Genomic DNA, 60,948 nt, shown 5'->3' on the forward strand with positions numbered 1-60,948 from the left:
TTCAGCAGCACATTCCTTTACTGTGGTGACAACACTAAAATAATCAGAGTCTGGAGCTTGTCTTTTCAGTTCCACATCCTGAGCCTTCTCGAACTTTTATGATTTGTGGCAAAACAAAAAATATATCTTTCCCCTTTTCGGCTCTGACCAAGCAGTCCCCGTACATGTAGTTGGATCAAATCCTGGAAAAAGGGATTCAGATGTAAACACAGCAAATGTTTGGGACACTGAAGCGGTCTGAAAGATAAGTGGGATTCATAAAACCAAAACATCAAACACATTTTTAAAATCATGAGTGCAACAATTTCAAATAATTCACAATGACTAATTATATAATCTCAAAAAGAGCCATGTGACCTTGCCTTTGTACTCTTACAGAGATGTGAATGAATAACTGTGAATATGAAACTTTTAAATACAGAAAGTACAAAGAAAAAGATAGAACACACACCTTTCATTAATATATATATATATATATATATATATATATATATATATATATATATATATATATATATATATATATATATATATATATATATATATATATATATTCAACATTTAAAAAATATAAAGTGTTAGACTATATAACTCTCATAACAAATGTATGAATTATGTAACTTAGCAAGAATACCAAGAACACCCATTAGCGCCATTTCCAACAGACAATGGGTAAAAGTGGATGCAAGCAACTTCTAAATATTAAAACAAGCAGATGTGGTGTGATCACAGGGGTCCGGCATCTCCAGCTTAGGCAACACCGTGTCAGTGTGGTTCAGTGTGAGCTGGTCATAATTCCCACAGTTACTCCTCTTCAATCCCAGCGGTTATCTCTATCCTCTCCCTTCTTTTTTCCTGACACTTTAGAGTTCACTCCGTGATATGCTCATACTCCTAAAAGTGCTGCTTTTAAGGCCCTCACGAAAAAGATCTTGGTATAAAGCCCTGATAAAGAATGTACAGCATGCCCAAAAACACTTTCTTGGGTGTTGCTCCACTGCACTGATGTATGTGTTCCTGTTAACAATATTTTAGCATCCACATGACCTTGGGCTGAGTTCTATATCCTGAGAAAATATGTCTCCTAATACCGGAACGGATTATTTTCTGTCACCATATCTTTGGGGAGATGTCGACATAAATATGCACACTTCCTCACCGCAAAAGATTTTAGCACATTGGTTAAAGTTATGGCCTTGGCTGTAAATCACTGGAGCTAGATTTGTGCTCTCTAAAATGCGTAGGATAGAATCATAAATTATTTATCTTGTTCAGCTTTACAAATTAAAACACTCCCCTTACAAGAATAAGAATTATTCACCGCTCCTCTCTCCAGAAGCCAGTGCCATCCGCTGGTTAACAGAGTATCAAAGACTTGCGTTAATTTGAGCCATTGACGCAGGGCCAAAGAGTTTCCCTCAGCTTCATTTATCACTTTTTCCCCCATTCTTTTAGATTATCTCTGCCAAATTAGCTGTAAAGTTCATGCCATTTGTTACTTTTGTTTTATCGACAAAGATCTCTGTCCTGTCAAGCTGGGTGTTTCAGGTTCTCGTTTAGAATTCGGATTAATTCTACCAGTTCAGGCAACCTGGATTGTTGCCATCACTCCCATTACGGAACTTTTCAGGGGGCTCACCCTTGGCGTTGCGTTACTGACATTTTTGGCCAAATAGAAAATATGAATCAATGAGTATGTATAATTTGTTTCTGCTTGGCATCGCAAGTATGCCAATAAGAGGCAAAATGTATCAGAGAAACACTAAAACTGCCAAGTGTACACAAATTAATGAAGGCAATTCATCATCTACATGAGAAACATCCAGGTCTAGATGTCCCCGGCCAAATATAGAAAAAGTTGTTATTATTCTTCAAATGGAAAGGACATCTTAGTTCACATTAAATATTGCCCTGTAAAAAAAAAAAAAAGATCTGGCTGTATTTCAGCTGAGAACTGTTAATGTTGGCACTTCTACTGTGTACACTTAAAGTAAATTGTTTTAGTGTATATTTGCTCAGATTAGCGCTTAGGGATGGATGAATTGGAAATCAGACATCTCTTCTCTTCTATCTTTCCTTTTTCAGTCATAATGACTCACTAATGTGCAGGAAAGTATGTCATTGAGAATTTCCACAAGAGCTCTGAGCCATCAGTGAGAGGAGTGCAAAAGAATGGCCTACAATTAAATAGTCTGGAAGGTGCCTCAGCTGTATATATATATATAAAATTCAACATCACTCGCGTTATGATGTTTGAGTTATAATGATAGTGTACTCTCACTTATTTTTTAATTACATCAAAATAATACCATAGCTTGTTTGCACCAATGTTCAAAGTGTTTAAGGACGTGTTAAGAGTAACACTTACCATGCAATTTTAAAAACTTCCAACATTAATTAAAGATGGAGTCAATGGAAATTAAGTTTAATCAATTGTGTTTATTACATTACAAACGCAAACACTGAGGATACAGTGAGTAACAACTGGATAGAAAGCAATTTTAGAAGATTAATTTGGAAATAATTTTTTATAAACAGGAATGTGAAGACTTATAATTCTATTTTCAATGCTATTTTTAACGCTATTTTAAAAACACTCAGTAGTAATTAAAGAAATATTCTGGGTTCAACAGAAATTAACCTAAATTAGTTTTACTGTAGAATAATTAAATAACTAATTAATAAATAAATAACCTAATTTTCATAAAAAATTTCAAGTAATTCTTGGACAATCTATAAACAGAAATGTGAAGCCTTGTAATTCTATTTTAGATGCTATTTTCCCTGCTATTTTAAAAACATCCAGTAGTAATTAAATTAATATTCTGGGTTCAACAGAAATTAAACTTAATAAATTTCATTGTAAAATAATGATAAATACCACATTAGAAAGAAACTTACTTTGAAATAATTCTTGTACAATTTATTAAAATAAATGTAAAGCCTTATGATTCTAAAAATGCACGTTAAAATGTGTGTATTATTTGAGCTGCATATCGGTTCAAATAAACATTTTGTTGTTATCGACATTATGCCAGCTGCTGTCAATTGTGCTGACATTCTGATTTCTAGTTTCAGCACTTTCAACACAAGACGTCTTAACTTACTTCAAGCACTAACACCTCAGTATGACAGAATTCATGAGGATTCACAAAGAAACAACACTGTCAGTGAGCCAATGTCCAGCGAGACTGTGACTCTGACCAGTCTGAACCCAGACTCTTTATTCTCACTGCAGAAGAGCTCAAATTTATTACTTGTTATCCTTTCCCCAAATCTCCGTAACACCATTACATAACATGCCCAAGGTAATGTACACACTAATGGGGAGAGTGGTGTAAATCCATCAGTATGCCATAAATTAGCGCTAGGCACACTTGTGTGCATGGATTACATTGTTGGGGGGATAATGGCCGCCAAGAGAGCCCTGCCATGATATACGTCGGTTTTGACACGAGCAGCACTACTATAAATCGGCCTGGACCACAAACTCAGGCCAAGTTATGCCCAAACAGTCTGGTAAAGATGTCCATGGATGCCTGGGATTTGACTCATATCTACGTATTTATCTCTTTGGAATTCCATTGCAGCTGTCTTTGTCTTTCTTTCCTACACATACGAACGAAAAGACCCACCCACTTTCCCTAATGAATAAAGACCATGCCGTGTAAGCCTAGACACACTTCATGATTGGTGGAGGCATGGATGGACTAAGGTGAAATACTGCAGTCATGGAAATCTCTCCATCATAGCTGCTGTGACAATCTACCCTCACTGCATTAATAATGGACTGGATGTTTGGTGTGCCTGGTGTCTGTCCACTGTGGTTTGATATGATGACCCACCGTAGAAGTCTCAACGAAGTCTAATGGCTCCACTCAGAGGGAGGGAAAACACAGGCATTGACACACGTCCATTGTTTAGTCAAATAAATGCTGGAAATAAGCTGCTGTTGTCTTGCAATAACCGCCATACAAATAGATGTATATTAATGAGCTGTGAAAGTGTATAATAACAGACTAATTCTTGTTTGCTTTCATTCCCCCATGAAAACAGAGAAATAGGATATGGAAGGAAAAGACCTGGAACAAGAATATTCTGAGAAGAAAGTTATAGGGACTGCCCTAAAGATGGTTTTCAAACTGTTTTCCAAAAGGCTTATTAGTGATGACCCTACATACAGAAGACTCAGTCTAGACACAGTGTAATGTATTCCATTCAGAGTTTAGCTATGTTTTTCTTTTTTTTTTCTTCTTCTTTTTTTTCAGCCTCACAAAAACACAGCACTGCCAAATACGACTCAGAAAAGACATGCTGGAAACCATAGTGCAAAGTCATACAAACAGAAAAATTGAAGACAAGAAAAACAAAAGCTGGCCTGGCCTTAGCAGCCAAAACACAGCAAGCCACATAAGCACCTGTGAAGAGAACAGCCAATGACAAACAAGGTAAAGGCCCCGTTTTGCTTGGCACATCAGAGCCGTTGCAAAAAGATGGAGTAAACTGGGAAAAGGCCATACTTTTGCTAGGCAATTCCCATCCATCATCTTACCAAAAAGAAGGAGCTGGTCTATTGGCATTCATATAGAATAATTACATTGAAAATTACAACAACTTGGCTCAACAAATAGAGTGACAAATTTTGAAAGGTTTTAAACAGCTGCGTTAGATAAAGTGATTCATGGCCTCATGATTCATTACTGAATGTTAATTTCTGAATGTTTTGTTAATAATCAGAGATGCAACAGCCCATAATCTTCTAGGGAATACACCAGCTGTAGTAACACTCGGGAAATGAGCTGATCATCAAACAGTTTCTCTCATCCATGTGGCATGATTGGATAAGAAGGGCTTTCGGACATGTGTGGGTCAGAGTCCAGGAGGATGTGATGCAGAGCAGAGTAATCCACAAGTGTGTGATTGATTGAGGGACAAAATAAACCAATGCTTGTTAACAGAGACAATATTACGGGGAAGTGAGAAAGGAGATTCCCTGATTTTCCTTCTCAAATATCTATGACTAAAAAAATAATATAGCCTGTTTAACATTACAGACCACACAAAAACAAAAAATATTATATTATATATATATATATATATATATATATATATATATATATATATATATATATATATATATATATATATATATAAATGTGAGTGTGTGTGTGTTCTATTTTTATTTATTTTTTTAAATATCTGAGGTATAGGAACTGAGGTATAATGCCAAAACCTCTTCAGAAAAACCTTATTCTGTCAGAAACTGTGGCATAAACTGAGAAAGAGGTCATTTACAGCATATTATCTGTCAGATTGGATGTCATGTTGTTGTGCATACGATGTGCACTGCAAGCATGTGCACATATGGCTCTGATTAAAGCCCAGATTCCCTGTTTTTTTGGGGGGTTTTTTATTGGATTTGGGATGTATTGCATAAACTGGTTAGTAGTATTGTGTTAGGGCCAAAGAATGTGAATAATGAATCTCATTTGTCTCTGAAATTACTCTGAGCTCCAAAAAAAAAAAAAAAAAACACACATCTAGTCAGTAAACGCAGATACTTTGGGAGTTGAAATTGCTTTAGGTTGTTGTAGCTGCATTAGTGATGCACATACAGCAGACTGATGATGATGATGATTGGAAAAGTGAGCTTGACTGAAAACAAGCTGTCCTCATTAGTGTAATGATTTTTCACTCTCATTTTATTTGGGTAGAGATTGATTGGTGATAATGCTTAATGTGGTTGCAAATAGACACCGGGAGGAAATAGCTGCCTGGCGAGCAAATATGAACGTGCATCTGGTGTGTGAACGGATGAGTCGTCCATGTTTGTTACACAGAGGCTTGTCTGATCGCACTGGCTCTGAGGCCCGTTTTTCCCACATGTCAGGTGTGCTGCTCGTATTACTGTCTGTAGGGCTTCAACATTGACCTCAATGGTGCGAAACGGACAGCAGGCTGATCAAGAGGCACATGGAGATTAACCCTCTATTCAGTTCGGTCCTTTTTCTCACCCTTTTCTGCTTTGCGTAGTCAAAGAGTAACTTAGGAGGGCAAGAAACAATGGAAGGTTTGATCTTGTGTTTTTGTGTATGTGTGTTTGGTGAAAGGAAGTGAGTGTTGATGAAGGAGAGGTGAGGAGACTTTGAACCATCAAAAACAGTGCAAGAAAAAAGGGGGATGAAAACAGAAGTGGGTGGTGAAGGAAAGATGAAGAGGTGGAGGAAAAAGTCTGCGGTCCAGTGGGGAAGTCTGCAAAAACATACGGAGGGAATGAAGATAACTTGGAGACGAATGGAGATAGTGGCAGTGGTTCTGATCAAATGGAGAGTCAACCATCATTGGAAAGCAGCAGAACCAGCCTATCCACAAATTGCTTCAGAATTTGGCCATTCTGGGAACAACAGAGCACATCTTTCAGGCTGGATCTGAAAGTGAGGATGAGATATTATGTGTTAGGGGGAGAACAGGTGTTAGAAGACATGGGCTTCTGAGTGATGATTAGTATAGATAAGAATTATTGATGGGATGGAGAGAAGGAAATGAGTGACAGGAAAGAGAGAACGGTTCTCAAGAATGAATATTTGTGAAAATTGATTGCAAGAATTCACAAGTGCTACAGTGAAGTGTTTAAGCATTCATGATGGACATGCACGTAACTGAACACAGCCGTAGAGATTTGGAAATATATAAAATTGTATACTGGTATTAAACACTGCTACAGTATATATAGTTATGCTGTCGTAATTCCCCTTCTAATGTTAATTTTAAAACTGTCTTCTCACACTGTTACCTATGAGTTCTATCTGCTTACCAAATTTACATTCACATAAAATAACTTATATATTTAATTTTTATTACATTTATAAATCAATTTTATAGATCTGTTTAGGCCTACATGTGTTATGATTAAGTGTAAACAGTTTTAAAATTAAGCTATACATTTAAAAACATATACTATCAATACATTTAAAAGACTTTTATAATTGCACATTACAGTCTTAAAAAAACAGAATAACTTCATCATCTTTCTTTCTATTATATCTGTGGTTAATGTCTTTTTTTCTCCAAAGAATTACTTTTTTTAATGAGTGTCTGTGTCATTTATTTAATTTATACATTTAGGTAAAATAAACGTTGCTTGATATTTTTGTAGACAAATAATCAATAATCAAATATAGGTCCATATATAATTATAGTAGCCTATATATATCTTAAATAAGTATATATCTATCTTAAATAGGATACTCGTTCACATAAACTAATGTTGTGATTTAAACCAAAAACTTTTCTATTAATAATTTAATTGTAAGTAACTGAAATAATGGAATGCAGCAACCGCCCCACCCCCCATTTTTAAATAGGCCTATGCTTTATTTATTAAAATCAAGGAAATAATTTAATAAAAGGAAATAAAAAAATTTCTTTGAAATAATTAAATAACTTAAAATTGACGGCACTATTTAAACTTTTTTTTCAGCGAAAGAAAGAAAGAAAGTTGTGTGCCAAAGCAAATAGGTTTATCGCGTGTTTGAAATAACCTGTTTATAATGACTGTGATTCATGAGGGCAGGTGAATTGCCTTTTGCCTGTTCCATATCAGTTGACATATCAGATGGGCTTAATACTGATATAAATTAAGCTGAGGCGCTTGTAACAGCTTACCTGTCGGCATATTAATGGAGAGGCAAGGTGGGAAACACGTCAGTTTCCAGAGACGGTCAATTATCTCAGCTACGTCGGCAAAGAGAACAAACGTCTGGCAAAGAAGCTGGATAACGTGATTTGGGTGGATTTTCCGCCGGTGTGACTGAGCGGCTTTATTTTAAGTCACTGGATTGAGGAAATGTTGAAAATAGCACACGGCTCTCTTAATGAGACCTCCAGAGGAAAGAGGGAGCTCACCGGTCACTGGATTCACTGGGGGATGGGACATTAGCCTTCAACCTTTTGCAGGATCAGGTATGTCAATGAAGAAATTGTTCATTTTAACACGCTTTAAAATTCAGACTCAGTCTAATAGCCTATAACAGAAAAGCATTTGATAGTTCGGTGGGATACTTTAATCATGAAACATAGCAAAAATTAGCTTTCAGAACTGAAAACTGACAGCAGAGGGGATATAACGATTATACATATAGCTTTAAAATGTTGATGAATATGCAGCCTATTTAATATACGATGCAAGGGGAGGTTTAAAACGACATCAGGGTTAAGGTATTTCTTCTTCATTGTAAAAAAAAAAAAACTGTAATTCTAGATTCTTTGTTTAAAACACATTAACAAACCCATATGAAATACGTCGTTTTAATTTTAAATAGAGTTTCAACCATGCAGATTTTTTATTGTCAATTGTTTTTATTATTACTATTATTTTATTTTCTCTCCATCGTCTGCCTCAGTCCTATTAATGCCAATACACAGGCCTACATTCTGATCATAGATAGTCTATTAGTTTTGATTCATGCAACGATTATTAAATACCTCTCTCATGCTGAAATATTTGGTTCTGCATAACTTTATTTATTTTTACAAAATTCAGTTTGAAAGGAGATCAGAAGGAGGAGGAGGGGTCTATACCAGGAGTCTGACCAAATGACCTGCAGGCTGATTATATGTCATTAACTGGAGACTCGGCCTATTTAAATTACTCGAGAACTTCCATTCAGACAGATGAATTACGCCTGAACCCCACACACAACACTTAAACACGAATAAATCATGAACCTTCTTTTGTGAAATTTGTGAAATTTTACACACACACACACACCACTCCACTCCCTCTCTCTCTCCTTCTTCTGCCTCTCCTCTCATTTCTCTCTCTTTCACTCACACACTGACACAAAGACAGGAATAGCTATGCCCATAGATATCCACACATTGTTTAACATCGCTGTTATATTTGGCACCTGGAGCAATACACTGTGAACTGTCAAAATTAAATGCTCAAATGTCAGCACAAAGTCATCCGAAAGGGATCGCAATCAAGCACTGACACTCACATGCTTTAAAAAAATGATTTACAACCAACACTGCTCTGAATTAGCACGTCTTTTGGACTCAGTTCAAATTTTCGCCACTTTTCTATACGCTCAAAATATGTGTGCAAGCATTGAAGTAGTGAAAAATAAACCACCAAATGAGGATTAACAGAACCAGGAAACATAATTCTTGTAAAGTGTTTCGTACACAAACACACGATATAAACATATATTACAGTCAAATCACTGTCCTGCTCTTGATGGTGTCTAAACTTTGGCATATATATATATAAGCACTGCATGCTTATTTGGAATTAACACGGCGAAACATCGTAGTTGTTTTCTACTTATCAAATATAATAAAAATCCCATTGCTCTCGATGGCCTGATCATTTCAGTCAGAAATTTCAAATGAAAGTCTATAAGACCTTTTTTTACGATATTAACATATTTGATACATTTTAGCCTACTATGTTTTACATTATTATCATATTTTTTTCTATACTTTTTTATGTGTTTATAATGCGTTTCTATTGGTTCATTTAAACCCCAAGTTACTGGCCTATTACGGAAAGGAAAATAGATCCATTCATCTTACAACTGCCAAATTAATTCATACACTGAACGTGTAGGCTATGTAAATGAAACATTTAGACATACTACACAATAGATTTCTGCATTTTCCCCTTTGTTATTTTTTCTAAAAATCAATCTGCATATCTATATTTAACTCGTTTTTGACAGGCGAAAAGTATAATTATATTCCCTAGAGTTATCAAAAGCGCTATCTATCTATCTATCTATCTATACTTACTAAAAGTTTAAATAATTAGGCCTAAGAAATTTTACAGCCGGCTAGTTTAAATTATTATTTAGATTTATACATCGTTCTTAATATAGCCTATATGCCAGACAAAAATGCACAGCACACTGAATAAAGTCAGTCTCATCCAGGTTTCTAGTTTGGATAAGCCTACCATTCATCTCTGTTTTGTTTGTAAAAAAGGGCATCTTATACCAGTTAGCTCTCAGCTTATCTGAAAAGGAAAAAGCAATTTTATTTAGCCCGTTTCATTGCTGCATTTAAGGCTTCAAATTAAATGTACGAAAGACTGGATGTATTGTGGCACACACACACACACACAAATACATTATACATTTAAAATGAATAAAAATATATATAGCTAGCCTATGCCGTTGGCACACACAGGCACGCAAGCGCGCGCACACACACGTATACACGCACAAAATTTCAAATATACATGGAATGGCAGCATACGTTACCAGTTCCTTTTGCATGTATTTCACATTTATTTTATACATGTTGCATATATAAGCTACGAGTTGGCTATCTTTGCAAGGGTTCGTGCAATATGGGAGCGTAAACACCCTAACTACGCAGTTTGTGTCCCTCCTCCTCTACAACGTTATTGGCTGAGAACAGTTTTGACGACATATATGAACCCAAGCAGCTCAAAAGATGTAGCTGACATGGAGATCAAACGGCGGAATTCGCCTGCTTCCACAGAGTGAACAGGCTGCGAATTGCGTGCACAACATCGACTGGGATTGGATTTTTTTTTTTGCATCCAATAGTTACTCCAACTCATTGATTCCATAACGGGTTTGAAATTCAGAAAAAAAAGTTTCTGAACACCGCTTAAACATTAACTATTAGCAATGGGACTTTCTCATGATGGATATTTGCAGTGGAGAATAGCCTATAAGTGTAAGTAGCTAAATTATTTTTTTCACTAATAACTTGAGTGCAGTTACAGCTGAAGCCCGTTTTGTTCGTCTGTTAATCATCTGCTAGAAATTCAGCGGTATCTGTGTTAACTTATGGACAAATAAGCAGGACTCCATTTTCACTTTCTGCTAGAAAGCAACAAATGAATACGTTTTATGGGGAGACAACCAGTGTGTAAAGTCAACGTACACATAATCTGAGAGCCAAAGCGTACTCCGTCTGTGGTTCGCCTTAGGGTACACAAGTCTGTCGCCATGAGTTTAGTTGGAGGGTTTCCCCACCACCCGGTGATGCATCATGACGGCTATTCGTTCGCTGCCGCAGCTGCTGCCAGTCGCTGTCATGAAGAACCCCCCTATTTTCATGGGTGGCTTATCAGCCACCCGGAGATGTCTCCTCCAGACTACAGTATGGCACCCTCCTACAGCCCCGAGTACTCGGCGGGAGCCCCCGGGCTCGATCACTCGCACTACGGAGGTGTACCGGGGGCCGGCGCCGTTGGAATGGGACCCCGACCAGTGAAACGTAGACCCACGGCAAACCGAAAGGAGAGGCGCAGGACTCAGAGCATCAACAGCGCCTTTGCAGAACTCAGGGAATGCATTCCCAACGTCCCCGCGGATACGAAGCTGTCCAAAATCAAAACCCTTCGTTTGGCTACCAGTTACATTGCTTACCTTATGGACATTCTGGACAAAGACGAACAGAACGGGGAAGCAGAGGCCTTCAAAGCGGAATTCAAAAAGACAGACGCCAAGGAAGAAAGGCGAAAGAAAGAAATGGTAAGGTCTTAAATAAAGTGTATAGATCTTCGTAAACGTCAAAAAAAGTATTGTCATACATTAGACTTGCATATTACCTAATGGAATCTTGCTTTGACTTTGATATAAAAGCTTAAAAGTATTCTGTAGAAAACTTGGTTTTGTGAACGCTGCTGTGTATCTTTGTTGTTAAAGTAAATTGAATACATTTGCTGTCTTTACCGTGACTAGTACGTTGATACAATTTGGTAGCCTGATGTTTAATAGCTATACAAATAATATATTTTGTCTGTGTGTGTTTTTTTTTTTTTTTTTTACAGAACGACGTTTTGAAAAATTCAGGGAGCAGCAATGACAAGAAAACTAAAGGGAGAACTGGTTGGCCGCAGCATGTGTGGGCATTGGAACTGAAACAATGAGACTAATGCAAAAGACACGAAATGAGGCCCTCTGAACTCATTTTTAGTTGTTCTGTCACTTTATTTAATGGAATATTTATGTGCAATTTCCCGCTACGGACGGTGGATATTTGAGGAAAACCCATTCCATTTTAGAAGGAGGATACTCTCTTGGTAAGAGATTGCGTGTTGTTGTCTGATGTTGGTTTATTATTGTTGGGTTTCTTGTCCCATTGTGAATCAAAATGAGACTTCTGCCACTAAGGAGTACACGTGAAGTTCTGTCTCATTCTGTCTCTCTATCACTTTCAGTATCTATCTATGTCTCTTTCTCTCTTCTTTAATTATGAGGAAGGTTGGTCGATGTTATGATATAGTAAATGTTTTATTTGAAAATGTCATGAAGTGTTATAATGTTATTTTGTGGTCGTACAATCCTGGTGTCTGAAACAACTGTCGAGTCCACCCAGTGCACTTCCGTCCAGAGACACACATTTTAAATAATATTGGAGATGTAAACAATGTAATTAATTCAATAAACCACTGTGTTGTTAACAAATTAAACCTTTTGTTGTATTGCTATGTAATTTAATATAATGATTCCACTTGGTAAATTGCACACTAAATAATTATTCACAGAAGATAAGTGCTGTTTGTAAGAAGAACATAGACTAGTATAGAAATTAATGATAGCCTACTTTTCAGGGCCAAGAGTGACTGTTGAATATATTTTCAATTATACTTACATAGACGTGACAGTCAAATCAAACAGCACTCACGCGATGCATACCCAGCAGCTCCTCGAGCACAAACAGAATGATTCAAGCAGCCCCAACTGTGTCCTGCATTGAGAAATATTGGCTTTTAAAAAAGAAATCTAAAGTTTTGAAGGCAAATGTTTACATTTGACAGTACTGCTATATGGCCAGCAACGTGGTTGTTGTGAACAGTTTGTCAATGTTTGCTTGCAACACTAGGCTACTTAAAATAGTAACAATTAATCACAAATAAAATGTTAATGCTAGTAATATCGGCCTTGCAGGCTAATACTTTTTTTTACAAGTAGGCCTACCACTCAGGCTGCTTCGGTTAACAACGGTGTCTAGTTTCAAATAACTACAATAATAATAACAATAAAAACTACAACAACAACTGATAAATATAGTTATTTTTAATTAAAATTTGCATTTATCTTCATTTGAAATACATTTGTCAGTGTGCATGACGAAATTTGCACATTAATGAGTTACAGCATTAAATGAACATTGTTGAAGAGGTGATACGGTTCAACCAGGTTTCTGCAGCAGGTGCCAAAAAAGATACAATGATAGGCCCATTAAATTAATTAAAATGTTTATTTTTTCCTCCATGTCTGTATATGGTATTTTATTCAACGGCCATATAGGTTAATAAAGAAAAAAGATCACAATATTAGCCTATATTATTAATTGAGGAACCAAAAAACCATCTAAATCTCACAGAAGGCTATCCATGTACTGTTATTTTGGCTAACCTTGAAAGCATTAAATAAACACGATTCTAACATTAAACAATAAATTATAATCGCTATAAAGGGGCAAAACTGCAAGACTTTTAGTTCCATAACTGCTGAAATAAATGATTGAGTAGACTCACTGGAGCCTGTGGAAAATGCTCAAATGACGTTAACAACAAAATTCGGAGGAGGGCCAGACTTAGCTGGAGTGACCAAGGCCTGCTCGGATGTGCAAATGATTGATAACGTGCCGATCAAAATGTGCAGATGAAGCTTCCCACTGGTGTGGAGGGGGGTTAGCACCACAATTCATAGAACCGAATTTTAGCAATGGTCGTAACAAAAGAATCAGTATCCCGCTGGAGTTGCGGAATAATAGCTTAATAATATAATGGAATTATGGAATACGGAATACAGTGACGTCAGTGATTTATTATAGATTCTTCATGTTTTACAATTTTTTAAAATGCAGCATTCGATGCATATTTAGAAAGATCAGTCTTTTTCTTTTTCTAATATATTTATTGACTGTTATTATTATTATTTGATGATTTTTATTATTATTATTATTATTATTATTTTATTTATTTTTTTGTGGGCTAAGGTGCTGCTTGCTAAGTGCTTTTCTCTCGAAGCAGTCCTCATAGTTTTCGTCTAAGGTTCTTAAGTCATGCAATTAAACTGACATCTCTGCCAGAGTAAATCTGCTTCGATAGGAAGACACTCAGACAATTTAAGACCCATCCAGTTGCATTAAATTAACGCTTACGTTAAACTATTGTCTGATTCCACAGGTCCTATGCGCTAATAATTGTAGATCATTTGTTGAGAGTGTCAAGATGGCGTCTCAGATAAAATTAACCGTCCGTACTCCCTTGATTAAGAATACAGATAATACTGTGACCTCATTGTGACCTGCTGCCGCTGCTGTAACACGAATAACTCTCCAAATGGAAGAGAACACTTCTTACATTCAAATACCATGATTCCTGAAGGCCCAAAGTAGTAAAGAGCCCTTATTTCCTCTGGCACTAAAGCAAACGAAGTCGTCTAATCCAGGAATATACAATTTCGTTGGTATATAGCTGTTTTATCTCACACTTCCACCCACTTCCCATGTCTCATATGATTTAATAGCCTATCTCTAGTTCTTACTAATCCTGACCAGCACTAAAACAAAGAAAGAAAGAAAGAAAAAAACTTGCCTCGCCAATGGCATAAGCCCTTGCAACATAATAACAAATTCACTATAGGTCTCTTTTGTGTAATTGTTTAAAATTCGATCTTAAGTTCTCGAACTTGTAGCCTACGCTACGTGGGCTATTATAGCCTATTTTAAAGCATGGACCAACCAGCATATTTTTCCTGGTATTACAGACATCTGTAATACATTAGTTCATAAGACCCTCCTCCATTTTTTCTGTCTGCAGCAGTGGCTAGTAGACATGTTGACGTCAGAACAGAGCCATCCTGCGCCTAAACGTAATCACGTACAAGGCCTGTGATCCTATACCTCAGGCTAAATCTAAGCATCAATACCGTCCAGTAGAAATCACTCATATAGCTTAAAACATTTTTATCTTCGAAAAAAGGTATGTGTTGCATCGCCCAAATTGCACGATCTCAGATAAAACATTTAGATTAAAAACAATTGCGCAAAAGAACTAGACCTGGATGTCACAGTATTTACTTAATTTCAAATCAGTTACGCAAGGCTTTTTAGCCAATGTCGTGTGTTCGTAAAGTTCATAAAGTTCTACAAACCTCGATATGGTTTTCTGTAGGCTAGGCTACTCTATTTAATATACATCTCGATCACCTCGATGAAATTAGAATTCATAATGAGAATTATTTTTTTTATTTTTTATTACATTTTTGTCCCACATAAGTGTTCCTCGTTATGCCCCAAAATGATAGATAATAATCTAACTTAATTTTGGTTATGCAAGTTAAAATATTTTTGGGAGCGTTTCGCAGACATTTGCAGCCATTTTGATCTAACCTATAAGTTTTGCAACAAAATAATTCTGATATTGACTGAAATGGAAAATTAACCACCCTATTTTCAATAAGAAGAGTAGCCTAGACTAACAAGTGATTTCGAATAAAATAGGCTACGCTACTATATAAAATAAAAATAAGTTACGAAATCCTCTTTTGTTTATAAATTTAAGATTTGCAAGAAACGTTTTGATCTTACCGTTTTGTAATCTTAATTTATATTTTATTATTATATAATATAGCATATATTTATATTGTTTATATATGTAGGCTAGGCCTATATGTTGTCATTATTTAGGCTAAGTATTGTCCAGAGGTTCAGTGATCTTTAGATATTAGATGAATGGATTCTAAGTCACTGACCCAAAAACGTTTCCCGTTTATAATGGAATTATTGACAGGACAGAAATCTCGATCTGCTACACGTCTCAAATACTGCAGGGTCCACTGTATGATTTCCTGATAATTAAACAACCAGACAACGTGCCATTCTGAGAGTGTGCTGTGTTTGGTGAATGTTGCGCGGAAGATCAGGCCAGTGCCCGTGGTGCTGTCAGTTGTGACAGTTCCCAGATGGAGGCCGCTACTGTAAGCGAGATTGAGTTTCTCACAGAAACAACTCCCTCTTCTTCCAAACCGTCCTCCAAAAGTTCTTCAGGCACTCTTGCGCCCAGACTTCTCAAACAACGGTAACGCGGAAAGAATGAGCTGAATGCGTTGAAAAGGAATAAAGACGCTTTGCTCCATCAGGTTGTGCTTGACGAGAAGAGATGGCTAAACATCTGCATGGCGAGCTAGTGGCAGGATCACTGACGTGTATCACGGTAAAATGGTTTTACCTCCTGGAAAGTGATTTGTTGGCTTATAACAAAACTAACTACTGAAAAGCTAGGCTACTTTAATGAAGAGCTTGCTTTCTTTAATCTCTTTTATCAAAGCCGTGGTAACATCTAAAAATCAGCCGTTTGAAATAATTATCGCTGCTGTGCTGTTTTTGTCTTTTTCACATGTAGCCTAGGCTACTTGTAGCTACTATTTGTATTGCGGTGTACAACGTTCAGAAAAAAATCTTTATTTATAGCCTAGCTACATATACGAACCACCCTTTTTTTCTTAAAAAAAAAAGAAGAAAAAACTTGGCGATGACCATGCTTCTACAAAGATGGCCCTTCAGCATTGATAAAGATTTTAAATGTTGTAATTACAACATGAGGCTACTCGATTGCACAGTAGTCAAGGTTACTCCTGGCATTTTTTATGTTTTATTATTATTTTTTTCGCAAAACAAAACAAAAAAAACTAAAATTAAATGTAAAATAAAAATGTAATTTGATTGTGAATGTTATATTTTAACACCAGAACTTCTTACGCAAAATATAACGTATAAATATGCTTACATAGGCTTTAAGCTAGCTTGCATGTAATAAAAAGATAATAATAATTCTAAGCGAATTTACTTTACGTGTGCTGAACAGCTGGCTTCATGCTTCGACACAAGGACTCATTCACAGACATTTCAGAAAAAGCTTATACTGCATAAAAACCGTCACGTATTGAGCCTGTGAGAGTAGAGGAAGACCTCCCAAGTGGTCAGGGCATGCGTGTCATTTCAAGCGAGTTCTCCAACACTCCATTTATCCCTGCGAGCATGAGGCGACTGCTCTGTTTTGTCGGTGATAAACATTTAAAACCTTTAAACGAGAGCATAAATCCAGATGAAAAAAAAAAAAAAAAAAAAAAAATCACATGAAAACTTTTTAAAAACCAACCTGTCAAAAATAACTGAACCAAGCGCTTTCAGTCGCCTAGATATCTTATAGGCTAATCACGTTTTTTTTTTTTTTAATAGGCCTACGTTAAAACTGAGCAAGCCTGAAATATTCAAATTAATGTGTGCCAAATAAAAAAAAATAGCGCGCGGCAGAAATGCTGAATGCTTAATTATTGTTCAGTGATAGGCAAAGTCGTTATAGCCTAAGTGTGATTGTAATAAATAACATAAATAGTAGCAGTTACATCTTCACAATATGTGAGTAGGCCTATAATAATATAAAATAACAGGGATAATGTAAACACAAATACTACTTTTAAAGGTAAATTCGCACATCGTGGTTGTGAATTTCATATAACGCCCGACGGTGAAGATTTTATAGCCTATATTCATCTTATGACTTCTATATGTTCATCTTCTCCTATGTTCACTGTTGGTTGTGTGGGGAGATTGCGATCAAATCATTTACGGTAGGCCTCATAATACCATCTATTAAGCCTAATAGTAATGTTTTTTCAACTAAGCGTCCAGGATTGACATTGCCTGACCCTCACCAAATACGAGCTTTTTGTATCCCTTTCATTTAAACGGAACGCATAGGAGTGGTGGTGCAATACATCTTCAGTGAATAATAAACAGACTTCGTTCATCACAGACACAAATTATTCACAGTGTTAACCTTTTAAACTGACCAATTAAACAAAATGAATACAGGTCCATTTAAACCAATGGCACAGTAGCTGGAACAGACTTGGTCGCGTCATAGCCTTCTCTAGCATACAACTTCAATGCTCGTAGGACTTGGCTGTTTCGTGAAGATGCAAGTCAAACTAAGATAATACATTTGAAAAAGTTATTAATTTTGAAATTAGTGGTGAAAATAAATGATGATGAGATTTTTTAAGAGGCAATCGTTTTTTATTCTGATTCTGAATTTAATTCTGACTGTAGGCTATATAAAAATGTAGCCAAAATCAAGCAAAGGAGAAACTACAAAACATGACCTTGAACTTGCCATTTTTTCGCTTTGTTAAAAATAACCGTTCACTTAACATGTGGCCTGCTGACGTTTACATTTTGTAGATGCACATGTAACTTGCGTTTTTATAATAATAACAATAACAATAACAATAATAATAATAATAATAATATCATATAGGCCTATACTATATTAAATTCAAGTTACATTTTACGGATAGTATAGAGAGGTTAAATTGATGTGGTCTCAGAAAATGTTGCTTTAGGTAACCACAGTCTTTTTCAGTAGCCTACAACATGCAGCTATTTTGAAGAACGAAATCCACAGTCGAGAACAAAGGGAAAATTCAGGTAGACGCCAGTCAGAAGTCACCTACATTATTGCCCAGAGGGCCCAGGCTGTCATTACGATGCTGGCTGATGGCATGTGGTCTATAAAGATATTTTAAGCTTTCTCTGACTCTCTTTTGGTTCTAACCATATCACTATCACAGAAGGAAATAGCCTGGACTTTCAGAGAAACACCATATCACATAAACCAACGCTGACGCAGCGATATCGAACTAATATATATATATATAAACAATATGAATTAAAAGGGTCGCGTGCCTTTAAATGAAATACATTGTGCACTGTGCAAAATGCAAGCACAACATTGTTGCAGTGTTGCATTTGTATGTTAGGATGTAAGAAATGCAGGGCTATGAAAATTGTTTCTCGCAAATGTAGCCTATTCAAATACTGATATTCGTCCCCAAACATGATATTCATCGTCATGTAATGAAATGAAAATATATGAAATCGATAATGAATGGATCTCCTTTACTAACTTCATCACAAAAGTGTGATGCAACTAATTATATAATTCTCTTTGCGGAAAATTCATTCATGAATATTCAAGGAGATGGGTCAAGAGATAATGGCAATAGCGTTAACAGCGATGAACCAATTCTTTATGTCTTTATGTATCTGCAATACATATGGCCGGTCAGTTTTCCAATCATGAAAACATCTGTTACTGAGCACACCACAGACCTTGAATGTGCAACACCAGACTGTAAAAATAACCTCATACGGCATGTGGTGAAATACAAACGTTCAGTCACTGCTCGTGGCTGATACAGTGAAGTATGAGCTGAGAGCATGGTGCCGGTGCCCAGCTGAAACGTGCGACTTTTGGGAAGAGTGGCTTCGAAGTGACAGAGGAAGGACAGCAAACTCATGAATCAATAATCAAGAGCAGACCAGGGTGTTACCATGGAAACAGTGATACCGTGGCAACCTCAGGTTCTCCTGTCATTCAGGGGCCCCTCAGGCCAGTATATCCGGGGATAGGTTCCTCTCCCATCCATCATGGGCAGTAATGGAGAGTTTCTGGAGCAGTCTGTGGCTGACTGCGTTAAACCACAGCGATGACAGCTATCTGCTCTCCTGCTCTGAGCTACCCTTCTTTCTTTGTATATTAACCATCACATTTATTTTTCTCCCTGTTACTCTCTCTTACATCTTCTTATCAGGGGTGCCCTCCAGACCACAATCCGCCCGGCATGATCATATTGGATATGCATTTTCAGTTTGTGTTCTCATTCACATTCAAACTTTGTTCCGGTTAGGTATCACAAAACTGAACATAAGACGTCCATAGTACGAGATATGACTGGTAAATGATTAATGGCTATATGCTGAAAAGACAGCAGCCTGAAAAGTTAAGGCCTCTGTTATTATATTAGCCTGATGAACACGTCACGGTTTTCAATATTCAGATTATTGGGGCTAAAACGGAAAAAAACTCCATCTTTTGTTTAAAAAAAAAAAAGAAGAAAGAAAAAACAGTTCTGATTTAAACCCTTTTTATACTTGGTATTAAAATCGAAAATTTAGCTTTACATACTAGCATAACTGAATAACACGAAGTTTCTTTATAGTTTTTGCGTAAACTGAACAAATTTCATGGAAGGAAATTCTTATTCTTTAGTCTACTGTCTATTCTACTGAAAATAAATTGGCTATCGACTAAATTAAATATAACTGATTTTGTGCCGAGTGATCTATTTCTTATTCACACTTTCTTACTTTTGAGATTCGGGCTGCAAGCTTCAGGGGTCAGCGGAGACATGGAGACATTGTCTCTGTTACCGAACCTGATATTAATAAGGATATTGAGCACGATATTCACCTTGTTGCCAATAATGAGGAGTTCCTTTGCGCCAATCCTCTATTCTTCAGCTTGCAATACTCATTAGACCATTTCCCCAACACACACTCCCTCTGAATGGAATTCATAGAGTCTACAACAATCACTTTCTTGATTGTGTTTTATTTATTTACTTTTAGTTACTTTTTTGTTATATTTATTATCTGTTAATTATTGTAGCTATCATTACGGTGATTACTAGCAAACTGTACAGATGTTAAAGACATTGTTGCGGTTGGATTGCAACTACATACATATTTGCCAATGTATACATTGTCTATTTTGTCTATTGTGTAATTTATCTTTTGTGTTATGTTTCTTTATGTCTGTGTCATGCTATTGTTTTGTGCACTGGAAGCTTCTTCTGTCACCAAAAAATAAAATAAATAATACAATAAATAAATAGTTTGTTTAATCCTTGATTGCGATATTAAGTTTAAGTGTAATTTTGCGTTTGTCCTGCAGGTGACTGCAAATATTTGCGATGCACTTAAAACTGGCCTAAACTTTCGACAATTGCAAAGTGATTTGCGAAACAGCCCGTAATGGCATTACCAAAAAAAAAAAAAAAAAAAAAAAAAAAAAAAAAAAAAAAAATTTATAAATAAACACATTGCGTTATTTGCTCAGTCTGTATACGGGACACCACATCAAATGCAAATGAAAAAGGAAATTAAATTAAATACCTATGATCTGGTGATCCTGTTAACGTTCGTAAATGAACAATAAATTATTTTTACAGATAATGTCTGTAGCCTCAATAGGCTATTTAAATAAAAAGAAAAAAGAAAACATTTAGGCTAAAGGGGGGAAATAACTTCTTCGTTAAGAAATTAAATATTCCGAAAATCTGGGGGCAAATCGCATACCAATTTGTTTTTATTTATTTGTTTTATTTATTTAGTGCCCGTTGCAAACTTGTTCCAAACACTAAACCCTTATTATAACATTTAAAACAGAGGCGATGAGACACATTTAAATGTTTCTTACAATTTGCTCAATAACTTTTTTTATTTATTTTTTTGTCATGGGTGAATGAGATGTAGCCTATACTGAAAAATAAAAGTGCACTGAAACCCACTATAAAAGTACAACTAAATGGTTTGCCATCATTGCTTTTCCCACTCATGCACGCTTATTGATTTAGGAAGTGGGTGGCAGATTGATTTGGGACTGAGTGGCCCCATGTTTATTGGGCACACAAGTCCACAGGTCTGCTGGTATTAGGACTTCTCACGGGTGGCCAGGCCACTGTGATACACCCCACCCCACTGCTTTCATTGCTTGCCGCAGAATGGTTTTGATCATGGTCAAAGGAAAACGCAACACCTTGGTTCCATAATGCTGGAAAGGGTGGCCAGTGTAACTGGCACAATTTTAGGACACTGCAAGTTCAAATATTTTCTGACGAAGGCTCCAATTCAAAGCGTATGTGATCATACTGACTAAATCGGATTAGCCTACTTCTGAAAAACGTCAGGAAATGTCGTGTAGTCGTGATAGCCTTTGCAATATAAGCACTAGGCTATGCTAAAATAAGGTCAACGAGCGATTAGCGCTACGAATCTGTCTGTTCATGGCCGGTTGAAAGGACATCTTTTACTTCTAAAGATTCAACTTCTATAAATGTTTATTTGATTTTTAGTGCAGGACAACCTATTACTTTTGCAGAGCATGTTCATCACTTCTCCATTCATCTGACTTAATGTGATTCGTTTAATTTTCTCAGATCTGAGTTGCAAGCATCTGGGTCACTGGAGCCAGTGAACGCCTGCTATTGACCCTGGCAAAGCAGTGTTCTTTATTTAATTATTATTTTGCTATTTTATAAACTTGTTTAATATTATTTTGAATCATAGATTAAATAATACATAGTGCCAATTACAAACATTAAACCAAATAATGAAATAAACGTTAATATCTTTGTGATTATCTGTATAAAGTTTCGGTGTAATTTCGCGGGATTTCTTTATTTATTCCTAATTAATGTTGTCTTCCTTTCTGTAATATGTATATAGTCAAATTTGATCATTTAAAGAACTCTGATTTGCATTTTTGTCTGAAACATATAATATAATCTATAGTTTATTATTGTCCAGCATGACTCTCCTTGCAATACAGTTTTATGATTGGTTTGAGGTTTCGATACTTTTGGGAAAATATAGGCTATTGCCTACTATTCGAACATAACAATTGTATGAAGACGATTAGGCCTAAGTATGTTTTAGGAAACATGGATGATACTGGTTTAGAAAGCCCATGCACTTAAATTGTTAAATTAATAAAATGTTGAATTCAAGAACAATAGCAATGCACTGTCAAACTAGGGGGGGGGGGGGGGGGGGGGGGTATTTTTGGGATGATTCACAAACCTGATGTGGTCTAAAGCGCCTGCTGCAGTCTGTGATTCAGCGCGGGAGATTTAAAAAGGATTGCTGTTATGACACTGATCTCCCGCGCGATTAGACAAACCTCGGGTGATTAGAGCTGTCAAATAGCCACTACTGAAGCTGTCACTGTTCACAATCACCAGCAGCGAACTGCACCGTAAATTTACTTTCCACAACAACGATCAATGAGGTCAAAAATTGCTTTCTGTTCTCCAGAAATCCTAAACATATCCATATTATCCACGTCCATGCGGCCACAAGTGAACGAAACTGAATTAATCTCCTAAGTAGCTTTTTGCGTTTGTTGTATTAGCAGCTCATACGTTAATAGCTATCTCAAAGTATAATGTTGAAAACCGTGCACATGGAGTAACCAGAGCAGGTGTAAGCATGTCTATATTTATCGGGGGGTGATAAAATCTTGTTTTTATTATGCAGAGCTCCAGCTTAGCCTACATGTTTTGTAGCAGAATAAATAGGCCTAAATAAATAACAGATCATACTTGTGTCTATGCATAATAGATCCATAAATGTTTCTAAACCACTGATTACTATTTGTGCAAAATAAATGGCAGAATATCCATAGCTGTTTATTGTCCAGGTCTTTCGAAAAATAGAATAAGTACATTGGGTAAGCGCGCCCCCGTGTGGTCGTTGCGTGTTACAGCAGCCTAGCCTACAAGTTTTTAATGACAAGAAACAGGATCATAAATAGGCTACATCGAGTTTATCATAAAGCGTCATTAGGTAGCTACTGACAAAAGAGCACATTCCTAAATTAACTTGATCTTTGGACCATCCACAAGTAGTCTACACTTAAACAGACAAAACAAAATAACGATATCCTCGCAGTCTAGCCACACTGTTCAAGATATGCTATAAAAATAAAGGCAAGTAGTCTAACTGCCGCATGATGCTATACACGAATAAATTAATCATTACAATATGCTATTTCTTACAATAATAATCATATAAAATTGAAGTATAGACCTAAGCCATCTTTATATGAACTAGGCCCATGTCTGTTTTTGGTGCACAATGCACAGTATACACATTTGCGTCCTCATAAACCCATCACACACACACACACACACACATACAAACACCCATACACACACAAACACAGCTAAATTAAAAAATAAATAAATATAAACAATATTATTGTAATATTCTGCTAATATTCTCTGCCTTTCAGTATCCACATATATCAGGTAGCCTAAAATAATAATCATAGAATGAAAACTTTTCAGCAAAGTCATATGTTAGCCTGATTTCGTGAAATGTGAAATATTATGATACATTGAAATAGCGGTTTATCTGATGTACTTTGAAAACGTAAATATTCCTCTAATGCAAAGCTAAACTTTCAGCATCATTATTCCAGGCTTAAGTGTCTCATTATCCTCCAGAAATAATTATAATGTGTTTATTTTACTGTTCAATTATTGGTGCTCCGTTGGATATTATTATTCAAAGAAAATGAGTTTTTTTTTTTTTGTTTGGTTTTTTTAGGATTCATTGATGCAGTTGTTTGAAAATTAATCTTTTGGAAAATAACTGTCACTTTTGATCAATTCTAAATAAAAGCATTCACACCAAACATTTGAATGGTATAGTCTATGGTTTCTCCATAAACATAAACTGGCTACCACAGCTGTTTTCAACACTGATCATAATAAATATTTATTGAGCAGCAAACGGTATTCACTGATTTCTGAAGGATCACGTGACACTGAAGACTAATAATGACTGCTAGTTTTGCATCACATCAATACATTACTTTTTATATATCACAATAGAATGCGTTTATTTTGAACTGTAATAGGCTACTATTTCGCAATATTAGCCTAGTGTTTTTCATGTATTTGTGAGTAAATGCAACCTTAGTAAGTGTAAAAGACTTCCTTAAATAAACGTATTTTCCAAAACTTTTTCTCTGTAACGTCCTGTTTGGAGTAACTGCATCGGTTCAGTCCCCTCTATCCGCCTACTATGCCACCAACAGCTCTGTGCTTTTCACGGCAATAACACGATTTGACCGCCAGGGCGCAGTATGCAATAGATCTGTGGCAAGTTCAAGCTTCACCGGTGATGGTAGTTTTTTTTTTTTTTTTTACTTTTAGGAATTACAACTGCGGACAGGGGTTACAAAAAGTAAAGCAAATAAACAGAAATAAAAATACATATACATAATCAGAGACAAATTTAAAAGTTAATATTTAATTAGGCTACTCATAAAATCAAAGAAATCTCGCTATTTATAAATATTACCCATGTAATTATTTTCTTGTGAACAGATTTAATTGTGAAATTGATACATTGTTTACATTTTGCGAGCTACACGATGAAACATTTTATCATTTATTTTGGAGTTGTCCTCATTCAGTTTGCTTTTGGTCAGATTTCGGTTCCTTTATTAAGGCTCGTATCATGCACAGCTTTCGATTTAAAAATGTATTATTAGTTTTTTTCTCCACCATAGAGAAATGGTTCTCCATTTTTCTCTTACCATATGGAATATTATTTAATTAATCTGCTTCTTTCGTTAGCTAAATTTACTATTCATAAATGTAAATTTGGATGAAATAAGCCTTTATTTTTTGCAGAAATTTTGCAATACCTAAATACAATATTGCGGCTGAAAAATAAGAAAGCTGCAAAATGCGTTTCAATCTATAAACATTTTCACACCGGTGCTAGAATAGTCTTAACCGGTGGCCAACGTTTTGCTACGGTTTCCGGGTTGAGCGACATGTTTCCTGGAAACAGTGTGCAAAGGTTTTCTCTCATTTGGTCGGTGTCTCAAAAATGCAAGTCAAATCAGCAGCAACGTGTATATAGCTAAACCACGCGGTTTAAAATAATAATAATAATATATATATATATATATATATATATATATATATATATATATATATATATATATATAAAATAAATAAAAAAAAACGTCTCGCGCAATGTAATTAACATCAAAATAAATTCACAAGAGCAAGTATATCGCTTGCACATGTTTATTTACATTAAAGGCAACATAACTAAAATAATAATAGCACAAGTATAGCTATGGAACTTCGTTAAGTCTGTCTACACATAATTTAGTAGTTGCAATGTTATCTGATCAATCCTTTCTTATTAATGTAGCCTAAAATATATACATATTTAGAATTTTGCTATTGTATTGTTTTATAGGCCTACTCCTCTGATTATATAGGGTATATATATATATATGGTAAATATTACAATATCATAACATAACAACAACAGCGATCAGCAATAATGATAAGCCTACTTGATTCTAGCACCGCTCTTGTTTAGCCTGTATATGCTCCCACTAAGTCAAATAATGAGAAAGAAACAAATTGCCTATCACAGCTATGCTGATGATACCCAGATTTACCTAGCCTTATCTCCAAATGACCACAGCCCCATTGACTCCCTCTGCCAATGTATTGATGAAATTAATAGTTGGATGTGCCAGAATTTTCTTCAGTTAAACAAGGAACAAACTGAAGTCATTGCATTTGGAAACAAAGATCACGTTTTCAAGGTGAATACATACCTTGACTCTAGGGGTCAAACAACTTAAAATAAAGTCAGGAATCATCTTGGTTACGTATGTAAAAACGAGAATGCTGCGGTGACGTCACCGGCTATGGAAACACCCCTCGGTGTGACGAATGTCTGAAGCCCTATACCATCCCTCCAATCCTATTGGCCAAATAGCGCTTGGCCTCGCCCTACGCATGGGTACGCATCATATACCAGGGTGCTGCGCGCTATTTCGCTCAGATTTCATGAACTGAAGAAATGCTATCAAGGTACGGAACGGCAGCATCTCGTTTCCTATTCAGGGAACCGTGGTTACATATGTAACCGAGATGTTCCCTTTCATAGGTCACTTCAATGCTGTGGTGACGTCACCGGCTATGGGAACGCTATACCATAACACCTGATGTACCTGATAGTTGGAATCCAAGGAAAGTATCTGCTCAAGCGGACAGAACCCAGGAGCCAGGAACCATCCTTACATCCAGACTGTAAAACTCGACAAAGAGTGCTCGGTGAGGAACATCCTGCCGCAGCACAGACATCATATAGAAGAACCACTGAGAAATCTTGTGATGAAGCCACTGCTCTCATGGAATAAGCTCTAATTCCTAAGGGCGAAGTGAGTCCGCGTGCCTCATAGGCTAAAGATATAGTCTCCATCAGCCAATGTGACATGCTCTGCTTTGTGACAGCATGGCCTCTATTTTGTGTCCTAACAGACAAATCTGGTTGGACTCACGCCATGGAGCTCTGACAGGGCAAAGACTCAGATCTCCTGACCCCACCTCTGCAGGGGATAAAGCCTCCAAAACCACTTGTTGAAAGTGAAAGGGTTCGAATCGACCTAGGGACATGATTAGGCCACAGTCGCAGCAATGCTTCCACAGAGCCTGGTGCAAAATCCATGCACGAGGGCGAAACAGAAAAAGCCTGTAAATCCCCAACTCTCTTGAGGGAGGAGAACTGTCTTTAAGTCAGGATTTCATCCGGTATAGTTTCAAAGGGCTAACGGATGCCCTGATAAACCTTGCAACACAATGGATAAATCCCATGAAGGACCTCGCACAGGGCGGAAAGGCCTCAGCCGTCGCACACCTTGTATAAAACGAGAGACCAGCAGATGACGGCCCACTGAAGCACCATCTATATATATATATATATATATATATATATATATATATATATATATATATATTGAACGCAGCACGTTAACGCCGATAACGGCCCACCACTAATATATATATATATATATATATATATATATATATATATATATATATATTAGTGGTGGGCCGTTATCGGCGTTAACGTGCTGCGTTAACGCGAGACTCTTATCGTGCGATAAAAAAAGTAATCGCCGTTAATCTATTCTCAAAGTTAGGTTGAGAGCTGGGTCTATACTTAGCAAGATATGATGACTTTCACCTTGATATTTTATATAACCGACTGGCCAGCCTAAAAACATGCTCAGGACAGTTGACGGGCCACTACTGCGCATCGTCACGAAAGCTTATCATTTTCACATGTTTTTAAGACTTTCCGCTTGTCGATTTAAACATTAAAGCATCCAAAAACAAGACGCGGAAAAGCTGAACAGAGTAGCTGGTTACTCGCTTGCTGTGTTCGGTGCGGAGAGAGAGACGCGTATCACGGACAGCGACACTGAACCGAGCTCTCTTCTGCAAAGTTCTGCAAAGAGCCCAATTCAGAACTCGCGGTGTTCAGGTGTTCAGGTGTTCAGGGCTCGCGCAGAGAAAGGCATCTCAAAACACTAGAACATCGAGTTTACTTATTTTTGCTCTTGTGCCGACAAATACATACAAAATATGTCAAAATATCCACCTTGGAAGTTATGCTCGAAAAAACTGTCAGTTATTTTTTAAGTGAAAGTAAACAGTTGAGGAAAAAATGGGATGTGTATTATATTGCATGCGTTCATCGTCTCTTAAAGTGACCGCGCCTAATTTAGCTACTGGCTGCTGTAATGTTAATCCAAGAAAATGAAAATGAAAATCACTCTTGACTGAATTACTTTGTAGTTTTAACGGTCAAACCGAAAATTATTCAGACACCAGATATAATTGTTGATATATATATATATATATATATATATATATATATATATATATATATATATATATATATATATATATATATATATATAGCAAAACTGTAATAATGTGAGAAATGTTGAAGGTATCTGAATAAATGTAGGTTTGATTGTATATTTCATTTTTACATAGACTATCCATTGCTATTTTACATTTAATTATTTGGTTTCTGTACCTTGACACCTACAAACTTGAAAAAAAACTTAAACACTGGTGTGAAACAGGCGTAAGGTTGTTTGCACCTTTTGCAATGTGGAATTAGTTTACATCTTTTTCAAGCACTTTGTGATGCATTTTGGAAACAGGAGATGAGCCCCTTTTCTAATGCACCAGCTAGCTTGATAAACCTTTTCTCAAAGACTTACTGTTTGTCAATTTTATTTGGGTAACACATATTCTGAATGCCTTCGGCAGAATTAGAATGAGCCATTTTAATCTAGATTAATTTCAAGATCAGAGTGAGATTAATCTAGATTAAAAAAAAATAATCTATGCCCACCACTAATATATATATATATATACACACACACACACACGTGTTTAGCTGAAATGGCTGCCACGTAAACTTTCAGAGTGGCTGGCGTTACTCCATTATAGAAATGGTCTTGAAGGAACTCCAGTACTGAAGCCACTGGGCAGTAAACCGGATTCAATTACGAATTCCACACCAGGTCGTAAACAGTTTCCATTTGAAAGCATATAAGCGTCTCGTAGAAGCTGCCCTAGAATTCATTATGGTCTCGGTGGTTTCAACAGAAAGACCGGGACATATTAAATCACTCCGCTCAGAGGCCACGCCTACAGCTTCCATAGATATGGCCTTGGTGCCAAATCATTCCCTGTGCTCGCGATAGTAAGTCCTGTCTGAGGGGAATCTCCATGGAGAGCCCGCTACAGACTGACCAGGTCCGCAAACCACGGCTGTGTGGGCCAATTGTGAGCTAACGCATCCAAGCCCAGGCACGATGGAGGGCATAAGGAGAATCACAGCGGGCAATGCGTAGTCATGCTCGACGCGATTAAGTCCACTCTCGCTTCTCCAAATATCTGCCATAAAAAGGCTCCCCGTTTGGGGGTGCAACCTCCATTCCTCCTTTTTCAATTTTTTTTTTTTTTAACCAGAGTCTGTCTGGATAGCAAATCCACTCCGAAGTTCAAACGTCCAGGGACATGAACCGCTCGGATCAACAGAAATCTGTTCTGAGACCAAAGAAGAATATTTCTCGCCAGCCTGCACAAGGGGCGAGAGCGTAATCCTCCTTGATAATACAGATACAACACAACCGCTATGTTGTCTGATCTGAGTAGTACATGACGGCCGATCGGCAGATTCGAGAAATACTGGAGAGCTAGAAAAACCACCAGTAATTCCAACCTGTTTATATGCCAACTGCGTTGTGTTGCTGTCCATACTCTGTGAGCTGAGCTGCCTTGACAAACAGCTCCCCAACCGGTCAAAGACGCGTCTGTCATGACAGTCTCTCGGGAAGCACAAATCCCCAGCCGAACTCCAGCTAGAAGGAATTCGGTTGACATCCATTGTCTTATTGACATAACACACCTCCGTGTCACCGAAATCGTCCGATGCGGAAGACAACAGGGTGAAATGTTCTGGCTTGTCGTCCACCACTGAAGGGTGCATATGAAGTAAGCCCAGACGCTGCCATTAGACCTAAAAGTCTGAGGCACAAACTCACCATCACTGTGCGACCAACTTTGAAGTGACGTACACATGACGTGAGAGACTGAGCGCGCGAGAGTCAAGCTTATTCCAGAAGGTTATCCACTGAGAGGGAATTAAAACACTCTTAGAAATTTGTGCATGAGCCCAGGCTGTTAAGATGATTCAGCACAAGATCCCGATGGGAGTGTGCTTGAGTCTGCGATTGTGCTTAACACCAGCCAATCGTCCAGGCAATTCAATACACGAACGCCCTGGAGCCGCAACAGGGAAGGAATAATTATCCACCACGTGGGTAACCACATTAACAGCTCGTTGAGGAAGGGGAGGCGCGTTTGTCCTGTCCGCTCGGAGGGAGAGAACTGCATGTGCCGGCCAGAGCCTACTCTGAGTTCGAAGCCGCGGTGGACAAACATAGTTTGAAAAAGCAAATCTGCCGATTAACACGCTCGAGTGGGGGAGAGCGAGCAAGTGGAAAAACTCCAGTGCATCAATGTATTCATAGTCAAGCCACACATATCGCCCCTAACCAACACCTTGTGCGGGGCCTCGGCGACCACAGAAGCGAAACAATGGGGGTTAGATGCGAGGCGACTTATAGAAATACACTCCAGAGTGCGGATTCTCTCTCTTTTTTTTTTTTTTTTTTTTACTGTAGCCATAGGCTATCACAGAGAGAACATGTAGAGAGGCTGCTAATGAACCTCTCATGAGTGCCTCCTCGTGATAAACCCATTATACAGCTCTTACCTTTCGTTGACTAATCGCGTCCGCAAAGAGGAGTTACACACTGCTCGAAGAAAAAAACGCTTGAGAACGATAGATGGTTTCCATAGGGTACAGATGATTTGGTTCCCTGAAGGAATGAAATCTGAGCGAAAAAGCACGCGGCACCCAGGTATACGATGCATACGCATGCATATGGCGGTGCCAAGCACTATTTGGCCAATAGGATTGGTGGGATGGTATAGGGCTTCAGACATTCGTCACACCGAGGGGTGTTCCCATAGCCGGTGACGTCACCGCAGCATCGAAGTGACCTATGAAAGGGAACTTGGTGTGATTCTGGAGACAGACCTTAGTTTCAGAAGTCATGTCAAAGCAGTAACTAGATCAGCATACTATCATCTCAGCAATAATTAGATGTTTTGTTTCCAGTCAAGACTTGGAGAAACTTGTTCATGCCTTTATCACCAGCACGGTGGAACTATTGTAATGGTCTTTTCTCTGGCCTTCCCAATAAAACCATTAGACAGCTGCAGCTCATCCAGAACGCTGCTGCCAGATTTCTGACTAGATCCAGAAAATCTGAGCATATCACACCAGTCCTCAGGTCCTTGCTTCCAGTTATATTTAGGATTGATTTTAAAGTACTTTTACTCATTTATATATCACTCAATGACCTAGGACCAAAATATATTGCAGATATATGTTCACTGAATATAAACCTAACAGACCACTAAAATCATTAGGATCGAGTTAGAAATACCACGGGTCCACACATAACAAGGTGAGTCCGCCTTTAGTTATATACTATGCCCGCAGCTGGAATCAGCTTCCAGAAGAGATTAGATGTGCTAAAAAATTTGCCACTTTTAAATCTAGACTCAAAACTCATCTGTTTAGCTTTGCATTTATTAAATGAGCACTGTGTGATGTCCGAACTGATTGCACTGTATTTTACGTATTCACTGTATTTCATGTTAAATCATTCTATATTTTTAAATGTTTTAAAGTCTTAATAACACATTTTAAATAAGTATTTTTTTTCAAAGTTTTTAAATTGCTTGTTTAATTTTTTTGTGATAATTTTTTCTTCATTATTACTTTATTTTATGTAAAGCACTTTGAATTACCATTGTGTACGAAATGTGCTATATAAATAAACATGCCTTGCCTTACAATCAAAATAGGTAATGTAGATCATAACACAGTCTAAGAGGTAAGAAGTGGATTATCCTACTCCTGAAATGTGAGGCAAATGTTGGATCACAATAATTAGGAACCACTGTTTTCACAAATCCCTTCACTCAATTGGGATGTTCTCTTCAATTCTGGATGGCAAGGGCAGTGACTGTAACATCAAGCATATTTTGCATTAAGCTGTTAAATGCGTATTTCATCAGACTCTGAAAATACTTTAAAAAAAAAATAACACACAGAATGGCATTTTCAGCTGTAATAGTTGCAACTTTTGCGTCGGCGGCTCCATCAACGCGGTGTTTTGTGCCCTTTTGTTGGGGCTGAACTGAGCACTGTTAGGGAAGCCGGGCCTTATATACATATTTCTGTCTATGCATATTTTACAATTAACTTGTTTTAATTTGTTCAACTTTAAATTAAATTAATTTAACTTTAACTTAATAGTTTTATATTCAGCCATAATTTTTATTTCCATTAATGGCATTCGCGGTGCTTGATAGGCCAAATTATATAATCAATATTAATAGATTATATATATCATGGCTTATAACGCTCAAAGTATTTTTTACAATCCCTATGGGACAATGAATGGGAAAAATACTTGCGGAACTGGCACTGCAACAGCAACACTGCCTTATACATATTCGGGAGTCAGGACTATGGGATTAGAATCCAACCAAATGTATTGCAGTCACAGATTGAAAAATTGATTGAAGCAAAGATCAAATATTTAAAAACACGTGTAAAATAATAACACACCAAACCGAAAAACAAATGCAGTTTAAAAAAATAAATAACAAACATCGCAGTCATAGATCGAAAATTAAATAAAAAATGTAAACGCATTTAAAATTATATTGAACAAAACTGAAAAATGAATTAAAAATTTTTCTAATCTCAAAAAATAAAAAATTGGGTTTCCTGCTCATATGTTATTTTTTGTGTGCTTGTGTTTTTTCCCCCTTTGCTGTTGTTTCCACGTTCTGTGCTTGCATTTCTAAAAGTTGCAGTTTGAGTTTCATGTAAATCAGGGCACACTTCAGCGTCACCATTGGCCTGCAAGTTCTAGATTGACAGCTGCTCCTCTACCCAATCAGTCCAAGTTGACATCACTCCAATGCAACTCGTAGCTGCTAACAGGAGGAAAGCATAAAGATACAGGGTGAGTACAATTGAATTCAAAATTAAAATATAAGCCCACAGTTTATACGTTATTTATTTAAAAGGTAGGCTAAATTTGTGTAGAAAGTTGGGGATCAAAGTGTTATTACGATTCCAGGTCCCGCCAACATTTTTTCCCGTCCCACGTCCCAATCCCATGATGATTTTGTTTCCAATCAATGTCACCCTCTAGTGTGAAGATGGATAACCAGCCTCAGCAGGCATATCCCGGACGACATCAGGTAATTAGTCTTAAATATTTTGTTAGTGGGTGACAGAAACATTCCCTTTGTGTGATATTTAATGTGCATCTTGTCAGTAATGCCGGCTATGTAGGCTAATCAGCGGTAAATCTCCATCACCTGCATGCTTTCACATGGAGCAGCAGTAGCGTTGGACTTGAAACAGCGCTGCACAGAATGATCACTGTATGACGTCAAAGTACCCGCGAGTGATCCAAATGCATTGGATCCGTGTGCTCACTTATCGCTCACGCGGTACTTTGATGTCACGCAATGATCATTCTGTGCAGGCACTGTTTCAAGCTTCAACACACCTAATGCTGCTCCATGTGAAAGCGCGCAGGTGATGGAGATTTACTGCTGAATACACAACCGGCTTTAATGACAAGATAACTTAAATATTATGTGTGATTTATCGTGCAGCCCAACTGCCTAAAATATAGAGTATTCCTCACTAAACCAAACTAACAAGACACGTGCTAATAGACTAGATATCGGCCTACTAGGACTACATAGCGCTTGCAGAAAATATAATACACAAAGGGAATGTTTCTGTCACCCACTAACAATATATTTATGGCTAATTACCTGAAATCGTCCGGGATTTGTCTGCTGACGCTGTTTATCCATCTTCATTCATCTGCCACAGCAGCCAGTATTGCATTGGAATGATGTCAACTCCCCCTTGAACTCATTGGCTAGAGGAGCAGCTGTCAATCTAGAACTTGTAGGCCAAAGCCTGGCCTGATTTACATGAAACTCTAACTGCAAGCATAGAACGTGGAAACAAGAGCAAAGGGGAAAAGACCACAAGCACACACACACACACACACACACACAAATAACACGAGCAGGAAACCTGATTTTGTTTGCGATTTGGAAAATTTTGAATTCATGTTTCAGTTTTGTGCAATCCATGCTGTTTGTTATTTAAAAATAATTTAAATATTGTATTTATGCTTATTGTTTTTCGATCTGTGACTGTAATACATTTTGCGGGATTTTAATCCCATACAGGACCTCGCCTTTATCTTTGGAAGGTTTGTAATTCCGCCAGAGGGCGCCAATTTAAGTTTACAGACACGCCGGATCCGGTCAGAGGCGGTCGATGAAAAGGGGCGTCTTTGTGGCTATTTTAAACCATGTATTAATATATGTACATGCTCTACTGAAGTAGATTTTGTTTGTTTTTTATTTTCTCCGCCGACATTTATAGAATAAATAAATAAAAATGCAGTGATATACAAAAAGGAAACCGAAAATAGATGCACCTGTGCAAATATCCAGAGTCGGTGAGACAAACCCTACATTCTGTACTGTGTTTCCCAACAGACCCATTGAAACCAATGGAGCTGGGATCAATTTGGGCTTACGATGCTTTTGAGAAACGCAACCCTGTTCATCATAGCAATGTAATGATAAAGAAAACTGTGATTAAATAATGGGACTGGACATCTACTGTTGTAAATAATTTGAAGAGAGAGAGAATATGAAAAGCTCATTGTGATTTAAATAGCTTATGTTACAGTCGTCTTTATTGGACGGAATTTAACTCAATAGCCTACAAGAAATCCTGGTAGGGGTGTGCGACATATATCGTCATAAATTATTTAATCTCTAACACAATGAATGAAATATTAATAGTGAAATAGTTATTTTGTACAATTAAAAAACTATGCGACCAGACATCTCAAGCAGGTAAAAACTTGCTGCATAGCACTAGCAAAGTTCGTTTATTGAAAAAGGTAAGGCGCCTTCTAGTCAGTGTTAAAAGTGCATGTAGTTATCCATAAATATAGCTCTACTCTTCTGCACAATGGTAATGATAGAGACTTCGACATAACATAAACTCGTTCAAATTTGAAACTGGACATTAAACATTAATAGATGTCAGAAATACATAAAGCACTTAATTTTAATTATATAATTCATATTTAATACTTTTTTGCCATATGCACAGCATGCTATGAACTAACAATCACCTTCAAAATAAAACGGCAAAATTAAGCTAATTCTCTTAAATAGGTAGTCTTCTTTCCCGATTATTTTTTTGTTCCAGTTTAGTCAAGCCTCAAAACAGCAAGTTTCCATAAAAAAGGGGAAAACATCTCATTTTTTTCTATACTACACTGATTCACAATATCTTTAATAAAATATACACACTTTCTTTAATTATTATATTTTTTAAATGAAAAATTACAAGACCCATGATTATGATTTATTATTATAAACATTTTTTTTTACAGCATATAACTCATACATTTATATGCTATACAATCCTGCAAAGAGAAACTGCCACTGAGCTTGCTGTACAGTCAACCAAAACTAATTATAGCACTCTTCACATTTCCGATAAGAGTATCGTTTTGGTTTGTATCAGCATGTCTGCTCTTGCCAGATCTTGGAGCATTCTAATAGCACTGCAGCACAGATGCAAACAGGATATGCTTCATGCACAAATCTAAAAGGAAGGGCATGTTACAAAAGAGAGATAAAGGCACAGTGTTTCACCTGTGCATTTTTCTATACGATCTGTACAAGTCTAAAGAATGAGCCCACAAAAAAAATAAAAAAAATAAAAAGGTTAAACCAGACAATATACAACCAACAGCTTTGGTTGTAGTGCTAGACATTTAGGATTTGCACAACCATTAACTCACAATACACTTACACAACATACTTTAATAAACACATTTTCCTTATCTGGTCAAAACCTGAAATAAATATATATATACTATTATTGGAGTACCTTTTTTCAGAGTTTAGATTTGAATCAGCCTTTCAGGCCTGCATTTTGTGCTCAGAGTACTTACAGAGCCATTTGGCTAATTCTCCAGAACTGTTTTGCACTTCAATTGACTTAACCCTATTCAAATCCAATGGCAAAAGGTGGAGAAAGGGATTCAGAAGAATGTGAGGTGTTGCTTTAATGCTCAAACATAGGTGGTAACATTGTCATGCTAATTCATGCTGATGTCCTCATTTAGTCCTCCATCACAGTTACATCTAGAATTTGTAGTTTTGTACAAAGATATCAGCTGTTTAGTAATAAAGCGTAATTTTAGTAATATTTTTTAAAAAGTTTGCATTAATACACAATTTTTGTTCATATAAAGATCTTCCTTTTGTTAAACACTATCCAACTACTGCCCTTGTTTTTCTTACACATTTCAGTTCCAGTTGTCCATCCCCCCTTGGCCTTTCAGTTGTCTGAAAAGAACAGCTGAGAGTGTTTCCTACAATTAATCTTTATGGCCACACATTGCATGGAACTTGCTTGAACTGCCCAAGTGCCCATAATGAGATTTTAGCTAAGTATACCAGTCTATCCTTTATTTATTTAAACTGCATTGACACATTTACATTTGTGTGTGTTTATAATATTAAAACTGGCACATATTCTGCTGAGAATAACAACAGCAGCTAACAATTGTTTATTGTGCTATAATTATGAATAATGAACTGTGTTTGTATATTAAGGATAAATTAAAATGAATGTTTGTTGATATATCAGTTTTAAAAATGCTTTTGCTAATTGTGCAATGCATTATCTTCTGCTGTAATACTTTCTAATATTCAATAGTAGCATACTCAATGAACGAAAACGTCCTTTCCCTCACAAAGGTTCAAAGTATCACGTGATGGTGTATGTTTACCAACGCAATAATAACGTCACAAAATGTATATTACAGAGCAGAAATATTTGCACACACGTCAAAATAAAATAATTACACATTGACACATAAACAGAGAGAGACGTATTTTCGATGGGAAAATGGGGTTGCGTAAAAAATAAATATTATTAAAGCACTAAATCTTAGTAACAGGAAGAACACTAACAACTACGAAGTTATTTTTACCTGAAGAGAAATTAGAAACTATAAACAACTGTGTGACTTAAGTACAGCTTAAGGCAAAAGACAAAGCGTGTGAAAAGTAATCGAAAAATAGCCATGGGCTGGTTTTAACATACACTTTAACATATGAGGATGTGTGAGGTGCAAGCAGGGTGCAAGGCGTGCCGTCTTCAAACTGGCAGATCTCCAAAGATGTCAGCTTTTGTCCAAATGGCGCGACATTGTTCGAAACTTTACACTTTATTGTTACAAACTTTACCACAAAACCCGAATGTGATTTTGTTTGGCAAGGAGATCATACCTCAAACACTTTCACTCACTGTGTGTAACTTGTTCATATTAGTTTCAAACAGATGTTTAAAATAAGAATAAAACTTAGGTGCTTTTTCCCGATTCAAAGACTTACCGCTCATTATTTTTAAATCCCCAGTTCCACCAATAGCTGAAGAGATCAGTGGCGTCGTCATCTGGATCTAGTTTCACCGAAGAAACTTGACTGCGGTTATAAACCGCCAATAGAAATGCAATACCGCTCCTAGAACGTTGCCGATTCAAATTTGAACTTGTCCTAGCCAATCAGACGAGAGCTCAGAGGGTGGAGTCTATGGGCATTTAATCAAGTTTGTGCGCCCTGCACCACAGCGATCGAGCAGTTTACAAGAAGACTACGTACGTTTTGTCGAGCGGTTGAGGCTGATTATAGGTAAGCATGTTTTGGTTTATCTAGCAAAAGTATCTTTTTTTTTTTTTTAAGTTATTTTATTCAGCATGTCTAATAAAAATGATGTTTCTTTGTCGTGATTATTTATTGTTCGAATTTAGTATTTTATACAAAACTTAAGACTTTATATTATTATTATTTTAGTTCAAATTTATGTGAAGTGATATTTATGGCAAGAAATGTTCTCGTATTTGTTGTAGTTATGTTAGTTTTGTGAACACGTAACGTTAGAATCTCCTGGACTTTAGCAGCTTACTGATCTTGTGAAGTTAAGCGCATGAGCAGCCATGGCTGGAAGTTTCAGCTCGTAATGGAGACTCCGCGCCTGAAGCAACTAAAAGTCATCCGAAGTAGTGTTCCTTGCAAATCTGGTGGGTTTATTTTAGTTGTAACGCTTAGAAAGAAACTGAAGCCATTTGTTCTCGACAGACATTCTAGAGCTTATTTCCTGCACTTTAGGCGGGAAAACAAAATGGAGGGACGTTTATTGTTCTAGTTGAGTGATCTGGTGGAAACGAAGCAGGAACTTGATCGGATTAACGAGCGTTTAGCGAGCGACCATTTCTCTGTTGCTTCACCAGCGTTCAAAGCGAAACTCGAACCGACTTTTTACCAACAAATACATGTTGCTGCTTTATTGCCTTATTTTAACGGTTTTTGTTGTTTTTATCACTTTTAGCATAGCACAGCCATGGGTAAAGATCCTAGTAAGCCCAGAGGAAAGACGTCCTCTTACGCGTTTTTTGTGCAAACCTGCCGGGAGGAGCATAAGAAGAAGAACCCAGGGACCTCGGTGAACTTCTCGGAATTCTCCAAGAAGTGCTCCGAAAGATGGAAGGTGAGTTGAACAGAAGGGTTGCAATGTTTTTCCGGGGGATGGTTGTTGTTGTTAGGGAGGGGGTGGGGCAGAGTTACACGAAGCATCTGTTACTCGAGAGACTGAGGCGAATGTAGGGCGAGAGGATAAAGAGCCACACGCTGCGCCTGGCAGAACCTAATCACAGTCTCCTGTGTTTCAGACCATGTCCTCAAAGGAGAAGGGCAAGTTTGAGGAAATGGCTAAAAATGACAAGGTCCGCTATGACCGGGAGATGAAAAACTATGTGCCTCCTAAAGGTGCAAAGGGAGGGAAAAAGAAGAAGGATCCAAATGCTCCTAAGAGGCCACCGTGAGTAGTGCACAAATAGACCCATGAGATTTTTGTTTTGTTGACTTGAGTATAACTTTTTATTTCTCTTCTATCATCAGATCTGCTTTCTTTGTCTTCTGCTCTGATCATCGCCCAAAGGTGAAGGGCGACAACCCTGGCATCTCTATTGGTGACATCGCAAAGAAGCTTGGGGAGATGTGGTCCAAGCTTACACCAAAGGAAAAGGCTCCATATGAGCAGAAGGCCATGAAGCTCAAGGAGAAGTATGAAAAGGTAATGGCTGGCCCAATTCTTGGTCCTTAGAAAAAGCATTTGATTGTTTTGCTTTTATTAACATAATTTCCAACCAGGATGTTGCTGCGTATCGTGCCAAAGGAGTAAAAGCAGATGGTGGCAAGAAGGGTGGACCTGGCCGGCCTGCAGGAAAGAAGGCCGAAGCGGATGACGACGATGAGGATGATGATGATGAGGAAGATGATGTAGAAGAGGATGAAGATGATGATGAGGATGATGATGATGATTAAACTATCAGGAAAACTTGAGCGGAGTTGTTTGCAAAACAATGTGAATGCGTTTTTTAGCATTTAAAGTTTTTCAATGCATGTACAGAAATGTGTATAATTGAATACATATTGAGGTCATGTGCTGTATTGTAAGTGTAACAGCTTTTTTTTTAGCACTGCTTTTTGTCTTGATAGCTGTGGTTGCTTTTGGTTTCTTTTTTTCCCTGTTTGATATTATTTCTACTGCCATTTTAAGACCTAAGGAACAACTTGGATTTGTGTAGTCTCCATTTTTAAAACGAGCTTTAAAGTTGTGTAGACTGAATCCTTTTTTTATTTTGTATATTATGACCAATTCCCATTTTCACTTTGTGCAATTTTGAATTATTAAAGAATTTTGCAGAATTTCTGTATTGTCAGACCACATTTAAGTTCATAACAGCTTGGTGGAGAAAAATTGAAATCTAAAGAATGATAATGGAATAGGCAAACTGTATTTAAGTTTCAAACTAAAAACCATTTGGGTTGTTCAGTTCTGCTTTAGATCTAGAACTCTTAAAGCTGTTCTGCATGTACTCCTAGTTTTACAAGCAGGTGCAACGCTACATTAAAAAAAGTTTTGTACTTCTAATAGACTTTGAACCATTTATTTATCCCCTGACCAGTTAGGCTGCTTATTGTGAGGTAGCCATAAGAACTTAAACCTTTTTTTTTTTAATCTCATTTTTAGCCATTTGGTTGACTTAAAGAGATAAAAACTAATTTCCCAATGGATGAGGCGTAAATGCATATTCAACCTCATCTGTAACCAGAGTTAGACTTGAGTGCATTAATGATTTCTGTTCTGTTTAGCTTTTACTTTGCAAAGCGACAAGTGGTTCTATATACAGGTTGGGTATATTGTTCTATGCAGCGACAATGAGGTGTGCTGTATATCATACACATGACATCATCTAACCTGCATTCAAGAGACTGCTGCAAAGCTGATGCTTTTCCTGCACATGCTCAATTTACTGCCTTGTACAACCTAAGCAGCACACAGTCATTTTTAATTATTCAAATGCTTGGGATCACTTCCATTTTTTAGTAGGCACTTTCCAAAAACAGAGTAAAAAATAGCATGAAACTTTTCTCTATAAAGGGAGCTGGTTCTTTATTTAAGCAAACACAATTTCAACCTACTAATTAAAACCTGTTTAGCTTTTAAAATTTAAGCTATGCAACTTTTAAACACAATTTGGAACAACTCCATCAAGTCACTGTAGTGTGTGAAAACAATAGTGTGGCTTCAGTATTAAACGCGCTTAAATGGCCTACTTTTCATGGTTCCATATATTAATTAGATTTCAACTAACATCATTTTACTACAGAAAAGATGTGATTTATGCTTCTTAAAAACTGGCAACCAATGGGATACCCTATTTATGGAAAGTGCCAAACAAAAAATGTTATCCTGACGATCATTTAAAATTCAAAATGGTTAAAATATAATTTAACCCTACTACAAAAAGCAATTTCATACAACAGCAGACTGGTAAAAATGCTCCATTTATTTTCTTGAGAAAACAACCATTATAAGTTAGATATTTACACCTTCATTGGGAAGCTCACCAAATCTCAAAATGTTAATTTAGAAATTATCATATTTACATTGTAGAAAACAAACACAAATTTACACATTGCAATCATTCTTGCCCTTAATACATATCTTTGCTCCACTTGCTCGAGATGATTTTCGGCCATGAATATTATTAGAATCAAACGTTGATTTTCGCATACAAATAAACATCTATTCCCCCATCCAAGCTAACTTTTTAATGCAGTAGACAAAAATAAATTTATTGATTTTTTTTTTTTTTAATCATTGTCAACCCTATATCCCCATTTCCCTTTTCTCTCCAGTCCCATTCTTTACCCATAGTATACGGCAAAAAAAAGTGCCATTGTGCCAAAGACGAAAATAGTTCAAGGGGCAGGTTGTCACCTCAAACATGATGAAAGTCCAGTGTTAAAAAAATATATGCATTCTATTACTTGATGGACAACCTGCATTTTATAATGGAGCAGCAACAAAAGTGGTATTAGATAATTCATCTCAGCACACATTGTGCACATTCTGTGAAAGGGAAAAACATTCTGTTAGGTAGACCCCTCCAATCCACAGATTCACAAGAAAAACCCATGTGATGGACACTGGGGATGAACCGATGTAAACATTGTCTTCAATGGAGAAAAAAATAAAGTTTGTTTATGATCAGAGTTCAGAGTTCTTCGGGTGATGACTAAAATTTAATGAGTCAATGTATACTGGTAAAACCTGTTGCTGTAGTCAGTGTTTATCCTTGAAGCACATTTGAGCCTGGCTCTCAAACTGCCACAATGTTGTTCATCTCCCACTTCTGCGAGCTCTTGCTGTTGTCACAGTCAGTTATATAAACTTTGTGCAAGACATCAGAGCGATCCAAGCATTTCCCTGTAGGTATATGTGTGAATCGATGTAGATCCTATGAGAAGTCAGAAGCATTGGAAAAGTTCAATCAAGAATCTATACAGCGAGGTACAAGAGTAAAGTTTGCCAACAAACACTATTAAAAAACACTATTTGTACAGTATTTATTACTACGTTTTAATCTAGTTTAGTTTGGCATATTATTTGTTCATTGTTAATACATGTTTGTTAACCACTCATTAACTAAAAGATATTATGTTTTATATTTTACTATTGTTCAAAGGTTTGGGGTCAAATATATTAATACTTTTATTCATTGAGGTACACTAAACTTTTTTTGTAAAAAAAAAATAATAATAATAAAAAAATAATAATAATAATTATATATATATATGTATATATATGTGTGTATATATATGTATATATATATATATATATATATATATATATATATATATATATGTATATATATATATATATATATATATACACACACACACACACACACACACACACACACACACACACACACACATACATATATATATATATAATTATATAATGAGCAAGTACATCATGAATCTAACTTCCAAACAGTGTTTTTATTGAATTCTTAATCACTACGGAACGCATGTAATATAACATCAGGATGACTTTAGACCTGTCCGGACAACAACAGCTGCGGAGTAGCCCAGTAGCTCATGACAAACAGAGAGAAGTAACTCTGTCTAAAATGTTGTTCCGCAAGACATGTGCTGTTTAGTTTATTAATCACTAGAAAGTTACACAGTGTACCTTTAAGGACTCGTTAAATTAATCAAAAATGACTGAAAAGACTTTTACATTGTACAAATATATATATATATATATATATATATATATATATATATATATATATATTAGGGCTGTCAAAAATAGCGCGTTAACGACGTTAATTAGTTGTTTGTTGTTAATTACGTCAACATTTTTCATGCATTTCACGCATGCGCAGTGTGACAAATTATTCATGTCAGGAAAGTCTCGTCGATCTCTGAATTCTCAAGATTTAAAAAAACAGCGGCGAGCGCCGCGACGAAAACACAGAGGAAGCTTAAGGTTTTACCCCGTTTACTCTCAAATACATTCATGCCAAGCTCGATTAACAGAGACGACTTTGGTACGCTGGAGCTTCTTCCTGTTATAGCGTCCTGTGTTTCAAACTGCGCATGCGCAGAACGCCTACATGCAATGCAGCGAAAATTACAGCTGTTTGGAAAAGCATATGCATTTTTATTTGGTTTTACTGGCACTTGAAGCCTTCAGAACGTGAAAATATCGATCCTAAAGTATTGTGGCAGAGCAAATGAACATATCCCAAAAACAAGAGTGCCCAGAGTGCTGCTTATGTGATGGTGGAGCATGTTTGTGTTTCTGAGTTAATTCTTTCGAGTTTCTATGCATAATTTCATAGATATGTGCCTATATTTAACCACTGGTTCACCTAAAACTCTAACACTATCTGTAGTAAAATGGCATGGTTTGATATAGTGCTCAGGTAAATTTGATCTAAGTAAAAGTTAAACTTTTGAAATTCAGAAAAAAAGAACCACATATTGATGAATCAATACATAAAAATTATGTATCTGTGTCCTGTTATTTATCTTTTGGTATGCATTTCAGAAAAAAAAAATGGTTAGGATTCAGGTGTAATTGCAAATAGTGATTAATCCTGATTAATCCACTGAAAATTCTGATTAATTTGATTAAAAATTTTAATCATTTGACAGCCCTAATATATATATATTCCATTCACCAAAAAATCAAATATTATGGTTTTCAGAAAAAAATATTATGCTTGATGATAATACAAAATGTTTCCTGAGCAGCAAATCGGCATATAAGAATGATTTCTGAAAACTAGTGCAATGGCTGCTAAAAAAAATAGCTCTGCCATCATATGAATAAATAGCATGTTAAAATATATTCATATAGAATATTTCACAATATTGTTGTTTTTACTGAACTTTATCAAATAAATAAAGCCTTGGTGAGAATAAGATGTTCTATCAAAAACACTGAATAAAATCTCTCTGCATATAATAAATTTTTAAAAATCAATAAAGATTAATGTAGAAGCATTTTTATTGTTATTTCTTCCAACCAATATAATATTATACAACTGAAACATATTGTAAAGTGTCATATACAACTTCATTTGTGTATAGGATTTAACAAAAAAAAATAATATTACAATTGTTTTGATGTAATGAAAATGATTTATTTGTTTTAAAAATTGCAGTTTTTTTTTTTAATTCTGAAACCAATGCCAAAGATGGCTTGATACCTCCTGTGTCATACCTTAAAATATCTCCACTCTGTGTGCTCGTTTAAGTTGCAGTGTGTTATCATGACAGCAGTTCCGTCTCCCCCCTTTGTCAGGCACTGGTCATACTGCATGAGCTGGTTTGCGTCATTAATTCTAAAGAGCTAAAAAAAAAGGCATAAGCAAAATCAAATGGGCGTGAGAGAGGAAAACAAAAACAAAAAGCACACTAAAAAGTAAAGTACTGCTGTTAATCATTTTCCTTTACCTGATTTCCACCCATTCTATGACAAGGCCCAATTTCGACATTGCCACCATTGGTGTGGCCCATGCTGTCGATGCAGTAGCTGGTCTCAAACCCACGGATCTATTGAAAGAGAAAATGATGCCAAATACCAATATCTTTAAACCAGTTTCAACTGTTTTTCTTTGTATTGATAATATAAGCACCTCTCCCCATTCCACATTCTTTGGAGGCAGTGGGTAATGTAGAGGGATGTCATAGGCGATCTCTTCCATGAACCACTTGAAGCTCTTGCAGCGATGTTCCTCTCTGAACTTTTTTAAGCTGCTGATGTCTCCGTAGGCCAGCGTCAGTGTTTCCGGTCGACTTGCGTAGAAATAGTCTTTATACTCATCCCACCACACCTCCACCACTCGCACATAGTTCTACAAGCAGCCAAAGAGGAGAGTGGAGGTTACAGACTGGATTTAAAGTGTAAAGTATAGCTGTGAACCAGCTTTTTTTTTCCAGAGTCAGAAAAGCATGTTTATAAAAAAAAGAGGGTTGAACTGACCTTAAGTGTGGGGGACGAGCCTACATGAGCTGGAGGTGGGTTTCCCTGCCAGCCCTGCAGACGGTAGATGTGCCCCACCCGGGAACATGGCACGAACAGAAGCTGCCCACCACACTGCCATATCTACACATGACACACACACATGGCAGGGATTCAGAAAGTGTTCACGCACAAACTGCTCAAGTGGGATAAATATGCTACTTTGTGCAATTAATATTGAGGATAAAACACCCTGAAGTTTATTTTGTGATAAAGACTGTCTGCAGATTACATTTCATTTTTTTTTTTTTTTTTACTATTTTACTCAAATCAATAAATGGGAATGAATTATTGATTTGAGTGAAATTGTATTACGCTATTTGTAGAGACATTTGGTAAGATTGTACAAAAGCACAGCTTTATAAGAAAAACTGAGCAGTCAAATATTGCCATTGACTAAATATCATTATTCAGAATTGATTGAATGACATGAAAGTGACAAATCAGAATCAGTATGTTGGTGTAATAGAGAAAAAGAAAAAAAAAATTGAAACAGTATGCACACTTTGGAGAAAGAAAATAAAAAATAGAGTAAAATTTAAAAAGAGCGCATAAGCAATTTAAAGTAAAAGTTTACCTTGTAGGATATCTCAAAGTTTTCTCCTCCCCAGATCTGAAGGCCTGGATCATAGAGGCCCAGCTCGAAGAAGAAATCTCTTTCTATTGCGAAGAGTCCTCCAGCCATCGCAGGAGACCTGATACACATATTTACCTGTCAGGAATGTTCCCCCTTTACATTTCACACACATACAGTATTGTATTTTAGAACACTACTACAAAAGGCCTTGTTTAGACTGGCAGGAAAACTGAAATTCATTTAGTGTTTTTGTTGTTGTTGTTGTTGTCATATTTTGATAAGCTTTATGGTTTTTTTTTTTTTTTTTTTACCAATATTCTAATAATAATAATGTGTGTTTGTTTTGCCACATGTAAAGTGAGTTTGAACAGTCTAAACAACACATTTTAAAATCAAATTCATGAGGTGAAAAAAAAAAAAGAAACCAAAGAGACACCAAAACAAGCAGTAAAAAGTTGTCATACTTATAAATAAAAAAGAATTCCCATTTAAATAGAAATGCTTGTTTTGTCTCAGTGCCTTTAAATGGTGGCCATAATGTACAACACAACAAAATCTCCATAACACAATGAAATTGTCACAACAGTTTTGCTGTGTTGCGACTTGTTTCCGTTGTGTTGTGCTAATTTCGCTGTGTTACGGTTTGTTTCCATTATGTTGTGATTATTTCGACAAAATCTCCATAACACAAAGAAATTGTCACAACAGTTTTGCTGTGTTGTGGCTTGTTTCCATTGTGTTGTGGTAATTTCGTTGTGTTATGGTTTGTTTTGTGTTGCGCTAATTTTGATGAAATCTGCATAGCAGAATGAAATTGTCACAACAGTTTTGCGCTGTTTTGGCTCGTTTTCGTTGTTTTGTTTAAATGTTTTTTTGTTAAATTCTTTGTTTTGTACTAATTCCGTTGTGCTGCGATAATTTAGACGAAATCTCCATTACACAAAGAAATTGTCACAACATTTTTTTGCTGTATTGTGGCTTGTTTCGATTGTGTTCCAACTTGTTTCTGTTGTGTAGCATTAAACTGCTTTTGAAAACTTTATTGCAGAGAAGCGGACAGAAACTGCATATTATAACACTGTAAAAGAAGTTAAAGTAAAAATGTAAGTAGCATACACATTTTCCCATTTGGTGACTAGGAACATGCACTTGGGCATGCTTATGCCACGTCACTACCACAGGTGAGATAAGTTTGCAGACACAGCAGAATGGAGACAGCATGCAAAGAGAAGCAGAAACAAGGTCTATGAGTCATTAGTTTAGTAGTTCTAGTAGTAGTGACTCTACCAGAACAGCCATGGTCGAGTCATAATATCTGAAGTATTTCGTTTTTTTGGTATTTTTTATGCTCTTACTGTACAGCACTTTGGACAGCAGCTGCGGTTTTAAATGTGCTTTAGAAATAAATTTTGCCTCGCTAAAATCACTTCATTGTGTTATGACCACTTCATAGCAGTTAGTATACCACTTTAGCACACGGTGGAAAGTATTTAATGAGTGTCATAAGAGCCAAACTGATAAAGAAGCAAAAATAGGCAGACCACCACCAGTGTTTATAAGTGAGAATCAAGGTCTCTCCAATTATGTGTATTGTGGTCAGCCCTAATCAGCTCAGGATTATGGCTCTAAATTACCGATAGGGCTCAGTTCTAGTAAGTCTCTTCTGCTTCTCCCTGCTAGTCAGAGGCACGCGTTTCCAAAGCATGCTCCAGTCCCATGCTCCTCTGGCAAAGCCATCCTCGTCTCCGCCTGCCTGGGCCTCGATGGTGAAAACCTTGCCATTAATAGCATCTATGAGAGGCACTGTGCACACCGTTCTAAACATGTCCACAGAGGATGGAGGAGATGCAAGCAAACATGGACATACATACACACACACACAGACAAGGAGACGGGGGAGACAAAACAAGAGAGAGACAGAATGGGTTTAATGATCATGCTTATGGGAGGGTGGAAGTTTACCGATAAGGCTCTGTCTTATGCTTTCTCTTAGCCTTCTCCCTGCTGCTGAGAGGGACTCTTTTCCACAGGAGGCTCCAGTCCCAGGCGCCTCGCGCCAGACCGTCCTCATCCCCTCCCTGCTGTGGCTCTATGGTATAATCATTGCCGTCTATGTAATCTATCAACGGTACTGTGCAGACCGTTCTGCAACATTAACACAACATACATTTAGGTTAAGATTTAAAAAAGAAAATAAAACATACCTGGGTAGTACATTAGAAATATATATATATTTTTTACAGAAATTATATTTTATATTAATATTCGAATAACTTTTCCAGATAACTAACAACATGTGGTTCAACCAATAAACAGAAACATGAAACATGATTATTTCATAGATGAGACCATTGCAGTGCAGAAACTTGACATTTTGATGACAATACAAATGTTCAGACTGTACGTCGTGGTGCAATTTATAATATATCACTTGAAAAATATAAAAAAATTTAACTTGTACAATATTTACAAACATAACTGATCAATGATGTGAACACTCATCTGTAGGTGCAAGGAAAACATTTTAGGTTACACCACATGACCTTTTCAGAGTCGTCCAATTTAAAACTTTTTATTTAAAGAATTGTATAAGATTTTTCATAATTATGAAATCAGCATGAATAGGAAAATACACTTCTAGAACCCAGCACTTGCATTTTAAACTAAATTAAACTTATTTATAGAGTAAATAATCTCCTCGAAGTCTCTTTCAGCGGGCACAAATCATCTTACAGCTTAAATCATACCGATCTTTTGAAATGGGGGCCACAAGCGGGGCGTACCAGTTCACCCCAACTTCACAATGAGCATCGAGGTAGATCAGCACCTTAGGAAAGAACCATAGTGTGACAAACAAATCACATTTATGTGTAGACCCATTAAACAGTATGTTGACAATTGGGCCCAAACCTGTCCCAGAGTGGCTTTGCGGGCTCCTATGCTCCTGGCCTGGATCAGACCCTCTCTCTTCTCATTGCGGAACAGTTTGACCAAACCATTCCATTGCTTTATGTAGTCCTCCAGCCTCTCTTTAAGATGAACTAATGAGAGAGAGAACACATGCAAACAAGAACAAAAACTGTCAGAGCACATATACACACACACACACACACACACACACACACACATATATATAATCTAATGTACTGCATTAGCACCATGGCAATACGGCATGAGCGATATAACGTGCAGAGGAAAAAATTCCAGGTTTCTGCCTGCACATATTAATTATAGCTTGCTTGCTCAGTTGTAAAAGAAAGTTTTTGCCGAATTGCTCACACCTACATAATTACTATAGCAACCAGTGTACATATACAATACATTGATTATACCAGAGCAAGTGGATCCAATTTGACCACTTGCAAAAAAACAGTGTAGACAGTCAGCCCTAAAGATTGCATTTGAAAAACAAATCGAAACCGTGTGCGGTATCAACAAAGTTTTACTGACCTTTATTACTAAATGCATGAAACATTCTGAGCCTGTACGCCCTTTATTGATTCTTATCGGCTAAGTCTGCAGCACTGCATTCATTCATAGTTCCCCAGTGAGCGATCTCTTAAAGAGTAATGATCTCTATTCAGTAACAGACTGCTTGCTCCATATTAATGAACAAGTGCCCGGCATTAGTCTTCAGGCAGACCGCCTACAGTTTGAGGCAACGATATGTCTCTTTCACTTAGGAGTGCAGAATAGACTCTCTAGAGAGGGGCATAAAAACTAAAACATGCCTCACTTTCTTAAACCTGAAAAACCAGTAACTGCTCAAAGACAGTGATAAACATAAATCACAGAGTATCTTGAAAACCGAGGACCACCAAGCAACAGCAAAAAAAAAAAAAACATTCTGTAGTCATATTTAGGAGAATTTCATCATAAATATCTTAATTTGTGTTGAGAAGATCTATGAAGGTCTTACAGGTTTGGAACAACATAAGGGTGAGTAATAAATCAGTTATATTGAGTCAACATGAAATAAATAAATAATAGTAATATTTAGGGGTGACCCCAAATAGTCGACGATTCGATGCTACGATTCGAGGAGCCTGATTCGACTACCAATCTCACAGTTGAATATTCACGGGGTGTTATTGATTATGCCATTCTGACTATATGGGGGAGCTCAAATGTCTGATTTCACATTGAACTTGCGGTTTTCTCCCAATAAGTTAATATGCAGCCTATTATGATTAAGACATGAATAATAATCTGAAAAGAAAGAAGCTTAAATAATCCAACCACCCCTATAGATTTATGTTACACTTTTCATAATCCATGACCGACAGAGGAGCATTCTCATAAAACACTGTGAATTTTTTTGAGTTTAGCTGCTGTGTTTCTGCACATTGTTTCATGAAGAACGCGTCCACAAAATGAGTTCATTCAGAGCCCCGCAGATATGTTCATGTGCATTCGGGCTCATTTTGCAGATATCCTAGAAGTCTTAATATTAATGTTATGTTGTATAAATAACAAAGCATATTCTATATGAAATTATGAGTTTAATTCCATTGATTAAAAACGTGCTATCAACTGTGACACTCTACTGGTCATCTTCAGCGCATGCCCCTCAAAACAGAAATGCAGAACATTAATAACTACTGTCATATAGGCTAACTTTATAATGAGAGCACTACTGTAAAAATGTTGAATTGTTTGGGTTTCGCTGACGTTTAGTGTTAACTGTTTTAATCAAAACATCAAAACATTATTTACCCCGTTTGTATCTGCGAGGCATTTGTTACACATTTCCCCAGTTTGTGTCAACATAAGTAATTATGGCTGTCCAATGTCTGACTTGACTCAATGTGTTTTGCCCCGCCCCCAAACATATTCGACTATCAATCGAATATCTGAAAGATTCGAAAAATTCCGATCCGACTATGAAAATCCTTAGTCGGGGACCCCCCTAGTAATATTATTTATATTTGAATAAAATAAGGCCAGTATGTGTGCTGACTTTAAAAAAGGGACAATCACAGAGTACACACATGCTAACGTAGAGTGTTTGATGAAGAAATGAAAACAATTTTCACACTACCTTTGTTACTAAAGTCATCTATCATGACAATCTCAGCCAGGTATTTCCTTGGGGTTCTTTTGATGACGCTGTGCACCGTCCTCATCAAGGTGGACCAGCCCTCATTATGGAAGACAATGATCACACTGGAGGTGAGGAGGTTTTCATCATAGTGCCAGTATTTACACCTACAGACAAATATACATCGTTATAAAGCACACTATTTTGGAAGTCAGTGCTGTTGTGGAGTTGATCTCATGGTGTTCACTTGCACACACAGTATAGCATGCATTAGTGGTAGAGTCTTACACACTTGCATCCACCTCCATCCTGTGGAAGCAATTGAATTTGTGAGACAGGAAACAGCAACTTTGCACACTGTTTCCTCTTTATAAAGGGAGAGCAATGCCCAACACACACTTCCTCATTCTATTTCTAAGCTCGAAATTAAAGTTTCTTTATCAAGTTTCATTCATTTGCAGCAGATAACTGACAGTTGTGTGCAGGACTGGAGAAGACATTTTGTTTAATCAATCTTATTTTTAAAGAGTTACAGTAGAAATATATAGGTAATTGGAAAAATATTAAATGTCACGCCTACTTGAGCTATGAAATTTAAGAATAAGCTAAAAAAAAGCATAATAATTAAAACTATCTTGGCTTTGTTTGTAGACTCCAGGTGGGTTATTTGCACTAGGGTATATATAGTGCAAACAGAAGTTTTAAAGTAAAAGCTTGAGGAGCTTACAAAACAGAAAATGTATATTTGAAGAAACTATTGCTGTCTAAAGTAAATAGGATATAGATCTGCCTAAGCTAAGCCTATGCATGTAATATAGGCTTGATTAAACTCATTAGATGTTGTAACAAACAAAACATTTCCTTCCCAAAACCAAAAAAGAAGAAAATAAAAAAAAGGTTTCCTGTCTGCAACATACTGCAGGCAATAATTTTTTCTTATGGCAGTTGAACCTCTTTTAAAATCAGATGTAAGTGCCATGTAACACAAGTCATAAGGTATAACTCGTATAGCATAGCATGGTAAAGCCACTCAACTGGAAGAGCAACTCACTCCCGTGACATTCAGTCTCGATGGAGATCAGGGTGTGCTGCACTACTCAAAAACAAGCTGCCACCATAAAATGCTAATGCTAAATGTTCATCATTGGTGGTGGATGAGGGATTCCCCCGTTCATTTAAAGCGCTTTGTGTGCTTAGAAAAGCGCTATATAAATGTTAGGAATTAGTATTCAAACCACAGCGATTGATGCTATTTACTTACATGTTTTAGCTAATTTTATCAATGAATCTCTGAAATAATATTCAGTCGTGACGTCAATTTGTAGGCCAACTCAGAGGGCTAATTTCATCATGTGCTATAGATTTTCTATTGAGTTATCTGAAAACCAGTTTTGGATTTGTGTAAAATATGATCTTGATGAGATAACTGGAAGAGACTTTCATATTTTGTTCTAGAATATAAATTACAAATGTGAGTTTTAAGTGCTTAGGCTGCTAAGAAGTTACTATAGAAGAACTACAAATGCTGTCAGAATCAAGAAGCACAAAAGCCACATCCTTGTAGTGGTTGAAGTCTTTATTTAGCAAGCTAGCTTTGAAATTCAAAACAAGGGTTAGTTAGGGTCTCTCTAGTAATGGCAGTGCAGTTAACCTGATTTTATTTAGCCTAAATTAAAAAATAAATCTCAAATTGATGTCCATTTAAGGGTAGAAGTGTATTCTGACAGTTTCTTTAAAGGCTGGAATATGTTATATATGTGATTGATTAACTGGAGACTTTAAATGCATGAAACAAAAGGGTGTATAATTTCATGTGTTTCCCTTCATGTCCCAATGTGCGATGTCGTTTTAACGACTGCCTCAAAAATCCAGTTTGCGCCAACAAACAAAGATATCAGACTTAAAATGACAAAATGATTCGCTGTTAACATGCTTCAGCGTGTTTGTCTCATGAGGAAGGCATGAGTAGATTATAAACGGAAGCAAATCCTCACTTCAGAGAAAACACTGACATCTTCAGACAAAAGTTGGTAACACTGTGTACACTCACTAACAATTCATTATCTCAAAAGAAAATACAACCAATGCAAATGCTCTAATGTAATCATGTTATGGTTTAAATCAGCATAATTAAGTCTGAGAGAGATACATACATCTAACAGACCTGGGCCTGTATTCATGAAAATTCTTAACACAAAAGAGTTGCTCCTAGAAAGAAAATGATTTCCTCTTAAAATTAAAGACAAGATCTCATTAAAGAAAAACGTAATCCAGAAAACATCTTAATCCTTAAAAGAGGGTCTAAAAATGTTAGGAGTATGGACGAGGACTTTTAAGAGACTTTTAATTTGCATATTAATGTGTGTTTGGGGCAACATGTAATGAAACAATAAGTGTAAAAATGGGAGTAACAATTGACAAGATAATAATATATAATATTTCATAGAATACTGAAATATAATTTATTTTCCTGTTCATTTGTTATGTCTCCCAAAATGCGTAATAAACATGCTTTTAGCTCAGTTGTCTTCATGTGAGGACATGCATGAAATCAATGTCCTGTTTCATAACAGAAAGTCATATTTTGATTTGAAACCCCAGAACATCTTTTTCCTGAGATGTTGATTTATGACACACAAATAAAAAAATGAGACAGATATAAATGATAATTACAAACTATTATCATATTTCCATGAGAGTGTCACTAAATTAATTTCAGACATTTTTGAAAACCAAGGAGAGGGAGTGGTCATGGTGAAACTGTGGCATGTACAGTCTCAGAGAAATTCACAAAAACATAATGTCCTCATATGAGACTGCAGGATCTTAAGAGGTTCTTTAGCGGAGGAGAAAATGAGGAAACACGGAGAGGGAGAAGAAATGTTGCACAATGCATGACAGTGAGTTAATAAGACGCTATTAGTTCGTGCAGGAATCATGTTTGTCTTCTCTGACACCGTGCAGAAATGCCATAGCACCACAAGTGACAGAAATCACTACATTAACTACATTAACAGGTTTTGCAACTGGAAAAATGCAACTATGCAGCAGTGATGATTCAGGTCTATCACAACCTTCTACAAGCAAAGTGAAAACACAGAGCACTTTCAGAACTGTTTGTGTTGCTATTCAATTCCTATAAAATACGATAAGTACTACAGCATGGTAAATAAAAATAAATGTATATTTATACATAAATAATGTGTGTGTGGGTGTGTGTGTGTGTGAGAGAGAGAGAGAATAGAATTCTAAAATGTAATTTGTTCTACTTTTTAAATGTATATACATGAATGTTTCTGTTGCATATATATCGGTTCTAAATTCAATTTAAACACTATGCTTTGGGAACACATTGTAAGCACTGTCATGCCAATAAAGCACATACTGAATCGAATTGAATAGAATTGAGAGAGAGAGAGAGAGACAGAGAGAGAAAATGGTAAAACAGCAAAAATGACTTGTAATTTCAAAGTGAAGGCTTATTAAAGACCATACTCTTAAAAGAGCTCTTTTATTTCCTTCTTGGACAACCAACCAATCACGGTCTTCAAAAGACCATGTCATAGCTAGCAATCAGGTCAGCCCCGCCTCCTCACGAAGATTAAAGTTTTATGCTGAGTCCCAATTCACATACTATCCGTCCTAAATAGTATGCGAAACTAGAATTAGTATGTCCGTAGTATGTTGAAAAGAGTATTCCAAAGATACCCGGATGGTCTATTATTTCCGAATTTTTAGAATTCGAAGTGCAGATCAATGCACACTCTAAGTGCTAATATTGCCCACAACCCATTGCGTGCGGGAGGGAGGAGCTTTGCGATGATGTAAACATGGCAGCCGGATGCAGCAGCGGAGATGCGCCCTCAGCTTTTAAGTGTAAGAATTCAAATGTTTAACCCTAATTAAAGTTATATTTTATTGTCTCATAATATTATTGGGTTTATGTTGTGCTAAAAAAGTACCGTGTTTATCTTGTAGGGTCCGATGAAGATACTGAGCGCCTCATTAACTGGCGCATTGCCAATGATGCCCTTTTCACAGGAAAAAGAAACTTGGTAGAAGAACACATTGTAAAATGTATTGTGAAAAAAAAAAACGATGAGAAAAAAAGATGGAAATAGTAAATAAAATGTTATTGGACATACAGAATGAATGAAACATTAACAGTTGTGGTGTGCGTACTAGGCAACCACGTTGTCGTTCACGTTGCATGACGTCATCGAAGTATGTCCCAGAACGTGCATACTCTTTTGCTACACACTCAAAAGTATGTACTTTTTCCTCACAAAAAAAGTACATACTTTTAGGTCGTAGTATAAGTAGGCGAATTGGGACTCAGCACTAGTCTTTTCCTCACTCAGAGTAGTTCTCAGGTTGATCCTGAATCACTTTTTTTTAAGCAAAGACTACTAGTAAGAAAATGTAAGTAAATCTAAGAGCTCTCTGAGAGCTTGAGGATTCTTGAAATTTTGAAAGGGCCATTTACCGACAAATAATGAAAATGCCACCAAAGATCAGTGCAGGTCGTTCTGTTCCCAGTAACATTTACCTTTACACCTTGCCTGTACCAAAGAACAGCAGTGCACATTGTTTCAGCCCTGACTTGGATCCAGTCACTATCGAGGGTTTGATTTCACCAGGAAGAAGCGATTTTTAGCAAGCTAGCATCAAAATATGTAACAGTGATATTACAACGCAGCTGAATGAATAAGCATGATGGAGTTGAACTGATTTGAATGACCTGGATTTATTTATTTGTTTAATATAGAATTTTCCACATTTATATAAATTCAAAAAATAAATAAATAAATATGCTGGTCAAGTTCAATACAATTTTCATGAATAGTATTAGTTATAATATTTTGTCAGAATATTTTGCCATCATTTACTCTCCCCTGTGTCATACTAAAACTGTATGATTGTGTAACATAAAATAAGATATTCTGAAGAATGCTGGTAAAATAACAGTGTATTGTGTAATGTTGATAAAATTATGATCATGTATTTTTCAGGTCCCTTTAAAACCCATCCAAAACAGGCTCTTTGCAAAAGGAGTGGCACGGACTACAATGCCATAAAACTGCAGTAATGATTAAACAGCTGATGCTGCATGTTGTTGACAAATTTGAGGTGCGACCATTTTATAATTATGTCAGAAAAGAAATCCTGTTAAACCGTGAGTTGGCATCCAAACTGTATGACCTACAGGGGTCAGATATGAAGTTAGTTAGACCTGCTGTTAAAGCCTGAGGTCAGTTCTGAAGCTGTACAAATTTATAAAGCAGTCTAAGGCAGATAATCCAGCTTTCCAGCTTGAAGGGAGATAATGAGAGAGACTAAAGCTTATCATTCAGCTGTGACGTGGCCAAACAACATTTTGGTGGCTGAATTATGGGCATAATGCCGATTCTATTTAACATCTGGAGCATTATAGAGTACAGCACATTATCTTTTGAGTACTAACTGCTCTCTGAATGAAAAGTGTATGAAATACAATCATTAATGTACTGGAACACAGTACACTTTTTCTATCAGAAGGTACTTCCAAGCTACTTCCACGTCCCATGGTGTTACATCATGAAAATTATGATTTTTGATGCTCCCATGAGCATAATAAATTTGTCTTTTTTGTTAGTGGGAACTAAAAAGAAAAAAGAGAAACGACATGGCTAAAGAAGCAGGTAGTTTGTCATCTACTATGCCACTGAAACAGCTTGTTTACATTTTTTTTATTTCTGGGTGTGATCACAAAAATAACTTGGAAAGCAAACATTTCAGACCAGAATGTCTATAGTTTGTGTGGCCTGAGCATCTTAAAAAAACTTGAGGAGTAATTATTAATTATATATATATACATATATATATACATATATATATACATATATACATACACACACACACACACACACATAAACTGTAGTCAAACACGCTAAAACAAGAGAGGATCATTCGGTTAATATCTTGTGAAACAAACAGCCTTTAAAAACAATGCATCATAAAAAATACTCATACTCACTCTTCGTGTCGCAAGTCGCTGATGGTTCGATCCAGAGAAATCATGTCGCTGGCTACCATATTAAAGCCAAATTCCTTGATGCTGGCCTGAACAGAATCTTTGTACTCCGCTCCCAGTATGAATGCTTTGCTGCCCTCACCCGGTCCACCCTGTACCCCCTGAGGCTCAGGCTCCTTAGGCTCAAAGTTGCCCAGAATTCCTTTCTTCAAAACAGGTTCACTATACACATTGGTATGAGGCTTGAAGGTGATATATTGCTTCTGGATGTCGTTCTGTTGGTTTTGGGCTTTGAATGCAGGGTTTGGCTTGTCACCATTTTTCTGGCGGATAGACTCCAGATCGACCTCAACTCCTTCGACGTGAGGCCAAGGAACAACCGGCTTGAACTGGTCAGCCATGTCATTGTTGGGAAGGTTGGGCTGCAAGAGTTTACCTGCATCTCGTCCTGCCTATGAAATGAGACACTTTTTTAATATATAAAAACGTTTGTGTCTTTCATTTTGAAATCCACTTGAAATCCACAAGGAGCACTTGATTATCCATACTTTGAGAAATCATGTTAAAATGTGAACAATTATGCTACATCCGGCTTAAATAAAAGTTTATTTGTCCATCTCTCAATCATCACTGTATTGTGTTGCATTGTTTTGCCCCACAATAAAAACTACAGAACTTTGATCATAAAATATCATCAAACAAAGACATATAAATTGGGCAATACAGATAGATAGCTGATATGCATGTGCATTTTATCTATGATGTCTCACACAGTCATAAAAATCGCACCGATTTACATTACAAGCTGAATATCATAAATGTTGACCATATAATGCAACTAAGTGCATAATTTTGTTCAGTTTGAGCCACAAAAATGACCATCCTCAAGTATAAGCTACATAGTCTCGATATCCTACTTCATCAGCCTAATGTATCAAATAATACTCAAGAAACATGTATGTTTTTACGATTTTGTTTTGATATGTTGTATAAAGGTTCAATAAACATTTACTTACAAAATATAGATTCTGACCATTATAGGCCATGTGCAAAGACCGACACAAGCCAACATTTACATAAGAAGTTATTATGCAAAACATAGCCTAAAGAGAGATTTTAAACAAAGAGACTCTAATAATATATGATCTGTGCAAATAAATCCAACGTTAACTACAATGCCAGAATGTGAAGCCAAGGTAAACAAGATAGAAAATTGAAAAAATCTGCGAAGTGTGCCACGTGTCAGTGTGTGCACACACTTCTATACGCATTTCTATACAATTTCTTGTGTAAGTAACGGAATTGTGTTTCGGTGTATATTAGTTATTGTCGAGTTGATATTCGGCCTTTAACTCAGTCGGTAAGCATATCGACCCCTATTCAATCTCGAAGACCCCTTTGATCCATAATCAGTACTGAAACAGCAAACCATCTAGAAAGAACACCGGAAATAATCACATTTTGCTTGAAAACATATGCTTTTTATGTGATTTTACATTAAAAAAATGCGTGTCTCAAATGAAGAACCAGTAACTACAAGAACGACCTTCCGGGTTTCCACTGAATTTGACACTTGTCAGGATGTAGAAAGCGACATTTAGCTCTCCATGCTAGCAGCATACAGCCATATCTCCGTGGTTTAGTTCACGTGAATGGAAACGCATGTTTAGTTACATTTTGGGATGAATATAAACGTCTGTGTCTGTAACAATTCATCGGTCACTCCTCGCTGCTCATCTCCATGACAACCGCAGCAGTTAGCATGCTAATCATCATGCTAGCCGAGCCCGCCGAATACTAAGACGGTGATATTAACAGCACAACAGCACTATGAAAACACTAAGATAACTCAAGAGTATTAAAGAGATAGTTTACCAGTACGCCAGCAAACGGGTTATCGTCGACTCCTTTCGGTGTCAGCGAAGACCAAAGCAAAACCAGCCCCAAAAACGTGCCGATGACCAGTAGACTTCGAAGGATGAATCCAACTTTTAACCTCATTTTGGAAAATTAGTTGACAAATAATAAGAAAGTAAGAAAAAGGAAAGCCAGCGCAAATAAATAAACACTCCGCAGCCTGTATGGCCACATCGAGTCCCTCCCTCTCTGTTTCTTTTTCTCTCTCTCTCTCTCTCCTCGTTCCTTTATTCAATTAAACTCCCACTGTCCTCTTTATGACTGACTGAGTCACGAAAATACAGTGCTACAGAAAAAGCAATCAGGTGTGCGAGTGCGTGCGCGCGCCACACAGCCATGAGATCTGAACACACGGATGTGTGAATGAACACACACGGACATGCGTGATTGATTGATAGGAAATAAAAGGCCCGTCGAGATGGTCACATCGAGATGTGCAGGGTGGTGACGTGTAATGGAGACTTCCACAAATGTCGCTGGATTTGCGTCTACAGGCACAAGGCACAACTATCGCAAAAGATTTTGTGCCACGCACGCATGAATGCTTTTTGTTGTTGTTGTTCTTGTTGTTGTTGTTGCTCCCGAGGAGACCGAAATATAAACGGCTGTTAGTTCTGGATGACTTAAATTCTTACAGGCAGAGCTGGGCAGTGGCTGATCCATGCAATCTGGATTACGTAATCAGTCTCCAAAATGTATGCACTTGGTCTTAGATTTAAATTACATTTTAAAATACTCGTAGTCAGACTACAGTTACTTTTATGGGTTACATGATTATTGTTTGCACAATAACAATAATTGACTAATAATTGATTGATTTTTCATCTTTTAAATGAATGTGGACTTTCAAACAGGGATCAGCCATTAGTCAGGTAACCACACAGCGTTTGACCACTAGGTTTATATATATAAAAAAATCAGGATTAGGAAGTGTTTCAACTTTGGATCAACTACTGATGAATATATATGAGGATCTATATAGATAGATAGATAGATAGATACAAGATATCCCAAAGATAGATATAGTTTGGGAATCCTTGACATAATACAATGTTTAATGCACTTCATGTTGTTTATAACAACAAATGGAATATATTTTCTTTCTCTTTGTGTTTTTACATCAATATGGTACAATTATCCTTTTAATAGCAATATAAAAAAATCGAGATAGGTCAAAGGTAATTTAAAATTAATATAGAAGTGATTATATTACCTAAAATGTGTAATGTGATGGATTATGTCACTAACTACAATTTCTGTCATGTAACTTGGAATCAGTTATAGACTGCAATTTGTAAGTTATATGTAGCTCTGATTATGGGTTGTGTTTGTGTTCAAACAGGTATCTAAAATCCAGTATCAGATCAGTGCCATCTGGTGGGAGAAATAATAAATATATTGTTTTATGTATTGCATCTTTTTCTTATGACTGGCTTTGTGTATAATTCTTTGGCAATATTGTATGTTTACACAATCATATAAACACAATCATATAAATATAGTATACTTTAAATTCAAAAAAGGGGAAGAAAATAAATCATATTCTCCATGCATAACCTGTATAACCTATATAGCTCTCTATAGGGCTGTTTTATGCATTAACTTGTAAGTCTATTTTCAAATAGCACTTAATTTTATTGGGTTTTGCATTTGGATATTATATTTAGACATCAAATACTATTTCATCATGGCTGATTTGTAGATTGTTCTGTATTTTCCAATTTCCCATTAATATAGCAGTCATTTGTGTACTCTGAACACCACGTGTGACAATTTTTTTAAAAGATAATTTAGCCTTTTATAATCCTTTTTATGTTTTTGTCTCTGTGTGTTCATTTATCAAGTGTCACAGAGTAACCAAGTTTCATAACATTTTGATGAAGTCTAAATGAATGAAGACTAAAAAATCCTCTTTTTTTCCTGAGTATATCTTCTATGTATTTAATTACGTATTTAATTGTAAACACAATCAAATGCAAGCAAGGCATAAAGTACAAAACTGCAAATAATTTAGGGCGATCTGGTCTCGTTTTAAGGGGTTTATTTTGCTATAATTATTATTTATTATTTTTGCTATTTATTTAGCTATAACCAGCATTATCCTGCTTAATTATTTTCCTCAAAATTCTACAAACAAAACCCCATAATGACAATGTGAAAGAAGTTTGAAATCTTTGCAGATATATATATATATAT

General features: G+C 36.5%; 3 protein-coding genes across 5 annotated transcripts; 2 read left to right on the plus strand and 1 right to left on the minus strand.

The window, feature by feature from the left end:
- The first annotated feature begins 10,451 nt into the window (after nucleotides 1–10,451).
- hand2 (heart and neural crest derivatives expressed 2) lies at nucleotides 10,452–12,454 on the plus strand. 2 transcript variants are annotated; one of them, XM_026260658.1, is made up of 3 exons: nucleotides 10,452–10,710; nucleotides 10,864–11,513; nucleotides 11,813–12,454. In XM_026260658.1, exons 2-3 carry the CDS (start codon nucleotides 10,986–10,988, stop codon nucleotides 11,909–11,911), a joined length of 627 nt encoding a protein of 208 aa, XP_026116443.1. In that variant the 5' UTR covers nucleotides 10,452–10,710; nucleotides 10,864–10,985; the 3' UTR covers nucleotides 11,912–12,454. The 2 variants fall into 2 exon arrangements, with proteins under 2 accessions (XP_026116443.1, XP_026116442.1); XM_026260657.1 differs by having other exon boundaries at nucleotides 10,452–11,513.
- A 25,353-nt stretch (nucleotides 12,455–37,807) lies between these two features.
- On the plus strand, nucleotides 37,808–40,022 carry LOC113095041 (high mobility group protein B2-like). Its single transcript, XM_026260661.1, has 5 exons — nucleotides 37,808–37,946; nucleotides 38,644–38,802; nucleotides 38,984–39,132; nucleotides 39,213–39,387; nucleotides 39,465–40,022. The coding sequence occupies exons 2-5, from the start codon at nucleotides 38,656–38,658 to the stop codon at nucleotides 39,636–39,638; spliced, it is 645 nt and encodes a 214-aa protein (XP_026116446.1). The 5' UTR covers nucleotides 37,808–37,946; nucleotides 38,644–38,655; the 3' UTR covers nucleotides 39,639–40,022.
- A 1,124-nt stretch (nucleotides 40,023–41,146) lies between these two features.
- LOC113095040 (N-acetylgalactosaminyltransferase 7-like) lies at nucleotides 41,147–59,330 on the minus strand. Of its 2 annotated transcripts, none has more exons than XM_026260660.1 (12): nucleotides 58,711–59,330; nucleotides 56,839–57,287; nucleotides 50,823–50,989; nucleotides 48,692–48,822; nucleotides 48,529–48,608; nucleotides 47,416–47,598; nucleotides 45,782–45,899; nucleotides 45,166–45,288; nucleotides 44,819–45,037; nucleotides 44,637–44,735; nucleotides 44,404–44,532; nucleotides 41,147–42,121 (listed from the first exon to the last, which is right to left on the minus strand). In XM_026260660.1, the coding sequence occupies exons 1-12, from the start codon at nucleotides 58,834–58,836 to the stop codon at nucleotides 41,984–41,986; spliced, it is 1,962 nt and encodes a 653-aa protein (XP_026116445.1). In that variant the 5' UTR covers nucleotides 58,837–59,330; the 3' UTR covers nucleotides 41,147–41,983. The 2 variants fall into 2 exon arrangements, with proteins under 2 accessions (XP_026116445.1, XP_026116444.1); XM_026260659.1 differs by lacking the exon at nucleotides 47,416–47,598 and adding an exon at nucleotides 47,744–47,926 and having other exon boundaries at nucleotides 58,711–59,329.
- Between the last annotated feature and the right edge of the window lie 1,618 nt (nucleotides 59,331–60,948).

This window comes from Carassius auratus, unplaced genomic scaffold (assembly GCF_003368295.1).
Source record: "Carassius auratus strain Wakin unplaced genomic scaffold, ASM336829v1 scaf_tig00215565, whole genome shotgun sequence".
Classification (NCBI taxonomy): domain Eukaryota; kingdom Metazoa; phylum Chordata; class Actinopteri; order Cypriniformes; family Cyprinidae; genus Carassius; species Carassius auratus.

Excerpts from the sequence above, each read along its gene's own strand:
- LOC113095040 (XM_026260660.1), bottom strand. The coding sequence starts at position 58,836 with ATGAGGTTAAAAGTTGGATTCATCCTTCGAAGTCTACTGGTCATCGGC. Across the intron at positions 50,990-56,838 it reads AGCGACTTGCGACACGAAGA|GTGTAAATACTGGCACTATG; the intron begins GTGAGTATGAGT and ends ATTTGTCTGTAG. Across the intron at positions 47,599-48,528 it reads GCCCCCATTTCAAAAGATCG|AACGGTGTGCACAGTGCCTC; the intron begins GTATGATTTAAG and ends GGACATGTTTAG.
- hand2 (XM_026260657.1), top strand. The coding sequence starts at position 10,986 with ATGAGTTTAGTTGGAGGGTTTCCCCACCACCCGGTGATGCATCATGAC. Across the intron at positions 11,514-11,812 it reads AAAGGCGAAAGAAAGAAATG|AACGACGTTTTGAAAAATTC; the intron begins GTAAGGTCTTAA and ends TTTTTTTTACAG.
- LOC113095041 (XM_026260661.1), top strand. The coding sequence starts at position 38,656 with ATGGGTAAAGATCCTAGTAAGCCCAGAGGAAAGACGTCCTCTTACGCG. Across the intron at positions 38,803-38,983 it reads AGTGCTCCGAAAGATGGAAG|ACCATGTCCTCAAAGGAGAA; the intron begins GTGAGTTGAACA and ends CCTGTGTTTCAG. Across the intron at positions 39,388-39,464 it reads TCAAGGAGAAGTATGAAAAG|GATGTTGCTGCGTATCGTGC; the intron begins GTAATGGCTGGC and ends ATTTCCAACCAG.